The 72089-nt window shown below is 44.2% G+C and overlaps 1 protein-coding gene across 8 annotated transcripts; it reads left to right on the forward strand.

Moving 5' to 3' along the window:
• The first annotated feature begins 22090 nt into the window (after positions 1-22090).
• On the forward strand, positions 22091-38104 carry LOC120976000 (histone deacetylase 5-like). 8 transcript variants are annotated; one of them, XM_045235111.1, is made up of 13 exons: positions 22091-22252; positions 22352-22574; positions 22710-22838; positions 22919-23135; positions 23211-23284; positions 23407-23463; positions 23550-23618; positions 23705-23772; positions 23855-23935; positions 24238-24385; positions 24480-24671; positions 35423-35568; positions 35662-35767. In XM_045235111.1, exons 2-12 carry the CDS (start codon positions 22479-22481, stop codon positions 35528-35530), a joined length of 1239 nt encoding a protein of 412 aa, XP_045091046.1. In that variant the 5' UTR covers positions 22091-22252; positions 22352-22478; the 3' UTR covers positions 35531-35568; positions 35662-35767. The 8 variants fall into 8 exon arrangements, 7 of the variants coding, with proteins under 7 accessions (XP_045091046.1, XP_045091047.1, XP_045091048.1 ...); XM_045235112.1 differs by having other exon boundaries at positions 35426-35568; XM_045235113.1 differs by having other exon boundaries at positions 23708-23772.
• Positions 38105-72089: the final 33985 nt, after the last annotated feature.

Below are 72089 nucleotides of genomic sequence, written 5' to 3' on the forward strand. Positions count from 1 at the left end.
GTTGAGTCTTGTGAAATCAATGCTGCTTTGCTGAATCTTGTTATGAAAGATCAATTTTCTGGCCTTCCTAGTGAAGATGGCGCTACCCATCTAAACAACTTTGTTGATTTATGTCAGATGCAAAAGAAGAAAGATACGGATACTGATATTGTTAAATTGAAGTTATTTCCGTTTTCCCTTAGAGATCGTGCTAAAGTTTGGTTTTCGTCTTTGCCTAAGAATAGTATTGATTCATGGAATAAGTGCAAAGATGCTTTTATCTCTAAATATTTTCCTCCCGCTAAGATCATCTCTCTTAGGAACGATATTATGAATTTCAAACAACTTCATCATGAGCATGTTGCCCAATCTTGGGAAAGAATGAAATTAATGATTCGTAATTGCCCTACTCATGGTTTGAATTTATGGATGATCATACAAAATTTTTATGCTGGATTGAATTTTGCTTCTAGAAATCTTTTAGATTCGGCCGCAGGAGGCACGTTTATGGAAATCACCTTAGGAGAAGCAACTAAACTCCTTGATAACATTATGGCTAATTATTCTCAATGGCACACCGAAAGATCTACTAGTAAAAAGGTGCATGCTACAGAAGAAATTAATGTTTTGAGTGGAAAGATGGATGAACTTATGAAATTGTTTGCTACTAAGAATGCTCCTATTGATCCCAATGATATGTCATTGTCTACTTTGATTAAGAATAAAAATGAATCTATGGATGTGAATTTTGTTGGTAGGAATAATTTTGGTAACAATGCTTATAGAGGAAACTTTAATCCTAGACCGTTCCCTAGTAATTCCTCTAATAATTATGGAAATTCCTACAATAATTCTTATGGTAATTTTAACAAGATGCCCTTTGATTTTGAGAATAGTGTGAAAGAATTTATGATCTCTCAAAAGAATTTTAATGCCTTGCTTGAAGAAAAATTGCTTAAAGTTGACGATTTGGCTAGGAACGTAGATAGACTTTCGCTTGATGTTGATTCTTTGAAACTTATATCTACTCCTCCTAAGCATGATATCAATGAGTCTCTCAAAGCTATGAGAAGTTCCATTGATGAGTGCAAAGAAAGAACCGCTAGATTGCGTGCTAAGAAAGATTGCTTTGTAAAAGCGTGTTCTTCTAGTTCCCATGAAAATAATGATGAGGATCTAAAAGTTATTGATGTGTCCCCTATTAAATCTTTGTTTTGCAATATGAATCTTGATAATGATGGGACTGGAGATGAGTCAACTTTAGTTAAAAGGCATCCCAATGATTCGGAGTTTTTAGATCTTGATGCTAAATTTGGTAAAAGTGGGATTGGAGAGGTCAAGACATTAAATAGCATTGAACCCACTATCTTGGATCTCAAGGAATTTAATTATGATAATTGTTCTTTAGTAGATTGTATTTACTTGTTGCAATCCGTGTTGAATTCTCCTCATGCTTATAGTCAAAATAAAGCTTTCACCAAACATTTTGTTGATGCCTTGATGCAATCTTATGAAGAAAAACTTAATTTGGAAGTTTCTATACCTAGAAAACTTTACGATGAGTGGGAACCTACTATAAAGATTAAAATTAAAGATAATGAGTGCTATGCTTTGTGTGATTTGGGTGCTAGTGTTTCCACGATTCCGAAAACTTTATGTGATATTCTAGGTTTCCATGATCTTGATGATTGCTCTTTAAATTTGCACCTTGTGGATTCCACTATTAAAAAGCCTATGGGAAGAATCAATGATGTTCTTATTGTTGCAAATAGGAATTATGTGCCTGTAGATTTTATCGTTCTTGACATAGATTGCAATCTCTCTTGTCCTATTATTCTTGGTAGACCTTTCCTTAGAACGATTGGTGCAATTATTGATATGAAGGAAGGGAATATTAGATTCCAATTTCCATTAAGGAAAGGCATGGAACACTTTCCAAGAAAGAAAGTTAAATTACCTTATGAATCTTGTCATGCGAGCTACTTATGAATTGAGTGCCAAAGACGGCACCACTTAGATCTATCCTTGCTTTTATGCCTAGCTTGGGGCGTTAAACAATTGCGCTAGTTGGGAGGCAACCCAATTTTCTTTTTCTTTTTGCTTCTGTTTAGTAATAAATACTTCATCTACCTCCTGTTTAGATGTGTTTTTAGTTTTAATTAGTGTTTGTGCCAAGTTAAACCTATAGGATCTTCTTGGATGATAACTATTTGATCTTGCTGAAAATTCCAGAAACTTTCTGTTAACGAAAACAATTGTTTAAAATCACTAGAACATGATAAAATACTGATTCAAATTGCAGTAGATCAATAAAAAATTTATCTTGGTCGTCCTATTTTTTTAGAATTGTTTGAGTTCCATAAGTTTGCGTTAGTTACAGATTACTACAGACTGTTCTGTTTTTGACAGATTCTGTTTTTCGTGTGTTGTTTGCTTATTTTGATGAATCTATGGCTAGTAAAATAGTTTATAAACCATAGAGAAGTTGGAATACAGTAGGTTTAACACCAATATAAATAAAGAATGATTTCATTACAGTACCTTGAATTGGTGTTTTGTTTTCTTTCGCTAACTGAGCTTACGAGAATTTCTGTTGAGTTTTGTGTTGTGAAGTTTTCAAGTTTTGGGTAAAGATTTGATGGATTATGGAACAAGGAGTGGCAAGAGCCTAAGCTTGGGGATGCCCATGGCACCCCAAGATATTCAAGGATAACCAAAAGCCTAAGCTTGGGGATGCCCCGGAAGGCATCCCCTCTTTCGTCTTCGTCTATCGGTAACTTTACTTAGAGCTATATTTTTATTCACCACATGATATGTGTTTGCTTGGAGCGTCTTGTATGATATTAGTCTTTGATTTTTAGTTTACCACAATCATCCTTGCTGTACACACATTTTGGGAGAAACCCACATGATAGTAATTTATTAGAATACTCTATATGCTTCACTTATATCTTTTGAGCTAGATAGTTTTGCTCTAGTACTTCACTTATATCCTTCAGAGCACGGCGGTGGTTTAATTTTGTAGAAATTTTTAATCTCTCATGCTTAACTTATATTATTTTGAGAGTCTCTTAGAACAGCATGGTATTTGCTATGGTTATAAAATTGGTCCTAGAATGATGGGCATCCAAGTTGGGTATAATAAAAACTATCATAGGAAGTGAATTGGATGCTACGATCAATTTGATACTTGATAATTGTTTTGAGATATGGAGGTAGTAATATTAGAGTCATGCTAGTTGGGTGATTATGAATTTAAAGAATGCTTGTGTTGAAGTTGGCAAGTCCCGTAGCATGCACGTATGGTAAAAGTTGTGTAACAAATTTGAAACATGAGGTGTTCTTAGATTGTGCATCCTTATGAGTGGCGGTCGGGGACGAGCGATGGTCTTTTCCTACCAATCTATCCCGCTAGGAGCATGCGCGTAGTGCTTGGTTTTTGATGACTTGTAGATTTTTGCAATAAGTATATGAGTTCTTTTGACTAATGTTGAGTCCATGGATTATACACACTCTCACCCTTCCATCATTGCTAGCCTCTTCGGTACCGTGCATTGCCCTTTCTCACCTTGAGAGTTGGTGCAAACTTCGCCGGTGCATCCAAACCCCGTGATACGATACGCTCTATCACACATAAACCTCCTTATATCTTCCTCAAGAAAGCCACCATACCTACCTATTATGGCATTTCCATAGCCATTCCGCGATATATTGCCATGCAACTTTCCATCGTTCCGTTCATCATCATGACACGCATCATTATTGTCATATTGCCTTGCATGATCATGTAGTTGACATCGTATTTGTGGCAAAGCCACCATGCATAATTTTTTCATACATGTCACTCTTGATTCATTACCCATCCCGGTACACCGCCGGAGGCATTCATATAGAGTCATATCTTGTTCTAGTTTTGAGTTGTAATTCATGAATTGTAAATAAATAGAAGTGTGATGATCATCATTATTAGAGCATTGTCCCAAAAAAAGAGAAAGGCCAAAAAAAAGGAGAAGGCCCAAAAAAAAGGGAAAAAATAAAATAAAAATAAAAAGGGGGCAATGTTACTATCATTTTCCACACTTGTGCTTCAAAGTAGCACCATGTTCTTCATATAGAGAGTCTCATATGTTATCACTTTCATATACTAGTGGGAATTGTTCATTATAGAACTTGGCTTGTATATTCCTACGATGGGCTTCCTCAAAATGCCCTAGGTCTTCGTGAGCAAGCAAGTTGGATGCACACCCACTTAGTTTCTTTTGTTGAGCTTTCATACATTTATAGCTCTAGTGCATCCATTGCATGGCAATCCCTACTCCTCAAGTTGACATCAATTGATGGGCATCTCCATAGCCCGTTGATTATCCTCGTCAATGTGAGACTTTCTCCTTTTTTTGTCTTCTCCACACAAACCCCATCATCATATTCTATTCCACCCATAGTGCTATATCCATGGCTCACGCTCATGTATTGCGTGAAAGTTGAAAATTTTGAGATTATTTAACTACGAAACAATTGCTTGGCTTGTCATCGGGGGTGTGCAAGATGGGAGCATTTTTGTGTGACGAAATTGAAGCATGACCTAACTATATGATTTTGTAGGGATGAACTTTCTTTAGCCATGTTATTTTGAGAAGGCATGATTGCTTGATTAGTATGCTTGAAGTATTATTATTTCTTATGTCAATATGAACTTTTATTTTGAATCATTTGGATTTGAACATTCATGCCACAATAAAGAAAATTACATTGAGAATTATGCTAGGTAGCATTCCACATCAAAAATTCTGTTTTTATCATTTACCTACTCGAGGACGAGCAGGAATTAAGCTTGGGGATGCTTGATACGTCTCCAACGTATCTATAATTTTTTATTGTTCCATGCTATTATATAACCCGTTTTGGATGTTTATGGGCTTTACTTTACACTTTTATATCATTTTTGGGACTAACCTACTAACCGGAGGCCCAGTCCGAATTGCTGTTTTTTTTTGCCTATTTCAGTGTTTCGAAGAAAAGGAATATCAAACGGAGTCCAAATGGAATGAAACCTTTGGGAGCGATCTTTTTGGAACAAACGTGATCCAAAGGAGTTGGAGTGGAAGTCAAGAAACAAACGAGGCGGCCACGAGAGTGGAGGGCGCGCCCCCTATCTCGTGGGCCCCTCAAGCGTCCACCGACCTACTTCTTCCTCCTATATATACCCATGTACCCCGAAAATATCAGAAGCGGCCACGAAAAACTATTTCCACCGCCGTAACTTTCTGTATCCGTGAGATCCCATCTTGGAGCCTTCGCCGGCGCTCCGCCGGAGGGAGAATCGATCACGGAGGGCTTCTACATCAACACCATAGCCCTTCCGATGAGTTGTGAGTAGTTTACCACAGACCTTCGGGTCCATAGTTATTAGCTAGATGTCTTCTTCTCTCTCTTTGAATCTCAATACAAAGTTCTCCTCGATCTTCTTGGAGATCTATTCGATGTAACTCTTTTTGCAGTGTGTTTGTTGAGATCCGATGAATTGTGGGTTTATGATCAAGTTTATCTATGAGAAATATTTGAATCTCCTCTGAATTCTTTTATGTGTGATTAAGTTATCTTTGCAAGTCTCTTCGAATTATCAGTTTGGTTTGGCCTACTAGATTGATCTTTCTTGCAATGGGAGAAGTGCTTAGCTTTGGGTTCAATCTTGCGGTGTCCTTTCCCAGTGACAGCAGGGGCAGCAAGGCACGTATTGTATTGTTGCCATCGAGGATAAAAAGATGGGGTTTATATCATATTGCATGAGTTTATCCCCCTACATCATGTCATCTTTGTTAATGCGTTACTCTGTTCTTTATGAACTTAATAGTTTAGATGCATGCTGGATAGCGGTCGATGTGTGGAGTAATAGTAGTAGATGCAGGGAGGAGTCGGTCTACTTGTCACGGACGTGATGCCTATATACATGATCATGCCTAGATAATCTCATAATTATTCGCTTTTCTATCAATTGCTCGACAGTAATTTGTTCACCCACCATAATACTTATGCTATCTCGAGAGAAGCCACTAGTGAAATCTATGGCCCCCGGGTCTATCTTTTATCATATAAGCTTTCAATCTACTTTTATTTGCATCTTTTACTTTTCTAATCTATATCACAAAAATACCAAAAATATTATCTTATCTTATTATCTCTATCAGATCTCACTTTCGCAAGTGGTCGTGAAGGGATTGACAACCCCTTTATGGCGTTGGTTGCGAGTTCTTGTTTGTTTGTGTAGGTGCGTGGGACTTTTGTGGAGCCTCCTACTGTATTGATACCTTGGTTCTCAAAAACTAAGGGAAATACTTATGCTACTGTGCTGCATCACCCTTTCCTCTTCAAGGAAAACCAACGCAAGCTCAAGACGTAGCATGCACCGCGAGTCGGGACAGTAGGCCTCCGAAACCGCACCTTTTGAGTCATGTACGGGAGAAGGGTGATAAGGTTTTTGGGGAGCGCTTCGCGCGAGTACTGACTTCTTCGTCACGGACGCGCCAGACTCCGACGACTACTTCCCCGACGACGACTTCTTCCCCGACGTCCACGACCTCCTCGACGACATGGCTGGCGAGGACACCGACCCCAAGTCTAGCGCTTCTGCGGCTACTATCCCGTACGTGTTCGTCCCCTTTCTATTAGAGGTTTTGCTGCAGTTCCTTGTTCTAGTATTTTCCCTACATATGTTAGACTCTATTTCATATATGCAACTTGCTATACTGTCTGCTCTAGATATGTTTAGTTACGGTTCATATATGAAGATGATGTTTACCTTGTCTTTGTCAAATCGCATGGCTTATTTTATCACTGCTATACTAGCCATGCTTTATCTAGTATTTCTGTTAATAAAATCATTCGGTAAATTGCTCATTTTTCCAACAATCCAAAAACCTTATAATAGGCAATTTACCCCAAGTGGTTTTGCTGCTTCCATGAGACCTCCTATGCTTGAGGGTATCCACTATAAGAGGTGGCGCGTGAGAGCAGTCTTATGGCGCGTGAGAGAAGTCTTTGTTGTGAATGAAGCTGACAAATGTGTGTACTATCGCCATGGTGGGGGCGAGGGAGTTATGCTTTGTTTGTATGTTGATGACGTATTGATTTTCGGAACAAATCTGAATGTTATTAAGGAGGTCAAGGATTTCCAATCTCGCTGTTTTGAGATGAAGGATTTAGGAGTGGCTGATGTCATTCTGAACATCAAGTTGTTGAGAGACGATGATGGTGGGATTACATTGCTTCAATCTCACTATGTGGAAAAGATCTTGAGTCGCTTTGGCTACAGTGACTGCAAGCCCTCTCCAACACCATATGATGCTAGTGTGTTGCTTCGAAAGAATCGAAGAATTGCTAGAGACCAATTGAAATATTCTCAAATTATTGGCTCGCTTATGTACTTAGCCAGTGCTACAAGACCTGACATCTCTTTTGCTGTTAGCAAACTGAGCCGATTTGTCTCAAAACCAGGAGATGTGCATTGCAAAGCTCTAGAAAGAGTTTTGCGTTATTTGAAAGGCACTGCGAATTATGGAATTCACTACACTGGGCACCCAAAGGTGCTTGAAGGGTATAGTGACTCAAACTAGATCTCACATGCTGATGAGATAAAGGCCACGAGCGGATATGTATTCACTCATGGAGGTGGCGTTGTTTCTTGGAAGTCTTCCAAGCAGACCATCTAAACGAGGTCAACAGTGGAAGCAGAACTGACAGCACTAGATACAGCTACGGTCGAAGCAGATTGGCTTCGCCGGCTCTTGAATGACTTGCCGGTTGTTGAGAAACCTGTACCGGGTATCCTTATGAACTGCGACAATCAAACTGTGATCACGAAAGTGAACAGCTCAAAGGATAACATGAAGTCATCAAGACACGTTCAGAGAAGGTTAAAGTCTGTCAGAAAAATGAGAAACTCCGGAGTTATTGCATTGGATTATATCCAAACGTCTAAAAATCTGGTAGATCCTTTCACTAAGGGTCTATCATGTAATGTGATAGATAATGCATCGAGGGAGATGGGTATGAGACCCACAACATGAGTTGTTCACAGTGGTAACCTATTCTTTGTGATCGGAGATCCCGTGAATTAGATGTGGAAGACAAGTTGTTAGTCAACTGGGAGGAGAGTACCCTTACTGTTAAAAATACCACTCCATGAAGATGCAATACTCTCCTAATCTGCATGGTAGGTTGATGTATATCTTAATGTGTTCTAAGTGGCTCTTTGAAGAAGAGATGTTGTCCTGCAGAACATCTTTTGAAGAACGCACCTATATGAGTCTGATTGTTAAACGTCGCAATCTATGAGAGTAGGGTTCTCTCCAGTAAACTCATGAAAGGTCTTGGAGTATGACGCATAAGCTCCACCCGCGGGGAAGACCCACGGTAGCCACGTATCGGTCAAGGCTTTGTGTGAAGCTAGATTTGCAGAAAACTTGCAGTTCAAGGCCCAGTCCACTGTTCAAGTTGCTTACTAGTGTAGCATAGAGTTCTAGGTGGAAGTTCAACTTAACAGTCTCCACTGCAGTATCGGTATATAAAACAGTGTTTTGGAACCAAAGGTAAATTTTGTGTGCCTCTGGGATCTGGTGGGGGATTGCTGGAATTTTTGTCTATTTGGGCCTAGCCCAATACCAGTTTCAGAAATTCCTAATAAATCCTAGAGGCCCACGCAGCCCATTCGTGCAAGGCAAAAGGTGGAACTAAAGTTTAGTCCCACATTGCTAGTTTAGAGGGAGTTGGACCTCTTTATATGGGAGGTTCTTTCCCCACTTGTATGAGCATGAGAACAAGAGGGACATCCACGCGCGCTCCTCCTCCGCCGCCCGCCTCGCCTCGTCAAGACGCGCCGCGCCGCGCCGCGGGAATGAGCCGAGCCGATGTCTAAAATTTTGCCATGCACTACGGGTATACGAAAGATCAGACGGAAGCTGAAAAGATTTTTGCGATAGTGGAGTTTCAATGCGAACGGTACAGCCCTTCGGCTGCTGGCTGTTCGCTTCATCTCCGTCTCTTTGTTTCGCCTCCCGTCGCTGTCCTCTCGCCTCCTTCTCTTGCGCCTATAAAAGGGAGGTCACTCCTCTCAGAGAGATGCACCAGAACTTCTCCTTCCTGTCGCCACTGGTTCCAATCTCTGAGCTGCTGCTGTCTTCTTCATCCCGGCTTGCGGCTTGCACCGCGAGTCGGGACAGTAGGCCTCCGAAACCGCACCTTTTGAGTCCTGTACGGGAGAAGGGTGATAAGGTTTTTGGGGAGCGCTTCGCGCGACTACTGACTTCTTCGTCACGGACGCCCCGTACTCCGACGACTACTTCCCCGACGACGACTTCTTCCCCGACGTCCACGACCTCCTCGACGATATGGCTGGCGAGGACACCGACCCCAAGTCCAGCGCTTCTGCGGCTGCTATCCCGTACGTGTTCGTCCCCTTTCTATTAGAGGTTCTGCTGCAGTTCCTTGTTCTAGTATTTGCCCTACATATGTTAGACTCTATTTCATATATGCAACTTGCTATACTGTCTGCTCTAGATATGTTTAGTTACGGTTCATATATGAAGATGTTGTTTACCTTGTTTTTGTCACATCGCATGGCTTATTTTATCACTGCTATACTAGCCATGCTTTATCTAGTATTTCTGTTAATAAAATCATTCGGTAAATTGCTCATTTTTCCAACATATACTTAGGCATCGGGAAGACTAGAAAAGCCCGTGCGGCGGCACGCCGCGCTCGTCGATACGGACTACCTATATAGAGTGTGTTTAGTTTTGGCTGGCAAAGTTAAGTATGCCAAAAATGTTGCTATAGGAAGATAAGATAGAAAGAAGCAGAAATCAAAAGAAAGAGCTCACCTAGAGCTTGTGATCTTTAACATGGCCATAGTGATTGAAGGATTTGGTTGTTTAGACACCATGAAGGAGTTCCGTATATGGTGGCAAAACTGTTACGACCCACATCTACGCCTACAGGAAAACTTAGTGGTGCTACTGTCAAGAGAAATTCTTTAAGCTTCTAAACATTTTGCATGTCGCTGAGAAAACAACTAATCATATGCTAGGAGAACATTCTTAAATTCTAAAATGGTGCACCATAGAATCTCCTGATGATAAAACCTTCAACTCACTATCATTTAACTTTAGAGCAGGGAGGCACATTTTTCACTAAATGTACTACCTTCTCTATATCCCGGTAGGTTTCCTTTTTCTGTTTTTTTAGAAAATTTTAATGGCCTATTCAGCTAATTGTCCATTGCATGAAATTTGTGGCTACTATGATGTCATCTCATTTACATCTGCACTCTGCTTTTCACAATTTTTAACAGAAGCTCTTTTCCAGCTAGATGTTGAATGTGACCGAGGCGTAGGCTTACATTATTTCCTACATGCCATCGGAACTGCCAACGCCAACAGACCACCATACTATATGCTGATGTTGTACATAGCATCAAAAAAGCGACGGTCCTGTCTCTTCTCAATTTGCCAACTTAAAATGAAATAATGCAAGAACAGTCTATCTCATATGTTCTTATAACCTCAAAGAGATGGAAATACATGCTTATATGGTATATTTCTTTTGGAAATGTATTGACAATACGAAGTCGCCAGAGTCCAGTTCTTGCCCCTCAATGCCAAGTTAACAAAAAATTATGGTGTTGTTAATGATAACATAAACTACTGTAAATTGTTATTCAAATAAAGTATATGTAAATCTCGGTGTTATCTTCACCTGTGACTAACAATCAACTTTGAATGGAAACACAGAAATATCTGTATGTGGTATCATACATGCGGCGACAGGCCACACGGTTGAAGAAAGGATAATGCCTATTTTGTAAGCTAAATGTGGATCTAATGCTGGGACCTAATAACAAACAAACTATACTCAGTTGCATCATTTTAGGTACATTTAGTTGTGATAGTGAGTGCTAGTATAGGAAAGTAGAAACCATATATTCACCTTAATCCCAAAGAGACGTTTCAGTAAGTTTCCCATAACAAAAAAAGTAAGCATGTCTCTAGCTCCTTAACTACTGAACACCAAGAAATCAGAAGCAACAGCCTTCTTGCCATCGTTGATAGATATCTCACAAATACTGACCAAAAGAACGACACAATAAGTCATGATCAACAGCTATCAGAACTGCAGTTCCAAATATAGCTTCAAATAAATTTCAACATTTTGAGCAAGCACATGAAGAATTGTGATGGAAAATAGTCACAACTCCTGCACTCACATTCTGCTTCCAGTTATTGAACAAAGAAGCATGCATCATCAGTCTTCACCTTGTATTCCTGTAACGGAAACTGATACAGTAAGACCACAAGCATATCCAAATTACTGCAAAAGAAAAAATTGCTTGACTCTTATCTCATAGGGTTTACCAAAATATACCTACCAATAATTGCACGACAATCCATCACCAATTAGTGCTTGAAATGTAAAAACTTGGTTGCCTTCACAGTAGCAGGGCTAAAACTCTAAATGCTCGAAGTAGCAAATATGTGTCAGATTATAGTCACATACATGGTTAAGAAATAACCGAAAATGTGCAATCACTTGTACACTGAACAAACTACTCAGCAAATTCATGCATCTAAACTCGAGTTTTTCTGTGGCAGTACCCAGCATCCATGAGCTCAGAAGACCCTGCCGAACGATGGATATGAATGATGAAATCTGATTCTCTAACAGATGCCCTTCAATTACACTTTCAACTTGCAGCTCTATCTAGTTTTTCCTGTATGGATGAGTATTCCCTGTCGTTTTCTTCTTCATCAAATTCACCTGAAGAAGAAGAGTGCTTATTGTTATGCGAAAAAAAAGAAGAGTGCTTATTAGAGGAAGTATCACAAACAAATGATATTGTTTCAGTAACGTACTTGACACTTCGAGTGTTCCTACTTCACAACCTGAACCTAGATCGCCTATAAGCATGCCCTTATCTAGTGCAAGTTGATCATACAAACAATTCCTGCAGGCAGTGGAGAACTTCTGTCGTGTTAGTTAAGTTTCCAACTACTGAATCTTCGATATATATAACAGTTCAAGTCTGACAATGTGCACACAAAATTGTCTAGTAATTGCTGAGTTGTTAGGCGAACCTTGTACAGAGAGAACTCAATCTGCTGCTCAAGATTGCTCACATCTTGCTATCATTCTTCATCTTTGTCATTTCATTGATGATTTTCTTCATGGAAAAGGAAAGGAAGATTATTAGATAACACAAGTAAAAGCCAATGCTGTTATTTGGTTTACACTAAATTTGTGTACCTGCTGGACGTCCATCTCATCAAAGCAAGTGATGGGGGTTTTCAGGTATCTGTCAAAGATGTTTGCAATCCTGGTGAGGCAGATACAGAGTTTAAACAGGGGAGTATGAAAAGCACAAATATTTATTCTATTCTGATTCTCTCAACCCCGAATCATGAAATCAACCATCCGGCCCCAATGAACGAAATAATAAGCAATCAGTAGCAACGGCCGTCACCGCAGCGGCATTGACGCGGAGGCCGCAGCAGCCGAGGCAATAGGTAAGCACGAGGAGCGCGAGGGCAGCAAGTCGACCTTGCACACATTGCACCGGAAGCACGTAAGATCTGTTCGTTGCTCAGCGCCTGGCAGTCCGTGCCTGTCGTGTCCAGGCCGCTCGCGGGGCTCTAGTAAATGTTGCGGCCACCGCCCTACGCTCAGTACGTCGGTGGCTTGCAGCACAGCAGAGCTCGGGTGGCCTTGGCCGACACAAGGGTCCTCGAGCTTTGGAGGACGCGAGGTCGAGGAATGGATGCCGCTGGACAGCTCGAGGCGTCAACCACGACATAAGCCTGGCGCTCGGACGACCTGAACGGGCGCGAGCTCGAAGCGCCCCACCTTCCCATCCTCAAGAAGCAGCCCGACGGCGACGGCACGATGAACAGGAGATCGCAGGGAGCAGGCACGCGAAGAAGCCGAAGCACGCGCAGAACGACCAACCCGAGAAAACGGGCGAGGATGGAAAAACAGAGACCGATCCGGCGAAACAGCAGAAGCAGCACCACGACACGAGCCACCACGACGACCAACCGTAACCCCACGCGAGCCACGAGGCCGGCCGGGACGGCGCGGACCATTACGACTGGATGAAGAAGCAACCATCGAATACCAACACAGCAATGAAACCACAGGCAGTAGCACAAGAGGAGAAGCAGCCTATTTATAGCCCCGTAGCACGCAGGAGAACTCTAGGGCCCCGTAGCACGCAAGAAAACTCTAGAAAGAGTATTTGACAAAAAACTACCACGTTAGGGGTATCCGTCCCACAGAACTATCACTTTCAAAAAAGTGACTAATAACTACCGAAAATTTCAAATTTTGTGGCAAAAAACTACCAAGTCGTGTTGATCGTCCATTTAGCCGTTTTAACCGCTTAACTGACAGGAATGGCCCATATGGCAGGCCGACGGCGGCCCTAACAGCTAACGAACGCCCGCTCGCGGCCGTTAGTGGCCCGGCTCGGTCGGAACCAGCCAGGGGCTAGGTCAAAACGACCGACCGGCCGGCCGACCGACCGAACCACATCTCTCTCCCCGAGCTCTCTCCTCTGTATCCCTAGGCGGCGGTGGTAATGGCGACGGTGAATCCAAACCCCGACGACGATTTGTTCGGCGGCCAACCTCCTGACGTAGTTGGGGGCCGCGTCGACCTTTCGGAGGTCGATACGTGGCTAGGCAGCTCTAGCAGCTCTAGCTTTGCGGCGCAACAACTTGAATCTGGAGTTGGCGGCGGCGGCGGCTCGACCACCGACGAGCCATCCCAGGAGTTGGCGGCGGCTCCACCACCGACGACGACAAGAAGTGCACCTCGTGGCCGGCGCAAGCTTCCTCGTGCGGGAGGCGGCAGGTACAACATATCTTCTTCTTTTTCAGTTTTATTGACAGGATGTATTTTAGGTCAATTTCCCTTAATGTATGATAACAGAGTAATTGCAAATTGTTAGAAACTTTAGCCGTGTGCATTCTTTATAATAATTCATTTCATTTTTGTCCAGTATTGATGACCCAAAATGGGGAATTTGGTTCCATTTAGAAGGCAGAGATTCTGTTGTTAGAAACATGTACCAGTCAGACATATTATTTGGGACTCTGATATCTCTTATTAGGAGTGAGGGTTGCTGCTCTGATGATTATATGTACTATGTTAGTGATGCTCATAAAGGGATAGAAGGCTTAGAGAAAATATCTTCTGAAGATGATGTGCAGCAGATGTTGCTCCACTCTCTAAATGAAAAGAGTGTGAACATAAGAGTTGTGAGAGCAAATGAGTTGTGTAATGCAGATGAAAACAGAGATTATTATTTTGTTGATCATTGCATTAACACCCAACAAAGTTGCACTAAGTTGATGGATACAAGCATGGACAGAAAGGAAGAGCTTAAGAAAAGTATTCTTCAGAGAGAAGCTGACCTCAATCATTTTGAAGGTGACACTGATGTATCAGAATTTCTGTCTGATTCAGATGGCAACAGTGTAGAACTGCAAGCAGTTTCTTCATCTGATGATGAAGATAGACCAATGGCACAGAAACTAAAGCCAGTGAGAAATCCTGGTCCAACAATTAGATCACACAATGAGGCTGAGAAAATGGATTTTTATATCACTGCCTCTAAAATAGCTCATGAGAAAACTTTCTACATCAAGAAGTGTGATATTGTGCACACTTGTGGAGCATGTGCAGAGTCCACAAAGGTTACTACAAAGTGGTTGTCCAGATCAGTACAGGAAGCATTGAGAGAAGACATTAGATCTCCTGTGGATGCATTAATTAAAAAGACAAAGACCAAGTTTTCAGTGGATGTGTCAAGGAGTGTGGCATATAGGGCAAGGAGGAAGGCTGTTAATGTGGTGCAAGGTGATCACAAGCAGCAGTATTTGAGGTTAAGAGATTATCTTCAAGCTGTTCTTGATACAAACCCTGGGAGCAGGTGTATAGTGAAAACATTTGAAGATCCAGAAAACCCAGCACCTACTCCTAGATTCAAGTATCTTCTCTACTGTTTAGCAGCTTCAAAGGAAGGTTTCCTTAATGGTTGCAGACCATTTATAGGTAATTTTTGAAGATTTAACTGTTATTAATTAGTGGTTTTCTAGTAGTTCTATGTTGTAGCTAATTTGTCACTTAATCCAGGTCTTGATGGATGCTTCATCAAGTTAATCACTGGACAACAAATACTTGCAGCCACAGAAAGGGATGGCAACAACAACATCTACCCCATAGCTTTTGGTGTGGTTGACAAGGAAGATGGAGAGAGTTGGACTTGGTTTTTAACTCAGTTGACATGTTGCATTGGTAGTGGCAACAAGTTTGGAACATACACCATCATATCTGACAGGCAAAAGGTTAGTGTCTTATGCACAAATATGTTTGATCAATGTGGTTTTAGTACCTATTGGAATTATTTAAGTTTGATCATGTGCATTACTAATTGGTTAATGCACAGGGCTTGCTTAAGGCAATAAATGAGGTATTCCCTGATTCACCTCAAAGGTGCTGTCTTAGGCACATATATGCAAATTTCCAAGCAGCTGGATTTAGGGGGCAGGAACTAAAGAAATGTGTGGACCAGGCTAGCTACTCTTACACAAAACATGGTCATGAATTAGGGATGGCAGATTTGAAAGCACAGTGTGAGGATGCTTGGAAATGGCTAAAAAAGATTGATGCTTCTGCTTGGGCTAGGTTTGCTATGGATCATACATGCAAAACAGATCTAGTGGTGAACAACCTGAGTGAAGTGTTCAACAAGATGATACTGGATGTTAGGGCTAAGCCTATAAGGACAATGTTTGAAGGGATTAGGACCAAGCAGATGATCAAGAGGCAGCAGACCAGAGAGAAGTTACAGATTAGCAGGTGGACAATCACACCCAACTATGCAGAGATTTTAGAAGAGAACAAGAAATGTGCCAAGTATTGCCAGGCTGATAGAGCAGGTGAAACAATATGGCAAGTTACCAGCAAAGAAAAACAATATTGTGTTGACATGGAAAAATATACCTGTGATTGCAAAAGATGGAACATGTCAGGAGTACCTTGCAATCATGGCATATCTGCAATGACAAAGCAAAAACTGCATCCTGAGGACTATGTTAGTGAATTTTTCAAGAAGACATTATATTTTGAGACATACAAAGAAATTATATACCGTGTCCCTGGTCCAGATTGCTGGCCTCAATCAAACACACCAGACATTGAGCCTCCTGTTTTTAAAGAAAAAGCCAGGGAAAAAACAAACTGCAAGAAGGAAAGGGCAGTTTGAAGTTCCAGGTCCAAGAGATAGTAGTAGGATGGGGACTATAACATGTAGTAACTGTGTGCTAGAAGGACACAAGTGTACAAGTTGCCAGAAGGCTCTGAGGCCTAAGCTTCAGATGAGTAAAAACAAACATCAGGTAATTACATGACTTACAAGTTTCCTTTTTCCATGGTATTTACCTCACTAAATGTGTCCTGGTTCTTGAATGCAGGAAAACAGGGCAGTTTATGCAGATACACCAGCTGAACCAGCTCAAGGCCATGCTACAACTAGAAGAAGAGCCAATCCTACCATATCAGTCCCTGCTGCAACAGCAAATAGAGCATCACATTCTGCTCCAGGACCTTCTGCATCAGCACCAGCCCCTGTTGGTACATCCAGAAGGGGCAGGCCTGCAGGTAGAGGGAGAAATTTTGGTTTCAGCGCACCAAGATCTGCCACAACTTCTGCACAAGGTTTGGCAGGGACCAAAAGGAAGAGGTATCCAAGCTCCAAATTGAAGGGCTACTTCTATGCAAGTGGTAACTAATGGTAAGTCTGAACTTAGTTTCTGAACTTTTCTGAACTTAGTTTCTGCACTTAGTTTCTGCACTTGTCTGAACTTGTCTGAAACTGAACTTGTCTAAGATGGGCCTCCTGCCCTGTTATGCTGTATTATTTTGGGCTTGGTACTGGGCTCGGTTATTGGATCTCTCTGCCCCCCTCCCAAGCCTGCCATTCTGTCTACAAAAGACGCAGCGATCCTACAACCTCTTTCCCCTAACCCTAAACCTAGCCGCCGCGGAAGCACGCAGACCCTAGTTCAGCCAGAGATGGATCCAGCATTAGGAGAGCTAGTGGATGACCATGAGGAGGTTGATAGGGCTGCTGCGAGGGCCAATCGCAGAGCGCACGCGCTGGAGCGATGGCGGAGGCTGGCTGCCAGGATTATGGCAGAACGCAACGCCAACGATGTCAAGCAGTTCAATGAGGCGTTCCCAGAAGGAACGCACATCAAGGATGACCTTGTCATCTGGTGGGCAAGAGACAGGGCAAGCTTCCATCGATTACAAGTAACAAGGACTCGGTGGACTAGGATGTTGGCTGCGTTCGAAGGAAGAGAGGATTAGTTCTCTGCATGTTCTCTGCATGCTTTGTGTTTTCTGTTTATGTATGTCTCTGAACTTATTTCTCCTTTATACTGCATTTGCCTGCACTTATTGTTGTTACTTCTGAATGTTCAAAACGGCGTCATCTTCGTCGTCTGCAGAGTGAGAGAGCATGCAACAATGGAGATGCAGCAGCAAATTATCGTCATCTTCGTCGTCTGTATTAGTACTATGTTTGCTTAAATCAGCTCGAACTATCTATGTTTTATGCGTTTTAATGCGTGGTACTGAATGTTTCGTCTCTGTCTATGTCTGAATCTGGTTAAGGATCATGCTATCTAAGCACTGCTGAATGTTTCTAAATTTGGTTACATTCCAACCTAACTTTCACTTTCCCGATGAGAAATGGCAGCAAATTATCACAAGTTTCAACACACTGAAATTGTGAACATTAAATACAGCACATCTACCACCTGTAAAGACTAGTAAAATCTCCTCACTATTACTACTCCACTGCCACACAACACCTCCCCCCACTTAACTCCTCCACATAACTACTACTCCAACACCTATCCACCTCACTTCTGCCGCACCCACAACTACTCCTCCTCTCCCTAGCTCCAACCATGGCTGGTTCTTCCTCTTCCCCTTCCCCAGACCCATGGCTAAACCCATTCCCAACTGGCAAGGGATGGGTTGCCATGCTTCTTGGTTCAGCACGCGGCGACCAAGAACTCTTCCTCAACTACATGAAGGTCGCCATGAGGTACACCAGCGCTATTGGGCTGGTAGATGCAGCAGAGGAAGTGAGGAAGAAGGCGACTAGCAAGGAGAAGCAGCGCATGGAGCAGCGCTATGGAAACCCAGGTAAGGTGGTCATGCCCATCGACATTCTCCTATGGGCAATGAAGGAGGCCGACTCCGGCGATGCTGGGCAGAGGCAGCGGTGGGCAGACCACCGCTATGTCGCTCCAGCACAAGCTACATCAAATGCAAACGCAGCAGAGGTGCACGAAGACGACGACGACCTACAGATCGTTGCACAGCCAGCTGTGCAGGCTCGCCGCCGTCCTCCTCCCATCATCATCATCGATGAAGACGAAGAGGAAGAGGAGGTGGAGGTGCAGCCAAATCCCACCCAACTGAAGCAAGAGGTACGACGATCCGGACGCTTAGTAGGACAAACAACTAAGTGAATCTGAAACTATAAGTTTCAGATTCAGTTTTGTCAGTAGTTGAACTACCTATGTCAGTTTCGTCAATTGAACTACCTATGTCAGTTTCGTCAGTGTCAGTAATCTTCAGTTTTAGCAAGTATTGTGCTATCTATGTAATGCTACCTATGGTGCCTCCTATGTGAACTACCTACCTTTGTTCAGTGTTACCAAGTTTGTGCAATCTGTGAAATGTTACAACAAACTTCTCAGGACCATATTGCAGGTAGGATAAAAAAGACAGATAGAAACTGCAGCAGGCTTAGATAATAAGGTTCTTAACTTAGCATCAGGGCATTAAAGATAACATCATCTTAGAGCATTACAGATCAGGGCCATAACAGCACCCCACACCACAACCAAAATGATCTGAAACCATAGGCAGTTCTTAGGCTTAGGTAGTTCATTAGCTAATATTAGTACTGAGATGCATATTTGCATCAGATGAGATGCATATTTGCATCAGACTCCCTCTAAGAAATCACTCCTCCATGACAACTTGTTTGATCTTGTCCAGCTTTTCCTTGCACCCATGACCAACCTTCAGTAGCTCAGAAATTACATGCTCCAGCTTCTTCTTCTCTTCTTTAAGGAGGTCTCTCTCCACTTGTATCTCCTTCATGGCCTTCCTGGTGTTTTGAATGATATCAGCTTGACTCTGCAGGATGCACCTCTGTTCTTTCTTCAGCTTAAGCTTCTCCATTTGAACCTCAATCTTTGCCTGCTCCTCAAGCTGATGCTTCTTCTCCTTAAGTTCATGGCTTGTGTAATCCATGTCATGGGATTTCTGCCCATCCTGGTAATCAAACAGCTTGGATACATCATCCACAAGCTGTCTGTACTGATTGGCAAGAGAATCCAGCTCCTTCTTCAGTTTCTCAACCTCTATCTCATGAGCTTCTTTGTCTTGGACTCTACCAAGGTCCTCCTCATGATACATATCCCACAGCTTGGTTAAACACCTCTGCAGAATTACTGGCCAAGGGGCATCTACCCACTCCAGAACACCACAGTTCACACCATCCTGAAAATGCAGTGAAATATTAATGATAACTAAATCCAGTAAAATTCAGTTACAGAATTCATACATACATATCAATGTTTGTCTAAATGCAGTAACAAAGAAATTCAGTTAGACCAATTTTAGATGCTGCCTAGATTCAGTTCCTATCAGAGATTTAGCTAACACATGAACACCACACCAGCTTTGTACTTCAGTTTTCAGTAAATAGATACTGAAACAACAAGAATATCAACGTTGTTTGCACTATGTACCACCAAATTAATCTACACATGAAAACCACTAACAATAGTTGCTCTTACCGTAGTAGCACATCCAATGAATCTCCTTCCAGTGTCAGTCCCTTCAAATGCCACAAACCTGCCTGGTCTCTGTCTGTGCAGGATGCACTTACGGTCAGATTCAACCACAAGCCCACTGAAACTTGGATCTATCACCGTGTCAGGAGTTTGCTGCAGTACCAACCCCATATATATCAGCCACAACACCTCACACATAAGAACTACATGGAAGAGCAGAGTGAGCTCAAACCCTAACCCTAACCCTAGCATAGGAGAGAACAGAGTGAGCTCACTTACAAAATACTCCATTTGCATGCTGCTGTACTCATCCATGTACTCGTCATCATCGGCGTCGGATGTCTCGTTGCTGTTGGGCCAGGAAGGCATCCTCGCGCCGCCGCGTCGCAGTCGCCGGAGGAAACAGAGGAAGAAGAGAGCTCTGGTTCCGACCGAGCCGGGCCACTAACGGCCGCGAGCGGGCGTCCGTTAGCCGTTAGGGCCGCCGTCGGCCTGCCATGTGGGCCATCCCTGTCAGTTAAGCGGTTAAAACGGCTAAATGGACGATCAACACTTGGTAGTTTTTTGCCACAAAATTTGAAATTTTCGATAGTTATTAGTCAGTTTTTTGAAAGTGGTAGTTCTGTGGGACGGATACCCCTAATGTGGTAGTTTTTTGTCAAATACTCTAGAAAACACAAGAAAATCGGCACCGACGGAAAAAGATGAGCAGCCTCTGGAAACAGCGAACAAAGCGGCACCGAGAAGACCATGCAGATCGAGAAAACTGAAGAAAATGCATGCAAAGCGGCACCGATTAAAGGAAATAATACGGAGAACGACCACATCAGCCTGCCCCACATGCAATCAAAAAACGCTAAGCCAACCAAGGCGATCGCCACACCCGTTCAAAGAATTTGAATCAAATAACTGAATACACAAGGCGTTTGTACACCGCCGTGTACCAAAAAAAATAGCACGTGCCACATCCAAAATTCATCATGGTTCATTTTCATCCAAGTGTATTAATATTAGAGCGTAAACCTTGCCGGATATAGAGGCTTGGGTATTATTGGTGGGAAGCAACAATAGCAGGCAAGATTGTGCTCTTTTGTAACCTGAATGTTGACTATCTATATCCACCGAGTGATGTGCTTGAGGTAAGAATAGTGAGGTCATAGGCCATACGTCTGTAAGGGAAAGAACAACACCTCGTCATTACTGGTAGAGCTTGACATGGCTGGCTTGGGGGGCTAAAATATAATTATTAACTTTTTTGCGGGGCAACAAAACACATCATTTTTTCCTAATCTAATCTCTCTCAGAAAAAATCTTCATGGATGTGCCAAACCTAGGGGGCCTTGCCCACCAAGCACCCACCTATTCTGGAGCCGCCTGGGCACGGCCCACCTCCTCCGCTGCCGCCACGGCTGTGCCGGCCACCTCGCGGGTGCCTCGGCTTCTGCAACATTGCAGGACATGTGCGACCTACCGCGGAGCAATGCTAGACGTACAGGCGTTGTACGGAGGATTTACAGGCTCCTTGGCTGTGATTGGTTGGAATTTGATTAAGGGGGACGGCCCCACCCTGAAAATCAGGGGGGGGGGGGGGAGCAATTAGATTAGGCCACGTTGTCATCCTGTAAAACTTTGTATGAATATCTTGTACGTGTAGTATTATTGCCTACCGCGAAAGGGAATAGGACATGCACTCAAGGCCTGGATCCATCGCGAAAGGGGCTCTTACCCATCACTAGTGTTAAGCATCTACCTATAAGGTATTTTCTATCAGTGGATCGATCTGATCCAAAATCGAGCGTGCTTCCTTGGCGCTCCGTTAGCCACGCCCCTGTCATGCATGATTTATATATATGATGCCATTTTCCTTATTTGTTTACTAGCTGTTATACATGAAAATCTTTTTGAGATGTGGTAGTTTATATTAATTTTTCTGTCATTTTTTCATTTTCTATGTAGTGGGCTGCAAGGCCTGGTAAAGCTGGGCTGGGTCGTACTGGCGTCGCTCTGGCTTTCCTCCTGGCGAAACAATCGCTGGAGCTGCGCGAGCCCCCGTCCTAATCGCTATCTGCCACCGCCTCTCCGCCCCATGTGGTAATCGCGATCTGCCACCGCCTCCCCGCCCCCCGCCCGTGGTAATCGCGATCTGCCACCGCCTCCCCGCCCCCCGCCCGTGGTAATCGCGATCTGCCACCGCCTCCCCGCCCCCCGTGGTAATCGCGATCTGCCACCGCCTCCCCGCCCCCCGTGGTAATCGCGATCTGCCACCGCCTCCCGTCCTAATGGCTGGGGAGAAAGCTGGTACCGGCGCCTCCTCCGCCTCTCATCCTCGGAGGAGTTCGGTAAGCATCTCTCGTCGCTGATCTGCAGACCTTCGCGTCCTATCGTTTGTTGTATGCAGACGCAGAGGCGTGATCTCATCATTTGTGCACGTTTCATAGAAACGCCACCGACGGGAAGCAGATTGCTCCCCGAGTCGCCGCCGACGTGAAGAAGACTGCTCTCCGAGTCGCCGCCGACGGGAAGCAGAGTCCTCTCCGAGTCGCCGCCGCCTCCGACGGGAAGCAGATGGTTATGGGAGTCTCTGTCGACGCCGCTTCCACCACTTTGCACCCTATTGATCTACGATCCGACGTCGCCCCTGCTGAGGGGCGTACTGAAGTGGTACTCTCCCTTGAACGTCAAATACATTAGGGATTAGGGTTTAACGCCATGGTCACATGTTGGATTCGTTACAGTTTTCATTAGGGTTATGCAATTCGTGTCCTCTTTCCTGATACTTTTAAGTTTCTCTTTCAGGCCAAGTTTGTGCACAACTTCTACTGCGCCCTAAACTTTAATCTGTTAGGATTGTATCGTTTCTATGCCGATGATGCTGAGTTTGTCTGGAATTTCAATGGCCGTCGACTTAATCTGAAAACGGCAAAGGTTACTGCCTTAACAAAATGTAGTATAATATCCTGACTGGTAATTTTTTGTGTGGTAACATCGTTATTATTTTTGAACAGGAAATTAAGAGTTATCTGTATAGGGCATCAACCAAAATGAAATTCCATGCATCGCATTTTGATGTATTATCGGTTCCTGGGCAAAGTTCTGTAATGCTGACCGTTGATGGAACAATCAAATCGGCTGATAACAAGCCTAGGAGCTTTGTGGAAACTTTTGTGCTTGATATTCCTGGACGTCTTATATTGAGGGATTCCTTGGTTGTGCAAGAAAATGGTAACATTCTTTTTCTGTTTAATATAAAACCCCACTCCTTCTCATGGTTTGATCCGTGATGCTTTTGTTCAACAGCTCTAGAAGTACCAGAAGTGAGTAGTCCCAAGAAGCTCCAAGACCATACTGCAAGTATCATGTCTACTAATGATGTAAGTGGTTATGTAATTGCACGTTTATCTTAATAAATTGTTCTGTATGTTCTATTAAGTTGTTTGTTTCAATATAGTCCCTTACATTGGTAAATTGTATATTGTGTCTGCTGCTATTGCAGTCACAGAATCACTGTGGAATTTGCAATAAGAAATGGTATCCCCTAGAGAAAGACTGGGTAAGCCTAGAAGCTGCTATAGTGATGTTATAGATTTATTATGCTGTTGCTTATTGTTGGCATTGCCATAATGCTTTTCTTGTTAGGTCTGTTGTGACCGTTGTCAAATGTGGCTCCATGTTGAGTGTGACCCCAATTGCAGTCGTGACATGGAGGTTCTTTTGCTCTTCTTAATATCATAATATATATGTGTGCAGTGCTCCTAATTGGAAATGTTCGCTAACTGTAGATTGTTTTGTAGAAGGTAGAAAAGTCAGAGTATTTCTGCCCTGGCTGTACGTCTGAATGCAAAGATGTATTGACACTTAGGTGAGTTACTGATTTCTTCCCATCTGAATGTTCATTGTTTCTAAATGCCAGCTTCTAACATTCCTAATAATATATTTGCCAGCACTTTGAAGCAAAAATCATCTGAACCCATAATTGTGTCGTGTGCTGGAAAGGAAGGAGTCTATAAACCAGAAGAAAAAATGTAAGTATTTGGCTTATTGTGTACCGAATCTTCAGATTACATGTTTCTTTATATTTGCTCAATTATGAATACTCTATCTGAATTTAATAATTTTTATTTTGATTAACCAAAAAATTGTATGTGCAATTTGTTCTTTAATCTTCACTTGGTTCATAAGCAAGTTACTTTTAGGTCGGTTCTTAGTTGGTACTGTAGCAACCACCCATTAAGGATCAGTTACCTTTTGTGATCGGATATTCTTACGATGCTTACAAACCACACACCAGAAGCAATAAGGACCAATGCACCATTTTTGCTGGCAGGATCGAATGTCGATGCAAAATTTGCTTGAAAAATCTAACTCCAATCGTGATGTCTACGAATGTATGGGAGAAACATACTGGTTGCCGCCAAAAGAATTGGAAGAAGAGTATTAAGCTCAAGGGCACTGAGAAGCCTCTCTTTAAATTCGTAAGCCATCAGCATCTTTATCATCTTGGATGTTTGTGTGCACTAATGTGCAGACATGCAAAACTGACTACATCTTTTTTTGTCGTTTCTGTAGCTTGAAGAGATTCCTGAAGGAACTGGCATATCTTCTATTGCAAGTGAAATTCAGCAGGTTTCTTCTGTTGATACATCTGACCAGCCAGCTGCTGAAACATCCTACCAGCAAGCTGCTGAAACATCTGAGCTAGCTGCTGTTACATCTGATCAGCCGTCTGCAAGCCTCTCTTATGCGATGTCGGGAAACAAGGTATTATCAAGCATCATCGTTTACTGCATCACACCCCCTTACACACATATATCCAGAGCCATCCCTGTGTAAACAGGTTGTAAAGGACAAAACTAGTGAGACATTGATAGCAGGTGACACAGTCACTGTTTAGCTTTCACCATAACAATGAAGTTATCGAATAAAATGTTCTGTATGTCAAGTAGAAGGCAACAAATATCAGATGTTATTGTTAAGTATAAACAGGCATCATTCAGATTGTCTATAATAATTTCTTGGTCCGCAACCCAGAGCTTCCTCACTATATGGTATATGTAGATCTACCACTCATATTGCAAGTATCACTGGTAGAAAATGGGCCTTTAGTCCCGGTTTGCAAAGGCCTTTAGTCCCGGCTGTGCAACCGGGACTAAATATGCGCGACTAAAGACCCCCCCCTTTAGTCGCGCCTCTTACGAACCGCGACTAAAGGTCCGTCCACGTGGGCGCCAGGGGTCCATCGGGGCGGAGGACCTTTAGTCCCGGTTCTCGTGGCTAACCGGGACTAAAGGCCCGTCCACGGGGGCGCCAGGGGTCCGTCGGGGCAGAGGACCTTTAGTCCCGGTTCTCATGGCTAACCGGGACTAAAGGCCTCCTCCGCAGGTTTAGGGTTTTAGCCCCCCTAAACCTGGTTTCTTTTTAATTTGTAGTGTTTTATTTCTTTTATATTTTATTTTGTGTTTTATTTTAATTTTGATGAAGTTTCAGTACACATATTCTACGCTACTATATACATGCATATGAAATTTCAAACAAGAAGAATTCAAGAGGAATATATAATATATATTCAATCTCGGGTGACCATATACAACTTCGAACAAGTTTCCATACACAATTAGGATGGATGACCATATACAACTTCGAACAAGTTTCAATCTCGGGTATGCATATAAATTTCTTCGTCCTCGGTATAGTGTTCTCCTTTAGGATTGATGACTTCCCTCATGAAAAATCCTGCTAATTCATCTTGAATTGGTCGGAAGCGAGCTTCTGGACTAAGCCTCCTCCGCAAGTTATCCGTCGCCTTCCGCACGCTATCCGATGCCTTCCGCTCAGAGGTGTGTCTCCGGATGTTCTCACAAACATAGTATCCACATAGATTGGTCCCCGGTGGCTGCTTATCCACATTAACTAACCTTCTAAAATCTAGCTCATGTTTGAATTCACCGACAATTTCTTCTGAGAACCGTCTCCAAACCCTACAGGGCAAAGAAAATTAAATGAACAAGGGAGTTATTAGTTACTTGATATTAGGAAATGAACGAAAGAGACCGATCGATATAGAGCTCAAATGATTGAAAATAATTACTTTTGCAGCATTTTTCTCATGTCGGCCCAACGCTTTGGATCCGAATCCATAGAGTCCATGATTAGAACTCTGGAGGTGTGAAGTTTAATATTTAGCAGAATCCAGTGGAACCTGCGGACATGTTACATGCACAGTCATGCATAACTCATCGATTAGACATACCATGCATGGAGTAAACAAAAGAGAATGGGCACAAGAGAGAAACACTCACCCAAAATGGTAAGGAAATAGAATATGACTTTTGAGTTGATGCTTTCTAAGAAACTTGTACAAGTCTTTCTCCACGTCTTCGGGGTGATTTTGTAACACATGTCCATTAACGATATGTGGGTCAATGAACCCAACATCATGGATGTTTCTTATTTTGCATTCCCAAATCTTCAATCTGTATAATAGCGTACGCAACAATATAGTTAGGACAATATATATATATATATATATATATATATATATATATATATATATATATATATATATATATAGTGCAGGCAATGAAGAACGAGATGAGGTAGAAATAAATCACTTACAGAACGTAGCAACTCAGCATAGATTTGTCGAGGTCGCGCAGATTGAACAGCTGGAATAATTCACTCATATGAACTTGTACAGAGTACTGTTTGGTGTGATGCTCCTCTGTAACATCCGCATAAACATATTCTTTGTCGGCCCATGTTATGAATTGCTTGTACCAACGTAGCAGATTTCGCATTTGTGGTGGTAGACTCTTTTCCCGCGCAGACTCGACGAGAGGCCCATTCCGCACATATTGTAATGCTATCTCACATACTGGCGCATCCTCAAGGCCTAAGAAGGCACGAAGAGTCAAACCCATCTCGGACGCTTGTTTCATGGCACTCGCTACAGTCAATCCAAGTGCTGCCGCAACTGCTATGATCTCGGGGTCCTCTTCCGGACCGGCTTTCACTATGAGCGGGGGGATCGATTGTTTATTCTGCATCCCGAGCTGGTCAACTTGTTTCCCGCTTTTTTTACTTTTTTCTTTCTCCTCCTTCAATATTTTTGCTTGCCTATGAAGTTCATGTCCATAGTCGTCAGGCATATTCAGCTCGGCTTGAGATGGTGTCGTCAAAAAATCCTTAGCCCACTTCTTTTGCTTCTCAGTGAATACTTGCTTGGGCTCAGGCTCTTTTATCGCCTTCATATCCGCCTTCCATTTCTCATAATGAGCAGACGCGGCCAATTTGGTTTCAGCTTCACTAAGTTCCCAAGGCCTTGGGAGGAGAGGCTTCAGTGATGGCTCCGGTACCCTTGTGGTCTTAGGTAGATAAGGGTCCGGGTTAATAGTCCAGGAGCGGGTTTCCTTGCTGTCCGCCTGCTTCTGCTTCTTCGCCGGAGGTGGATTGGGGGGCGTCGTACCCGCCGGAGGAGGATTGGGGGGCGTCGTACCCGCCGGAGGTTGTGGATCGGGGGACGGCGTCGAATGGCGTGAAGGAGGTGTAGGTGAACCACCACGACCACCACCACCGCCACCACCACCACCACCACCACCATCGGAGGGGGGGTGGACTTGTTAGCCTTGGCGCCTCGCCTGGAAACACTATGTACTTCTTTTTCCATAGAATGATCTGGCGCTTGACATCTCCAAGTCTTCTCTCCCCTTCGGGTGTAGCTTTGTCAATCTCCAGGTCCTCAAACCCTTGGACTATGTCTTCCACCGTGACACGAGCATAGCCATATGCAATGGGGTTGTTGTGGTGGAGTGCTCCAGGTGCACAAGGTAAAGCACTGCCGCTAGCTATCTTCGTGGAAACGTTCCCCACGGGATAATGCAGATCACATTCTTTCATCTCCTTTACATCATCCACGGGGTAGTGAGGCTCCGGTGCACGAATCTCGATCATCGATGCACTAGCACCAGGCGGGGCATCCGTGGAAGCCACGCTACTTCTCCGCTGTTGGCTTCCGCGATCCGCTTCATGATCTTCATGCGGCCCTGCAGCCGATTTTTCTTTTACTAGTTCATGCACGGTCTGCTTCAACGCATGGAGTTTCGATGCAAACTTCGCCATAAGATCTGCATCCCGGTCCGTCTTTCTCTTACGGCTTCTGTAACAGTACGGGTCATTGTCCTGGGAAAACCCTACTTTCCACGGAACTTTGCCTTTGCCTCGTACACGTCCTCCGTGTTCATCATTCCCGAGGGCTGTTGTCAGTGCGTCTTTCTCTCTGTTGAACTTTATCAAGCCCTCTTGAGCTTGGGTCATTGCGTCAATAAGGGCTTGGGTGGGAGCAAACTTTTTCTTCCGGTGAACACACACCCCTGTCTCCGGGTCTAGCGATCCCCCATGCCCGTACCACCAGCTTTTGGCCCTTGGGTCCCATCCCTCTGTACCTAGAGGGATTCCTCGCACCCTCAGGTCCTCCTCCATCTTCTGCCACTTAGGCTCCGAAAGGCGGTATCCTCCTGGCCCCATAATATGGTGGAACTTTTTCTTACTCGCATTATCCTTATTTTTTTTCGATATTTCCTTGAAATGCTCCGATTGCTTTTGCCTCACAAATTCTGGCCAATCATCTTTCAGTTTCTCATGTTGTCCATTGAAATCCGGAGTCTTGCCCTTGTTGACATAGTCACGGGTTAAATTTTTCTTGAAGTTCCGGAATGCTTCGCCCATCTTCTGAAGAGCGAACTCTTTAACTAGCCTCCTCCTCTCACGTCCACCCGGAACCTCGTTACCGAATTCATCGACTTTGTTGTATTCCGGAGGTAGAATGAAATGTTCCATAAGCTTTCTCCAGCAATCCTTTTTCGTTCTCTTGTCGACAAAACTGAAACCGAGACGTGCCTTCTTTGGCTCCTTCCATTCCTGGACGGTGATCGGGACGTTGTCTCTAACAACGACTCCGCATTGGTTGGTAAACTTTGAGGTGTGCTGTAGGGGCTTGCCGGTTTCACTGACAAACTCAATGGCATATGTTTCTCCTGTTTTCATCGCCTTGGATTTGCCACGCTTTGTCGTACTCGATCCGGCCGAGGGCTAAAAAAAGAAAGAGAGTCGCGCGCGTTAATACATATGTATTCACATTTCAGTAAGTTTGTATCACGAGAGGCTCAATGTATATATATACCTCGCCGGAGGTGGTTGCTACTTGCAATTCGAGATCGTCGTTTGTTGACGGTTGACCTCCGTCGACAATGTCCGTTCCTTCACCTTCTTGATCATCGACAATGTCTGTTCCACCGTCAAGGTTCAGAAAAGAAGAGACTACATCCTCTTCTTGCTCATATTCCGAGCCCGGCACATAAGGAATCTCGTTGTTGATGATGCCCATTAAATAACGTTCAGCCTCCGGATCCCTAAGCGGCTCGGCTCTATCGTCCGCCATATGTCACTCCTGCATGTAGTAAAAATTCTTTAAGTATAAAGGAATTAAAAAATAAGATTAAGGGGACATAGAGGAGGAGGAATTAAAAAATAAGATTATTGAGCACTAATTTGCATAGAAGTTTTTGTTTAGCACTGCCAAGTATTTTGTTTTTCCTTTTCTTTTTTCTTTTCTTTTTCCTTTTCTTATTTTGTTTTTCCTTTTCTTCTTCCTTTTCTTTTTCCTTTTCTTCTTCCTTTTCTTCTTCCTTTTATTTTTCCTTTTCTTATTTTGTTTTTCTTGGTTTTCATTGCTTTTCTATGTTTCTTTCTCGATTTTCTTGATTTCATTCCTTTGCATTGGTTTCTTTTGTTTTGTTTTCTTTGTTTTTCTTTTTGGTTTTCATTTGGTTTCTTTGTTATTCCTTTTTTTGAAAAAACATTTAACATTTAACATTTTTATATATATACATTTAACATTTTTTAAACACATGATTAAGTTTTTTTGAAAACTTATTTTTTTGGATGTATGGGTTTTTTCATACACACTGTACGGCGGCGGGAGGCGGAGGACGGCAGGCGGAGGACGGCAGTCGGCGGCGGGAGGCGGAGGACGGCAGGCGGCGGCGGGCGGCGGGCAGGGCAGGGGCAGCGGGCGGCGGGCAGGGGCAGGGCTAGGGGCGGCGGGCAGGGGCAGGGCAGGGCGGGGGCGGCGGCGGCGCGCAGGGGCAGGGCAGGGGCGGCGGCGGAGCTCACTGGGGGCGGGGGCAGCGGCGCGCAGGGCAGGGGAAGTGGGGGGCGGCGGAGCTCACTGGGGCAGGGCGTCGGCGTCGATCGGCGTCGGGGCAGGGCTTCGGCGTCGAGATTAGAATGGGAGGTGGCGGAAAATGCTAAGTGCTGTATATATAGACAGAGCATTAGTCCCGGTTGGGGACGCCAACCGCGACTAAAGGTACCTTTAGTCCCGGTATGGGACACCAATCGCGACTAAAGGGTACCTTTAGTCGCGGTTGGTCTCCCCAACCGAGACTAAAGGTTCTTCCGCGCCACTTTCGTTCCCGCGCGGAAAGAGCCTTTAGTCGCGGTTCGTGTCACGAACCGCGACTAAAGGTCCTTTTTCATATACTTTTCATAAAATACAAATAATATATCAAAAAATCCAGAAAAATAAAACTAATTCATTTTAAAATCTTAAAAATAGAAATAATATATCAAAAAATCCAGAAAAATAAAACTAATTCATTTTAAAATCTTAAAAATAGAAATAATATATCAAAAAATCCAGAAAAATAAAAGTAATTCATTTTAAAATCTTAAAAATAGAAATAATATATCAAAAAATCCAGAAAAATAAAACTAATTCATTTTAAAATCTTAAAAATAGAAATAATATATCAAAAAATCCAGTAAAATAAAACTAATTCATTTTAAAATCTTAAAAATAGAAATAATATATCAAAAATCCAGAAAATAAAACTAATTCATTTTAAAATCTTAAAAATAGAAATAATATATCAAAAAATCCAGAAAAATAAAACTAATTCATTTTAAAATCTTAAAAATAGAAATAATATATCAAAAAATTCAATAAAATAAAACTAATTCATTTTAAAATCTTAAAAATAGAAATAATATATCAAAAAATTCAATAAAATAAAACTAATTCATTTTATAATCTTAAAAATACAAATAATATATCAAATACAAATCATCCGGATTCGCCATCGTACGTTTTAATTCACATGATCCATTCAACAAAGTTTGGTACAATAAATTATTACACATCAATTCTTCCCTTGTGTCCCTGCTTGCTTACGATTGTGCCGTATCCATGGAGCATCCTCATCATTTAACTTAATGCTTGGGTCAGTGTTCACTTTGAAGGGCGGAATTTCACCAAACATATTATAATCTTCTGACATGTCTGTCTTGTCCTCCACTCCCACGATGTTTCTTTTCCCTGAAAGAACAATGTGGCGCTTTGGATCATCGCATGATGTACTGATCGTTTTCTTATCTTTCCGTTTCCTCGGTTTGCTACTCATGTCCTTCAAATAAAAAACCTGAGCGACATCTTTGGCAAGGACGAATGGTTCGTCAAGGTAACCAAGATTGTTGAAATCCACCATTGTCATTCCGTATTGCTCGTCCACCTTTACCCCACCTCCTGTTAGCTTGAACCATTTGCACCGGAACAAAGGGACCTTAAAGGAGGGTCCATAGTCAAGTTCCCATATCTCCTCTATGTAACCATAATATGTGACCTTTCGCCCATTCTCGGTTGCTGCATCAAAGCGGACACCACTGTTTTGGTTGGTGCTCTTTTTATCTTGGGCGATGGTGTAAAATGTATTCCCATTTATCTCGTACCCTTGGAAAATCGTTATAGTCGAAGATGGTTTCTTGGCCAACATGTACAGCTGATCTCCAACATCATTGTCATTTATTAAATGTTTTCGCAACCAACTGCCGAAAGTCTCCATGTGGGCCTTTCTAATCCAGGATTCAGGCTTCCCCGGGTTGTCCGAGCGTAAAATATTCTTGTGTTGCTCGAAGTACGGAGCCACCAAGCTGGAATTTTGCAGAACTGTGTGGTGTGCTTCAGTCATAGAATGACCGTCCATACATATCGTGGATTTCCTTCCGATCTTGCCTTTTCCACTTAGTCTCCCCTCGTGCCGCGATTGAGGAATACCAATCGGCTTAAGGTCAGGAACATAGTCAATACAGAACTCAATTACCTCCTCATTTCCATAGCCCTTGACGATGCTTCCTTCTGGCCTAGCACGGTTACGAACATATTTCTTTAATACTCCCATGAACCTCTCAAAGGGGAACATATTGTGTAGAAATACAGGACCGAGAATGGAAATCTCTTCGACTAGGTGGAGCAGGAGGTGCGTCATAATATCGAAGAAGGATGGTGGGAACACCAACTCGAAACTGACAAGGCATTGGACCACATCGTTCTGTAACCGTGGTAGATCTTCTGGATTGATTACCTTCTGAGAGATTGCATTGAGGAATGCACATAGCTTCACAATGGCTACTCGAACATTTTCTGGTAGGAGCCCCCTCAAAGCAATCGGAAGCAATTGCGTCATAATCACGTGGCAGTCGTGAGACTTCAGGTTTTGGAACTTTTTCTCCGCCATGTTTATTATTCCCTTTATATTCGATGAGAAGCCAGACGGGACCTTCATACTGCTCAGGCATTCAAAAAAAAACGACCTTCTCTTCTTTGGTAAGAGCGTAGCTGGCACGACCTTGAAACCATTCCGGATGCCGGTCATCTGGGTCTTTCAAAAGTTGCTGGTCCTGCCGTGCTTCCTTTGTATCATTTGTCTTCCCATACACGCCCAAGAAGCTTAGCAGGTTCACGCAAATATTCTTCGTAACATGCATCACGTCGATTGCAGAGCGGACATCTAGGACTTTCCAATATTCTAGCTCCCAAAATATAGATTTCTTCTTCCACATGGGTGCGTGCCCGTCAACTCCCCGCGGAACTGATTGTCCGCCAGGACCCTTTCCAAAGATGACTTTCAAATCCTTGACGATATCAAATATCTCAGCACCAGTACGTTCCGCAGGCTTCGGCCGGTGATCTGCCTTGCCGTTGAAATGCTTGCCTTTCTTTCTTACGTTATGATTTCGGGGAAGAAATCGACGATGACCCAGGTACACGTTCTTCTTACAATTAACCAAACGTACACTTTCAGTCTCATGTAAGCAGTGCGTGCATGCATTGTATCCCTTATTTGTCTGTCCCAAAAGGTTACTGAGAGCAGGCCAATCGTTGATGGTTACAAAAAGCAACGCTCGTAGGTCAAATTCCTCTCCTTTGTGCTCATCCCAGACACGTACACCAGGTCTGGCCCACAACTGTAAAAGTTCATCAACTAATGGCCTTAGGTACACATCGATGTCGTTCCCGGGTTGCTTTGGACCTTGGATGAGCACTGGCATCATAATGAACTTCCGCTTCATGCACAACCAAGGAGGAAGGTTGTAGATGCATAGAGTCACGGGCCAGGTGCTATGGTTGGAGCTCTGCTCGCCAAAAGGATTCATGCCATCAGTACTTAGACCAAATCTTATGTTCCTTGCGTCAGCTGCAAAATCTTTGAACACTCTGTCGATCTTTCTCCATTGCGTTCCATCAGCGGTGTGTCTCAACTCCCCGTCGGACTTACGGTCCTCTTTGTGCCATCGCAACGACTTGGCATGCTTTTTGTTCCTGAACAGACGTTTCAACCATGGTATTATAGGAGCATACCACATCACCTTGGCGGGAACCCTCTTCCTGGGTTTCTCGCCCTCAACATCGTCACCAGGGTCATCGCCTCTGATCTTATAACGCAATGCAGTGCATACAGGGCATTCATTCAAATTCTCGTATTCACCACGGTAGAGGATGCAGTCGTTAATGCATGCATGTATCTTCAGAACCTCTAAACCTAGAGGGCAGACAACCTTCTTTGCTTCGTACGTACTGGCGGGCAACTCGTTATTCTTCGGAAACATATTCTTCAACATTTTCAGCAAATTTTCAAATGATGAGTCACCTACACCTTCCTGTGCCTTCCATTTTAGCAAATCCAGTGTGCAGCCCAGCTTTTTCAGACTATTATCGCATCCTGGATACAACGAATTTTTGTGATCCTCTAACATGCGATCCAAATTCTCCCTATCCTTGTCAGTTTCGCAGCGTCTCCGTGCATCAGCAATGGTCCGACCAAGATCATCAGCGGGCTCATCATGTGCCTCTTCTTCACCTTCACCTAACCCTTCCCCACCTTCAGCATCATCCTCCATGAAAGTATCACCGAAATGATCATGATAGTTGTCATCGATATCATCCCCTTCTTCATCTTCTTCCATTCTAACCCCTCTTTCTCCATGCTTGGTCCAACAATTATAGCTTCGCATGAAACCGTGCCGAAGCAGGTGCATGTGAACGTCTCTTGAGGAGGAGTAACCCTTCTGATTCTTACAGACAGCACATGGACAGATAATAAAACCTTGCTGCTTGTTCGCATTTGCCACTACGAGGAAATCTTTCAAACCCGTAGTGAACTCGCCGGAGAGTCGGGGACCGTACATCCATTGCCGATTCATCTGCATTATTATTATATAAAGTATATAATTAACCATCATGCATTTGTTAAACTAACTAGCTAGAAATAATACAAATTAAACAATGAACTACACACATGCATATTTTATCAATGACACATGAAAGGTTCAAGTTGCTAACCGCGATCGCGGAGGAAAAATAAATGAGAAAGCTCAAGTGTGGCTCGGACACTTCATATCATGTTTGTTTCAGGCTCTCGGGCATTTCATCGAACACCTTGTGTGCATAGGAGGAACCAAAAGCAAACCCACCACCCCCTTCTGAATATTGTGAAGTGAGCTGAGTGAAGTGAAGTGAGCTGAGTCCTATATATAGGGATGGGCCTTTAGTCCCGGTTGGCCAGGCCAACCGGGACTAAAGCCCCTCCCGTCCGCCAGCTAGATGGGCCTTTAGTCCCGGTTGGCCTTGCCAACCGCGACTAAAGGCCTTCGGGGACCTTTAGTCCCGGTTGGCCAGGCCAACCGGGACTAAAGCCCCTCCCGTCCGCCAGCTGTCGACCGAGCGCGCTGGGCCCAGATAGTTGGTCGCGGGTCTCCTCCCGAACCGCGACTAAAGACCTCTTTTGTCGCGGTTCGATTATTTTGGGGACTAATGGGGGCGTATGGAAGCCTCTTTTTCTACTAGTGTATGGAAGTCCTTGTAGTTGTGGATCAGCAAATCCGGACAATTTAGGTTTGTGTATATTCACATGATTTTGATAAAATGTACTGCTGACCTTATGAAATATTGGAAAACAAGTTTTTTTTTCAAGAATCATTGTTTCTTACCACACCCCCCTACACACATGTCGTATAGTCACTTGATTTGAGAAAATATAGTGCTGATTGTGTACATTCATGTCGTATAGTTACTTGATTTGAGAAAATATAGTGCTGATTGTGCCCATTCACAAATCTCTTAGCAATTATACACCATCCTCCTCTTTGTGAACTTTGACACATTTTTCCTTTTTTCACAGCAGTCGCAAAAATCAAAAGTCTGCATCTTACATGATTATGATAGGATGAAGTCCCATCAGGATAAGGACACTGATCATAAATATGAAAAGGCATCTAGGATTTCTTAAATAATGAATACATTGAATCAAGATGGTGTTCTTGACAGGTGAGTTGTGCCTAGTAAGGAATATGTCTAATGCTAGTACAATTGTTCAAGTACTAATAACAATTACTGTAACCATAATCTGACTTTTTGCAGAACTGAGAGGGAACCGTTTGATAGTGCTGATCGTGAGATAATTTTGGCTGTCAATGATCCCGAGCAGTTGGATTATGTTGATGCTCTGCCAATGACAGATGAGGAGCAGGACGCAAAATTTTCTCAAGTTGCCGGAGTTAGTGTATTCTCTTCTGAAGGAACTACCGAAGCTATTTACAGTGCAGCTGGGGCCGTGATAAGGGTAATGATAAAACTACACCTTCATCAATCTTGTCAAATTTACTTGTCAACTTACATTGATTTTATTGTTTAGGGTTCCGACCTTGTGGTTGAAGAGTATTATGAGACTGCTTTTGCAATAATCAGACCTCCAGGGCATCATGCTCATAAGATTTCTGAAGGTTTCTGCTTTTTGAACAATGTTGCTATAGCTACTCAACATGTTGTTGACCACCATGTGAGATATTACATTGTGCTCTTTATTTTTCAGAATTATTATTGCATTTTCATATCACTGCCTTTTTTTTAAACGTAAGCTCAAGATACATGCTACTATTTTTTATCTGTACCTACCTCTACTGCATCTACAATGGCACATACCCTGGAATCCGGCAAGTAAACTACAAAAATCACCATCAGTTTATATAGAAATGTCCTGTTCTAGTTCAGGAACAGTACTCAACAAGTTATCTACTAAGCTTAACATATCTTATGTAGATTTCTATAGTTTCTCTAATTTATCACCGCACATTATTTGCAGCACATCGAAAGAGCTTTGGTGGTTGATTTCGACGTGCATCATGGCAATGGCACGCAGGAACTCTTTTATGGAAGCAAACAAGTTCTTTTCTTTTCCACACATAGGTATGCTATTAGTGTTTTCTAGTGTTATTCTTCTGTTTTGCATATTGTAGCTGTTTGTGTTGTTTTACAGAGGGAGTAACCGTTAATTATTGTGTGCAGGAGAGATCTCTCCTATCCTGCATCAAAAAGTAGCGTAAACGATATTGGTGACGGGGTGGGCTTGGGTTATAATATAAATGTTCCTCTCAAGAAAGGTTTTAATGATGTCGACATGCTTTACGTATGCGATCAACTTCTCGGCCCTGTGGCCACTGCGTTTAAGCCAGAAGTAGTGTTCGTTTCTGCTGGTTATGATGCTGGTAAGAAATCTAATTCTAGTTCGTGGTTTTGTGTTTGCTATCTACATGTTTATTCGGTAAGGTATTACTTTTTGTAGGGGAAGGTGAAACAATAGGAGGTTGCAACGTTTCTGCAAAGGGTTTTGGCACGATTGTCCGTAAGGTGCTAATAGGTTTAATCCTCTATTGTAAATGCTGCTCTGGAGTTTTAGATCTTCCTTTATAATTTTCTGTAACTAATTTTGTTTTTGTCCAGTTATTGCCTCTCTCAGGAGGAAAAATGGTATTAGCTCTTGAAGGAGGGTGTAATCTAGTTCATCTTCCTATATGTGTTTCGCACACGATTCGAGCAATTTTGGGAGATGAAGATGCGTTCCTTCAGGATTCTGATTACAGAGATAAACTTCCATTCAAAAGCACCATCCGCACAGTCAATACCATCAAGCATAACTTGAGATTATGTTGGGATGTTTTTAAGGAAAAACCTTCGGTTATTCTCAATAATTCTGCTGTACCAATTTTTGTTAATGTATTCTTTTTGGTAAATTTATACCTTCACTATTTCTGTAGTTTTATGCAGTGAAGAGAGGTCAAACTATTCATCTTAGTGGTGTTCCTAACAGGGGTTCACAGGGTTTAGTTATTGCGGTGCTAAGCATAGGTTACAACAAAAACACACCATCGTTGTGAGATACTAGTATATTCCTAGTCTTTAAAGTTTAGTTTATCAGTGCTGTATTTGAGGGCTGCGGTACAGATTGTTTTCTGCCAAAGCTAGGACTGTTAACTATTCCTTGTATTCGATGACCCGTTAGATATTATACTACGAGTACATGCAATCTTTATCACCCTATTAATGCCACACACTAGCTTTTTGCTTGACATCTTATTTGTATGATTTCTACCATCTGCCGTAATGCTGTTGTGCCATGTGGCTTATACTCTAGTTTCATTTTGCATGGCCAAGCTTTTTGCTTGACATCTTATTTGTGTGATTTCTACCATCTGATGTAATGCTGTTGTGCCATGTGGCTTATACTCTAGTTTCATTTTGCAGGGCCAAGTCCTGAGGCCCAAGCTCCTCTTCCTCCTGGTGGTTTAGGTGGTGGTCCTGGTGGTGCTGGCAGTGGTGCTCCAGCTACGTCATGAGCAATTGAGAGTGAACTTCCATGACTGTGGTTTTGGTACTCATGTGTTTCTGTTTGTTGTTTTCTGGTAAACTCTTGTGAGAGCATTTCTGGACGAGTTCTCTTATTTTGCTCACTCCACTACATAAAGATTTCTGTCAAGTGAATATATGTCGCACAACATTTTAGTTCTTTTGTCAATTTTCTGGTAAACTGGACATGCGTTATGGTGCCCAAATTTGAAGTGGCAATGGCAACTCCAGCCATGCACAGTGGTTATAGCAATTTCATTGCTTGATCATGCCGACTCTGTATTCTTGTAGTGGTGGTGTTTGGGGTCGATCTTGATCAGCTTGTGGTTTCAGTTGTATCTTACGCAGGGGTGTATCTCCGACGATGGGTGCTCATGGCACACATTAAGAAGCTGTATGTTTGTTGTCAGATAAGTTAAGAAGGGGAAATATCCAGTGCTACGGTCCATGTGATGATACCATGCTCCAAGACCATGTGGTGCGTCAGATCTGCATGGAATGGACAGGATCATTTCACTAGTCTATTTACATATGCCCCCTTATAACGTTTGTGTTTTGCCCCCTGAAAGTGGCGTGTCTTTGCAAAATCACAACAGGTCTCCACATCTCTCCTCCAGACCCGTAGTAGTTCTCCGTTTCTCACACGACAAATACTTCAAAAATAAACTGGGAAGACATGCCACATTTCATTAATTCATACCAACAAAATTCACAGGAATAAAACCACTTCAAAACATTTATGTGAAGCTGTATCAAGCTATGAGTAATTTCTTTAACTAGTATACACCACTTTGCAAAATTAATTAGTATAAAGAAGTACATTTTGAAATATGTTGTTTCCACTCAGCTTGTGACTACTTATCGTCCTTGCTGATCCATATATAAATTTTGATACTGAAACCAGCTCGGTTTACAGTAAGTGCTTTGGCATCAGTATCACGAGTTTCTATGAACAGTGTGAAACAATTTAGAATTCTAAAAATAGAAGTACATGAAACTCGAGGATGTTATGTGCATACTGGATACACAGTTAATCTGTTTACACGAGAAGTTTGCAATCTGCCGTCATACTCCACAATAGTTACCTATTATAGGCAGATTGTATTCTGCCAAGAATTCAGACTTGAAAACAGAGATGTTAATAATTAGAGTGGTATCACAAAAACGTATAAATTGGAAATCATCGAGCATGAGGATGGATGTGTAGCTTAGAGCACATTTCAATGGCAAGTTGGATGAACTCAAAGATCGTTGTGATAGCACGTACGGAGCAATATCCAACCAGGCACGCATTAGCTGTTGCAAACATTGACTGAACTTCGTGTTGGTGCAAACCATTGATCCAAGAAATCTTGAGAAGTAGAGCGCTGTGAACTAACTAACAGTCTTAGCAGTAACCTGACATCAAAATTACAAGTTTTGTGGTTTTTTCAAAGTTCTACGGTATTTCATTTATATTAATAAAAAAAATATTTACATACAAGTACAGAAAGTAGACTTAACCAATTCCCGCTCTAGGAAACATGAAAACTATTTATAAGTTCAGTTCTATCCAACTATCAATCTGTGTTGCTTTGTGATTCTTTGCTCTGAGTCTGACTGTCTGTAATCCTTCTTTGAGATAGTATTTTCAAGAGATAACATGTGGTGGAGCAGATCTGATAATTTTATCATTTCTTACTATCCAAGTACTCCGGCATCCCATAATTATGATCTCCATTGCAATGTCTTTGGGTAACTTGATCGTGGTCAGAACTATTTCATCAAATGCAGAAATCCCTCTTTGCTTGGTGGGTATCAGACTTGTCCAGCAGCTAAGTGAGAAAGGGCAATTCCAAAAAAGGTGAATGAGAGTTTCATCTGTTGCATCCGCGCACAGAGCACAATTATAATTAGGCAGAAACATATTTCTGCGTTGTAGTAGGTTCCTTGTGCTAACTATATCATGCAGTAATAACCAGAAGATCTTGTGTCTGAGTCTGCAGGAAGTTTTCCATAGCTGCTTAAAAATGGTGTGTGCTTCAGCCTGTCCACATATGTTCTTGTACATTTTCATGGATGAGTATTGGGGGCTAGTCCATGTGTAGCTCCATTTATCCTTCTCATCAGATTGCGGGATGTTATGTATGCGAGTATGGAGAGAATTGAACTGGTTGAAGGCTTGTAGAGAAAGGGGTCTATGGAAAAGCTGATTGAATTCCTGTTGCTCTTGGGCTTGTTTCAGTGTGATCTGTTTGTTGATGACAAAAGAGAACAGTTCAGGCAGTTTAAACTATAGTGGTTCACCCATCCACTTGTCATACCAAAAAAGAGCAGTATCCCCCTTGCCTGGTTTGCATATGGCATGTTGCTTGAATGTGGGCAGAGTTTTCATGATACCTTTCCACCAAAAGGAGCCTACCAGCCTGTCCCCAGGTAGGCAGTCTTGGTAATATGCTTCCCAAATGTTTTTTTACCCATGGAATGTTCTCTTTGTTGAAGAACTTGTGGAGGAATTTCATGAGTAGGGCTTGATTGTGCAAATGAACATCTAAGACCCCCAGACCACCTTGTGCTTTAGGTTTACACACTCTGTCCCATGAAATCAAAACTGATCCTCTCTCTTGTGTGCCAAACTTTCGCCAGAAACAATTGATGAGATAAGTGTTAATTTGCTTGACTACTATCATGGGAATCCACATAGTGCACATGAAGAAAATAGGCATACTTGAGAAAACTGACTTGATGAGGGTGAGCTTGTCTCCTGTGGATAAGAGGGTGGAGCATCCAAGTAGCCTATTTTCAATTCTCTTCAGCATTGGCATATAATCTTCAACTCTTGGTTTGGTGTGGCAGAGTGGTAGACCCAAATATTTGTGAGGAATTGTGCCTATTTTGCAGCCCAAAAGTTGAGACGGATCAGTCATCTTATCCATAGGAGTGTTGATGGCAATGAGGGTTGATTTGGAGTAGTTGGCTTTAAGCCCTGTGTAGGCAGCATAGTGAAGCAACAGGTTCTTGATATGCTCAAGTTGTCTTCTATCAGCCTTAGCTATCAAGATGGTGTCATCAGCATACTGAATGATAGGGTAATCAGTACATGATTGATGTATCAGTGGTGTTTGGATCATGTTGTTATGCAAAGCCTCATTCATCATTGTTTGTAATACATCTGCAACAATCACAAATATAAGTGGTGAAAGTGGATCACCTTGTCTGACACCCTTCTTGCACAAAAATTGTTTTCCTGGTACACCATTCAGCAGAACAGAGGAAAACCCAGTCCCATATATCATTTTAATCCACTGAATCCATCTAGATCCAAATCCTTTGGCCTGCATAATTTGGATGATGGTCTCATGATTCAACATGTCAAAAGCTTTTTCAAAGTCCAGTTTCGGTAAGACCAATTCAATTTTGCTTTGGAAGCATTGATGGGTGTACTCATATGACCATGCAAGACAGTCTTGGATGCATCTATTGTTCAGAAACCCATATTGATTCGTGTGGACCATCCTAAGGATAACTTGTTGAAGTCTATTTGCCAGGAGCTTGGTGATAATTTTAAGAGTGCAATTAAGGAGTGAAATAGGTCTGAAATCAGCAGGGCAAGAGGCAACATCAACTTTGGGGATCAAGGTTATGAACGAGTAGTTAATGCTTTGGATATTAACATTGCCAGAGTGGAAATCATGAATGAGCTGGTAGAAATCAGGAGCAATGATACCCCAGGAATGCTGCATTAAAACCATCTGGCCTTGGAGATTTATCATATGGAATTTGCATAACCACCTTGTCAATTTCTTCCTTACTAAAAGGGGCTTCCAGATCAGATAGATCTCCTATAGAGCTAAGAAGATTATCCAGTTGAAGTGGGTTTTCTGTGGGTGAGCTGGTGCCCAATCTCTCTTTGAATGCTCCATATAAGACTGCAACTTTAGCTTGGTGATCAAAGTGTTCATGTCCTGATTCATCTTTGAGCATAACAATACAATTATTCTTGTACTTTATTGTTGCTTTGGCTTGGAAGTATCTGGTGTTAGCTTCCCCCATCTACACCATTCTGATTGTTGCTCTTTGTTTCCAGTAGATCCTTTGGTGTTCCAAAAGCATTGCTATATGGTTCTTGAGTACATCCCTTCCATTTGATTCCTCAATGGACAAAGATCTGAAGTCCTCAAAATAATCATAATAGAGAATCATGAAGTTGGTATCTGCAATGATTTTCTTTAGATCAGATAACTGTCTGGACCAAATTTTTAGTCCTTTCCTTAGCCTTTTGAATTTGGCAGCTATGATTTTAGCACTGTCTCTTTCATCTACTGGTTGTGACCAGATGGATTTGACCACATCCTTGAATTGGGAGTGTTGCAGCAAGAAATTCTCAAACCTGAAGATCTTAGATCTTAGAATAGAGGAGCCAATTTTGATGTTGATGGGACCATGATCAGATGTAGTTTTAGCCAATGGGTGGGAGAAAGTAGCTGGGTATTTGAGGGCCCAAGCATCAGATGTGAAACACCAATCTAATTTCTCAAGCAGAGGTGCTTCTTGCATATTACTCCAGGTGTACTTCCTGCCTTTCAGTGGGATTTCAACCAGTGCTTGCTGATTAATTGCTTCATTAAAACTGAGCATATCATCTAGGTTTCCTCTTGCTATGCTCCTGTTGTGTGGGTATCTGATATAGTTGAAGCCTCCCAGTAGAATCCAATTAACATCATCATCAATATGAAATTTTTTAGCCAGTTAATAAAGAGGTGTCTTTCTTGCTGCTCACAGGGTCCATATATATTAGTGAGTACCCATTGATCTCCATTATGCTTGGAAGTGAATTGCATAGTGATGGCATAATTGTTTCTATGAAATACCTGACCCCCCAAAACTTGATCATTCCAGGCCACTAAGATTCGTCCTGATGCTCCTATAGAGGGGAGATATCCAAACTTGTTTATTCTTCTTGGACAATTTTTTTAAGTATAAGCTGTCAAAAGTCTCCCTTTTAATCTCTTGTATACAGATAACTGAGCATTGAGATTCTTCAATTTTATTAGCTATGGCAGTCCACTTTTTTGGGTCATTAATACCCTTGATATTCCAGTTAAGGATATTCCATTCTCTATTCATGAGATAACATGAGAGCTGGACATAAAGAGTGTCAAATCATATTGCCTAGAGTATGAAATCTTGGACAGGATACTGTGATTGGGAGAGACAGAGATTAAATTACTGCTATCCTCATAGGTTACATCCCAGGATAAAAGACTAGCAGTACCATAGTTCTTACAATACTCCAAAATAGAAACAACATGTCCATAATGAAAGAAATATGCCCTAGAGGCAATAATAAAGTTATTATTTTATTTCCTTATATCATGATAAATGTTTATTATTCATGCTAGAATTGTATTAACCAGAAACTTAGTACATGTGTGAATACATAGACAAACAGAGTGTCCCTAGTGTTCCTCTACTTGACTAGCTCGTTAATCAAAGATGGTTAAGTTTCCTAGCCATGGACATGTGTTGTCATTTGATGAACGGGATCACATCATTAGAGAATGATGTGATGGACAAGACCCATCCGTTAGCTTAGCACTATGATTGTTTTGTTTATTGCTATTGCTTTCTTCATGACTTGTACATGTTCCTATTACTATGAGATTATGCAACTCCCGAATACCGGAGGAACACTTAGTGTGCTATCAAACGTCACAATGTAACTGGGTGATTATAAAGATGCTCTACAGGTGTCTCCAATGGTATTTGTTGAGTTGGCATAGATCGAGATTAGGATTTGTCACCCAGTGTATCGGAGAGGTATCTTTGGGCCCTCTCGGTAATGATCATAAATATAAAGCCTTGCAAGCAATGTGACTAATGAGTTAGTTGCAGGATGATGCATTACGGAACGAGAAAAGAGACTTACCGGTAACGAGATTGAACTAGGTATGAGGATACCTACGATCGAATCTCGGGCAAGTAACATACCGATGACAAAGGGAACAACATATGTTGTTATGCAGCTCGACCGATAAAGATCTTCGTAGAATTATGTAGGAGCCAATATGGGCATCCAGGTTCCGCTATTGGTTATTGACCAGAGAGGTGTCTCGGTCATGTCTACATAGTTCTCGAACCCATAGGGTCCGCACGCTTAAACGTTCATTGACGATATAGTATTATATGAGTTATGTATGTTGGTGACCCAATGTTGTTCGGAGTCCCGGATGAGATCACGGACATGACGAGGAACTCCGGAATGGTTTGGAGATAAAGATTGATATATGGGATAATAGTGTTTGGTCTCCGGAAGGGTTCCAGAATTCACCGGAAGGGGTTCCGGATGTTTCCCGAAATGTTTGGGTACGAGAACACTTTATTTGGGTCAAAGGGGAAACACCACAAGGTTTTTGGAAAGCGCAAAAGGAAGTTTTGCGGAGTCCAGGGGCCAGACGCCAAGGTCCCTGGCGTCTGGGTCCAGACGCCGGGAACCCTGGTGTCTGGTCCCGGAGTCCGAGAAGGACTCTTGCCTTTCGGGTGAAACCGACTTTGTTGAGGCTTTTACTCCAAGTTTCGACCCCAAGGCTCAACATATAAATAGAGGGGCAGGGCTAGCACCAAAGAGACATCAAGAATCACCAAGCCGTGTGCCGACAACCCGTCGCCTCTAGTTTATCCTCCATCATAGTTTCCGCAGTGTTTGGCGAAGCCCTGTGGAGATTGTTCTTCACGAACACCGTCACCACGCCGTCGTGCTGCCGGAACTCATCTAGTACTTCGCCCGTCTTGCTGGATCAAGAAGGTGAGGACATCATTGAGCTAAACGTGTGCTGAACGCGGAGGTGCCATACGTTCGGTACTTGATCGGGACGGATCGTGAGGGTGTACGACTACATCAACCGCGTTGATAAACGCTTGCGCTTTGCGATCTTCAAGGGTATGAAGATGCTCTCCCCTTCTCGTTGCTATGCATCTCCTAGATAGATCTTGCGTGAGCATAGGGAATTTTTTGAAATTGCATGCTACGTTCCCCAACAGTGGCATTCGAGCTAGGTCTATGCATAGATGTTATATGCACGAGTAGAACACAAAGAGTTGTGGGCGATAATAGTCATACTGCTTACCAGCAACGTCTTACTTTGATTCAGCTGTATTGTTGGATGAAGCGGCCCGGACCGACATTACATGACCGTGTTCATGAGACTGGTTCTACCGACGTCCTTCGCACACATGTGGCTAGTGGGTGACTGTTTCTCCAACTTTAGTTGAATCGAGTTTGACTACGCCTGGTCCTTGTTGAAGGTTAAAACAACACACTTGACAAAAAATCGTTGTGGTTTTGATGTGTAGGTAAGAACGGTTCTTGCTAGAAGCCCGTAGCAGCCACGTAAAACTTGCAACAACAAAGTAGAGGGCGTCTAACTTGTTTTTGCAGGGCATGTTGTGATGTGATATGGTCAAGACGTGATGAGATATAAATTGTTGTATGAGATGATCATGTTTTGTAAAAGTTATCGGCAACTGGCAGGAGCCTTATGGTCGTCGCTTTATTGTATGAAATGCAATTGCCATGTAATTGCTTTACTTTATCACTAAGCGGTAGCGATAGTCGTAGAAGCAATAGTTGGCGAGACGACAACGACGCTACGATGGAGATCAAGGTGTCAAGCCGGTGACGATGGAGATCATGACGGTGCTTTGGAGATGGAGATCAAAGGCACAAGATGATGATGGCCATATCATGTCACATATTTTGATTGCATGTGATGTTTATCCTTTATGCATCTTATTTTGCTTAGTACGGCGGTAGCATTATACGACGATCTCTCACTAAATTTCAAGGTACAAGTGTTCTTCCTGAGTATGCACCATTGCTACAGTTTGTCGTGCCGAGACACCACGTGATGATCGGGTGTGATAAGCTCTACGTTCACATACAACAGGTGCAAGCCAGTTTTGCACACGCAAAATACTCGGGCTAAACTTGACGAGCCTAGCATATGCAGATATGGCCTCGGAACACTGAGACTGAAATGTCGAGCGTGAATCATATAGTAGATATGTAAGTGCATCTAGTGCCCCGTAGTGATTTTGGTGTATTGAAGACTTATAGGTTAAGGGACTAATGCGTTTGTAAGTGTACACAAGTCTGTAAGTCTATGAGGAGTTTGATATTTACAGAGAAAGTCGACCCCTAAAAATGAATGTCTTCAACTGAAGACTTTGGCTTTCTGAAGACTTTGAAAGTGAAGAAATTAGTGTGACCTTGAAGACTGGATATTCATGCGAGGAATATGAAGCGTGAAGACTTTTGTTTTTGTAGTATAATTTTCTCTTTCTTGAGTCATAGGAAACACAGTACTGTTAAAGGGGGTCAAGGTAAAACTAAGGAAAAGTTTCCAAGTGATGCTCATCTCAAATCCTACACCTACCAATCCTTTCGAGTGAAGCCATTGGAAATCTCATACAGTTCAGTCAAGTTCTACAGTGACAGAGACGGCGATCTTCTGGTCTCTGAGGAATTTGTTCTGACTGAGGAGTTAGGAATTCGCCAGTGCGAATTGTCTACAAGTGAGGAACATGATAGCCCTGAGGAATTTGGTACTCAAATTTCCGACCGTTGCTGTGCTAAGCGCCAGCCGTCCCAAAATATCTACCCACCTAACGGTCATATCATTGAAGGGCATTTTTGTCTTATCATGTCGGGCTGCTCCCTAGGCTATAAATAGCCGCCCCCTACAACCACTAGCTAGTTGGCTGCTCCGAGAGAAACTGACACTTGTCATTTAGAGCATCCCATCCTTCGAGAACTTTGAGCGAAAATCATCAATTGAGGAAAACCAAAACCCAAACCCAAACACCTACAAACCCAAAGTGATTGAGCATCACTGAAGAGATTGTTCCTGTGTGGAACCGACGCTTATTACCTTTGAGGACTGTGCATCCTCCAGATGGTTAGGCGTCATGGTCTATAGCATCCAAGAGGAAATTGTGGATCGCTGAGTGACCAAGTTTGTGAAGGTTTGGAAGTCACCTGAAGACTTACCACGAGTGATTGGGCGAGGTCTGTGTGACCTTAGCTCAAGGAGAATACGGTGAGGACTGTGTGTCCTCAGGTTTAAATACCTAGCCGCTCCAACCAGACGTACAACTGCCATAGCAGTTGGAACTGGTCTACCAAATCGCTGTCTTCACCGAGCTAACTGGTTCTATTTCCTCAACCCTTTCATTTCCTCATTACTGTGTTGTGTACTTGATCGCTACTGTTTGAAGACATTGACTGAAGACTTTCTGAATTTCCTCACTTCAATTTCTTCAGCCAGTTTGTCTTCAGCCTGCTTATCGTGTGATTACGCTTTCTGTACTCCGTGCTTGTTTTCATTTCATCACGATGACCGTGCTTCTGTTCTGTTATGTTTGCATCTGAGTACTTATTCCGCTGCTAGGAATTTCCTCACCTAAAATTCCTTAGTGATGAATTTGTAAAAATTGCCTATTCACCCCCCTCTAGCCGACTTAATGCACTTTCAGTTGGTATCAGAGCGAGGTACTCCCTTATTCTGTGTGATTTTGGTTTAACCACCTGTAGTTTTAGTTATGTCGACTGCAGGCATGATCAAGATCTCTGCTGGGTGTCCTACCTTCGATGGGACGGACTACCCATACTGGAAGAATAAGATGCGCATGCATCTTGAGGCAATTGATAACGATCTCTGGCACATTTTGGAAAATGGCGTTCCCTCAATCACCCCTTCCTTGAATGTTGCTGATGTGAAGAGATTCAAGAAAATCGACTCGCAAGCGAAGAACATCATATGTGGCCATCTGAGCAAAGGGCAGTATGGTAGAGTGAGTGCTTTGGAGACTGCAAAGCTTATCTGGAACATACTGTCCAAGGTTAATGAAGGAGTCTCAACACAACGTGACTCTCGAGTTGACGTTCTTTGCAATATTTTCAACCGCTTCAAAAGACTCGACAATGAAAGTGTTCAGCAAACCTTCGATCGCCTCACTGCCATCTCAAATGAGCTTCAAGCATTTGGTGCCGATGACATCACCGACCATGAGGTGGTGAAGAAATTGCTGAGATCACTTGATTCCTCATTTGACACTCTTGCACTGATGATACAAGAACGTGGAGATTACAAGTCACTTGATCCCGTTGACATCCTTGAGAGGCTAAATACTCATGAGTTCCAGCCTGCTGAGAAGAGAGATCTTTATGGATCGAGCTATGGTAGATCATGAGCTCTGAAGGCCAAGGAAGTATTTGAATCTAAAGGTGAGGATTCCGGTAGCAGCCTTGGTGATCCTGAAGAACTGAGCCAGGAGCTAGCAATGCTCGTGAGGAAATTCCAGAAGTTCTCAAGACGTGGTCGCTTCGGAAAATCCTCAAGAAGTGATGACATAAAATCTGATTCCTCATCCCGTGACTACAAGAAGAGACTGTGTCACAAATGCAAGAAACCTGGTCACTACATTCAATATTGTCCTCAATGGGAAAAGGAATCAAAGAAGAAGAAGTACAAGGATTACAGTTCTGATGACTCAAAGAATAAGAAGAAACCTTCAAAGTCCTCATCAACGAAATCCTCGAAGTCTTCATCTCACAAGAAGAGCAGCTCCAAGAAGGCTCAGGCTTTCATCGGCAAGGAAATGGACTCTGAGGCTGAATCTGAGGAAAATGAGGAAGAGGAGGCATCTGAGGAGTCAGAATCTGGTGTGGCGAGCCTAGCCCTTGCTACTGTGTTCGTCAGCAAGTCCATCTTCAACTCTGAGGAAAATGACTTCCCCAACACTGTTGACGACGGCAATGATGACTATGCTCCCACCTATTGCTTCATGGCAAAAGGTGCCAAGGTACTCCAATATCCCTCCTCTGAATCAAGTGAGGATGAATCTGATGAAAACCTCAAGCCTAGCTATTCTAAACTTGCTAAGATTGCTGTGAAACAACAAAAGGCTTTTGGAAAAGTTCAAAATATGCTAGATAAAAGTGATGATATGTTGGGTGAAGAAATGGATCGCACTCAAACCTTGACTGATAATCTTCAGAGACTTCAGTCTAAGTTTGATAACCTTCAGAGTAGTCATAACACTCTCTTATCTGATCATGAGAAGCTTTCTTATGAATTTCTTCAAAGAAAGCAGGATCTTGAGAAGCTAAGGGAGAGTTATGATGATCTTCAGAAGGAGCGTGATTCATTGCTTGCTCAAAAAATCAGTGCCGCTCAGGTTGAATTCATTCCACCATGTTTGAAGTGCATTGAACGTGAATCTTCTAATTCTTCACCTGAATGTTCAAATGCTTCTATTGCTGCAACTTCTTCACCTGTCTTTGCTATCACAAATTCCTCATCTGAGAACATCTCTAGTATCACTGACGATGCAGGGCTGAAGGAATTGTATGTGGCAGGCATGTACAAAAGCCTCAAAGGGCATCAGGTTCTTTGTGATGTGCTTAAAAAGCAGATCCTCAACAGGAACCCTAGGAAAGAGGGTATTGCCTTTGAGAGGAAACTCAATGCTGATGGGACCTACTGGAAACCTGAGCAGTATCCAAAAACCTCATGGGTTGCTGCGAAAGGACCTCCCGTAGATCCATCTACTTTATCTGGCTTTACATGTGAATCTTCATATTCTTCTGATGAGTCTTTTGACTCCAACTATAAACTGTTCAAAAATCAGAATGGTGAAGTATTTGCTAGATATGTTGGCACTAACTGCAGGAACGGTCCCCCTATGAAGAAAATCTGGGTTCCCAAAAGGTGCCTTGAAAGTCTTCAGGTGAATGTCCTCATGACACCACTTGTGAAGAATAGGAACCCCAGATCAAATTCTTCATATGGACCAAATTCCTCATATGGATCCAGATCCTCATATGAACATCATCATGCTAACACTTCTGTTTCGCAGGGAAAGACTAAGGGCTACGAATATGTGCATTATTCTTCAAATCATTATGTTCATAAGTTCTCAAAGAATTTCTCTACTTATTCATATGCTTAACCTAACCCCTCTTATGTGAAACGAAATGGATTGGCATCTATGCCACCTTTCTCTTTGCCACCCCTTCAGATGTGGGTGGTGAAGAAAATAACTAATCTTGTATGCAGGGTCAGGTCTCCAGATGAACGAATTCGTTTGAAGAATTTGCTGGAGACCTGAATATGCTTGAAAGGACTCAAGCTAATAATGAAGAAATGAATTTTCATTTCTCACGTCCTCCTACTGCTTTACTTGTTCTCTTGCTTGATGAAATTGATCTGATGAATTTGATGTCATATTCTTCAGTGATGAAGTATATGAGTCTGTAAGCTGCACTAATTCATCTGCAGGATTTTAACCCAAAGCTACAGAGTGGGTCCTCGATAGTGGATGTACAAATCACATGACTGGTGACAGGAACTTATTGATGAACACTCCCCTATCACCGTCGCATCTGAAGCATATCACCTACGCTGACAAAGGCAAAAGCAAGGTATTGGGTCTAGGTAGAGCTGCGATCTCAAAGGATCGACACATGGACAAAGTCATGCTTGTCGAGTCCTTAGGATTCAACCTCATGTCTGTCTCAATGCTTTGTGATCTTGATATGGTTGTTATCTTCGGCAAGTATCGGTGTGTTGTGATCATGGAAGCTGACCATTCCAAAGTCTTCGAAGGCTTTAGGAGAGGAGATTTGTATATTGTTGATTTCTCCTCAGGACCACAACCTGCTATATGTCTACTTGCAAAAGCTTCAGAAGGCTGGCTATGGCATCGAAGACTTGGTCATGCTGGCATGAGGAATTTGCACACGCTCGCGAAGAAGCATGTCATTGGCATTGAGAATGTCAAATTCCTCAAGGATCACTGAGGGAGTCCTGGATTAAGGGGTCCTCGGACAGCCGGACTATATGTATATGCCGGACTGTTGGACTATGAAGATACAAGATATAAGACTTTGTCCCGTGTCCGGATGGGACTCTCCTTTGCGTGGAAGGCAAGCTTGGCGATTCGGATATGAAGATTCCTTTCTCTGTAACCGACTCTGTGTAACCCTTGCCCCCTCCGGTGTCTATATAAACCGGAGGGTTTAGTCCGTAGGACGACAACAATCATAATAATAGGCTAGCTTCTAGGGTTTAGCCTCTACGATCTCGTGGTAGATCAACTCTTGTAATACTCATATCATCAAGATCAATCAAGCAGGAAGTATGGTATTAACTCCATCGAGAGGGCCCGAACCTGGGTAAACATTGTGTCCCCTGCCTCCTGTTACCATTAGCCTTAGATGCACAGTTCGGGACCCCCTACCCGAGATCCGCCGGTTTTGACACCGACATTGGTGCTTTCATTGAGAGTTCCACTGTGAAGTCGAAGGTAGGGTTGATGGCTCGCCTTGTTATCAAGGACAACATCACCTCCGAGGGAGCTCTGGCCTCAGGCCAAACCCTCCGGCTGGGCAGCTTCGTCTTGATCGCCCGTTCGGCCGTCAGGCCGACAATGACTTCTCGGGTCATCGAAAATCGTCTCCACGTAAGCTCGGAATACGCCGAGCAGATGGATCCAATGGAGTTATCGTCTCTAAACAGGCTCCTGGATCGCATCGCCGCTTTGGAAGTCGCTTCGGACTAGGATCAGATTGGGCTTAAACCCGATCAGAGAGAGATTGAATCTCCGCCGATCACCCATCAGATAGCGGTGGTGGAGGAGCAATGCAACAACTCTTCCCCTATATTGAGGACGAAATATGTCCGGATTTCCAAGCTCACCGAGCTGGATACCTGCCCGCGGGAAGACGTGCCCCGAACTCCGAGCTTATTATCGGACTGTGGGCCAGAAAAATTGGTTGACATCCTGGAACCCGAACTATTAAGCTCGGAAACTCTTCAAGCTCTGGGTCACAGATCGGGTCAGGGTTCGGACATAATTCCACCCACCCACCCAGACTCAAGCGATCTTTCCCGCATCAGACAATAGTCCCAAGAGACGGTACATCACTTTTGGGCCAGATTCCTCCTTGTCAAGGACAAGGTCAAAGACTGTTGCGATGAAGACGCAATCTCATTATTCTGCAAAAATTGCACGGACAAGGGACTCCTTAACGCCATAAATCGCCGTCACGTATCACGCTTCAATGAATTGGCGATCATACTACAGAAGTACTGCATGATGGAAAGCGCCTGGAAAACTCAAGCAGCCTTTTGGGATCCACCGGCTCTCGCTAAACCCCTCGTCCGAACAAAAAGGGTGTACCCTCGTAGGTCGCCCGATCCAATCACGAAGAAATCGAAGCCCACTACAGGGCGCGCAACCGTTTTGGAGGGGTGGCTCGATAGGCCATGCAAAATACACACCACACCGGATATTGTACCAACACACAGCCTTAGAGCATGTTGGATACTTCGGCAGGTGGCCAAGAGCGGCGAGGATCTCCTCATAAAAAACACCGCAGAGCAACATCCCTCAGAACACAACACTACAGTATTGACAGTCTTTGAGACTTTCGCCTCAGGTAACAGGCGCAAGAGAGCACTTCGCAGCCTTGCCGAAGTCTGCCAAGTTGCAGCAATAAACCCCTGGAACGACACGGCCATAACTTTCAGTGCCAGTGACGAACCGCAATTCAGAACAGTCCGGGCACCGGCGCTTTGGTCCTTAGTCCAACCATGGACGGCTTCCGGCTTACCAAACTGCTCATGGACGGCGGTAGCGGACTAAACCTCATCTACGAGGAAACTCTCAACAAAATGGAAATAGACAGGAGCCGCATTGAGCAAAGCAGCACAACCCTCCGAGGAATTATTCCTAGCCGGGAGGCACGATATGCGGGAAAAATCACACTTGATGTGGTATACCGGTCCGAAGAGATAACTTTTCAGGTGGCCCCTTTCACTAGTGGATATCACGCCTTGTTAGGGCGGGATGCATTTGCGAGCTTTCAAGCTATACCCCATTACGGGTACATGAAGCTCAAGATGCCCGGGCCCAATGGAATTATCACTCTTGCGAGTGATCCGGATATAGCACTCCGCGCCGAAAATAAAACGGCCGCCTTGGCCCTCGAAGCATTGTCCGAAGCCCTCGCGGTCGAAGAATTAATGACATTATGCTCCACGGAGGATAAGGACGACGTGATACTCGATAAGCGATCCAAGTCCACCTCCTTTAAACCAGCGGACGAAATAGTCAAATTCCAAGTCCACCCAATGGACCCCACAAAGACAGCATCCGTCGGGGCACAACTGGACCCCACAATCGACGCTGCAATGCAGGCGTTCCTACGCGAGAACTGGGATATCTTCGCCTGGCACCCTTCCAATATGCCGGGGATCCCACGCAGGTTGGCCGAACACAGTCTCAACATACTGAAGGGATATAAACCGATCAAGCAAACACTACGGCGCTTTTCAGAACCCAAACGTCAAGCTACGGGAGAGGAACTAGCCAAATTACTTGAAGTCGAATTCATCAGAGAAATAAAACACCCGGATTGGCTAGCAAACCTCGTGATGGTACCAAACAAGGATAAATCCTGGTGCCTATGTGTCGATTTCAAAGACCTCAACAAGGCTTGCCCTAAGGATCCCTTCCCTCTCCCGCGCATCGATCAGATTACCGATGCTACCCTGGGACACATCAAATCAAGATGATGGAGTCCGATCAAGCCGAAACGGCATTTAGCACCCCATACGGGCCTTTCTGCTTCAACACTATGCCTTTCGGGCTCAAAACCGCTGGTGCCACCTACCAACACATGATTCAAACATGCCTAGAGAAACAAATCGGCAAAACAGTTGAAGCATATGTCGACGACGTAGTCATCAAGACCAGACATGCCAAATCTTTAATAGACGATCTAAGGCTCACGTTCGATAACCTCCGAACATATGACATTAAGCTCCATCCGGAAAAATGTGTTTTCGGCGTTCCTGCCGGAAAGCTGCTGGGCTTCATCGTTTCCAATAGAGGAATTGAAGCAAACCCAGCTAAAATCCGAGCTTTGTCACAATTGGCTACCCCAACAGATCTCAAACAAATCCAGAAACTAACTGGATGCATGGCAGCTTTAAGCTGCTTTATCTCCAGATTGGGAGAAAAGGCATTGCCACTTTATCGCCTTCTTCGACGAACCGAACACTTCGAGTGGATGGACGCGGTGACGGCCGGACTGGAGGAAATAAAGGCTCTCTTAGCAAGCAACCCAATCTTGGCCGCGCTGAACATTGGCGAACCCATGTTGTTATACATAGCTGCAACACACCAAGTTGTGAGTGCGGTGCTCGTCGTCGAATGAGAGGAGGATGGACACAAATTTCTGGTTCAGAAGCCGGTATACTACGTATCTACTGTCCTCACACCATGCAAATCCCGGTACCCATATTATCAAAAAATAGCATACGCGGTCTTCACGGCATCCCGGAAACTACGACACTGCATTCAAGAGTGTTCAATCACGGTGGCCTCTGAAGTACCACTCAATGACATAATAAACAACCGCGATGCCACGGGCCGGATTGCCAAGTGGGCCATCGAGCTCCTCCCATTCGACATCACATATAAACCACGGCTAGCCATTAAATCCCAAGTACGGGCGGACTTCGTCGCCGAATGGACAGAGGCCGAACTCCCTAAAGAGTACGGCACATACTCCAACTAGATCATGCACTTAGACGGTTCTAAAATACTGGCAGATCTGGGAGCAGGTGTTGTCCTCACATCCCCCACTGGAGATACAGTCCAATACGTACTCCAAATATTATACACAAACTCCAACAATGCAGCCGAATATGAGGCTCTGTTGCATGGTCTTCGGATGGCCGTCTCCATGGGCATTCAGCGCATAGAAGAGCGTGGGGATTCAAACCTCACAATATCTCAAATAAATGGAGACTTCGATGCCAAAGATCCGAAAATGGTGGCCTATCGTAATGCCGTCCTTAAGATGTCAGCTCAGTTCGAGGGGCTCGAATTTCATCATGTGGCTCAAGAAAAGAATCAAGCGGCGGATGTCCTTGCCCGCATCGGCGCTAAGCGCGACCCTGTCCCACCTAACATCTTTCTAGAAAGGCTTTTCAAGCCATCCGTGGTGTGGCAAGGGGAGACCAGCAACATCAGTCTGGATCCGACCACAACCTCAGATTCCGAAAACACTGACATAATCGGGGCCTCTGGCACCGAAATAACACCTTTGGCCCATCTCATCATGGCTGTTATCGCCCCATGGACCGAACCCTTCTTGTCCTACCTTAACTGACACGAACTCCCCGAGGATCAAAATGAGGCACGCTGCATTGTGCGGCACTCCAAAGCCTACCAAGTCCATGAGGGAGAGCTTTATAAGAAAAGCGCTACCGGGGTACTTCAAAGATGTATTTCCGAGGAGGAAGGGCGGCAGCTCTTGGCTGAAATTCATGCCGGCCTCGGCGGTCACCACGCCGCAGCTCGGGCACTTGTAAGCAAGGCCTTCCGTACAGGTTTCTACTGGCCGACGGCCCAAGGAGACGCATAAGACCTTGTCCAACATTGCGTCGGATGCCAGCTTTTTGCCAGCCAAAGCCATATGCCACCCACCGCCCTACAAACAATCCCCATAACTTGGCCTTTCGCGGTCTGGGGGCTTGATATGGTTGGACCCCTTAAAGGATAAATACTTGTTGGTCATGGTGGATAAATTCACCAAATGGATAGAAGCCAAACCAGTTAAAACGACTGAATTCGGACCCGTGATAGACTTCATATCGGGTGTTGTGCACCGTTATGGTGTCCCCCACAGCATCATCACCGACAACGACTCCAATTTCACAGCCGATGAGGTGAAAACTTGGCGCGGCAACATGGTTAACAAGACCACTAGTTTTAAGAAAAAGGGCAAGGGAAAGAAAGGGAACTTCAAGAAGAACAGCAAGCAAGTTGCCACTCCCATGAAGAAGCCCAAAGCTAGACCCAAGCCTGAAACTGAGTGCTTCTACTGCAAAGGAAATGGTCACTAGAAGCGGAACTGCACCAAATATTTGGCGGATAAGAAGGATGGCAAAGTGAACAAAGGTATATTTGATATACATATTATTGATGTGTACTTTACTAGGTTTCATAGCAACCCCTGGTATTTGATACTGGTTCACTTGCTAAATTTAGTAACTCGAAACAGGAGTTGCAGAATGAACAGAGACTAGTTAAGGATGAGGTGACGATGTGTGTCGGAGCTAATTCCAAGGTTAATACGATCACCATCACACACTCCCTCTACCTTCGGGATTAGTGTTGACCCTTAAATAACTATTATTTGGTGTATGTGTTGAGCATGAATATGATTTGATCATGTTTATTGCAATACGGTTATTCATTTAAGTTAGAGAATAATTGTTGTTCTGTTTACATGAATAAAACATTATATGGTCATACACCCAATGTGAATGGTTTATTGAATCTTGATCGCAATGATACAGATAAAATTGATGCCAAAAGATGCAAAGTTGATAATGATAGTGCAAAAGTTGATAATCATAGTGCAACATACTCGTGGCACTGCCGTTTAGGTCATATTGGTGTAAAGCGCATGAAGAAACTACATGCAGATGGGCTTTTGGAATCACTTGATTATGAATCATTTGATACTTGCGAACCATGCCTCATGGGCAAGATGACTAAAACTCCGTTCTCCGGAAATATGGAGCGAGCTAATGACTTATTGGAAATAATACATACCGATGTATGCGGTCCGATGAGTGTTGAGGCTCGCGGCAGGTATCGTTATTTTCTGACCTTCACAGATGATTTGAGCAGATATGGGTATATCTTCTTAATGAAAGACAAGTGTGAAACATTTGAAAAGTTCAAAGAACTTCAGAGTGAAGTGGAAAATCATCGTAACAAGAAAATAAAGTTTCTACGATCTGATCGCAGAGGCGAATATTTGAGTTACGAGTTTGGTCTTCATTTAAAACAATGTGGAATAGTTTCGCAACTCATGCCACCTGGAACACCACAACGTAATGTTGTGTCCGAATGTTGTGACCGTACTTTATTAGATATGGTGCGATCTATGATGTCTCTTACTGATTTACCAATATCGTTTGGGGGTTGTGCATTAGAGACATCTGCATTCACGTTAAATAGAGCACCGTCTAAATCCGTTGAGACGACACCGTATGTACTATGGTTTGATAAGAAACCAAAGTTGTCGTTTCTTAAAGTTTGGGGTTGTGATGCTTATGTGAAAAAGTTTCAAACTGATAAGCTCGAACCCAAATCGGAGAAGTGCGTCTGCGTAGGATACCCAAAGGAAACTGTTGGGTACACCTTCTATCACTGATCTGAAGGCAAGATATTTGCTAAAAATGGATCCTTTCAAGAGGAGTTTCTCTCGAAAGAAGTGAGTGGGAGGAAAGTAGAACTTGATGAGGTAATTGTACCTTCTCTTGAATTGGAAAGTAGCTCATCACAGAAATCAGTTCCAGTGATGCCAACACCAATTAGTGAGGAAGCTAATGATGATGATCATGAAACTTCAGATCAAGTTACTACCGAACCTCGTAGGTCAACCAGAGTACATTTCGCACCAGAGTGGTACGGTAATCCTGTTCTGGAAGTCATGTTACTAGACCATGACAAACCTACGAACTATGAGGAAGCGATGATGAGCCCAGATTCTGTGAAATGGCTTGAGGCCATGAAATCTGAGATAGGATCCATATATAAGAACAAAGTGTGGACTTTGGTGGACTTGCCCGATGATCGGCAAGCCATTGAGAATAAATGGATCTTCAAGAGGAAGACGGACGCTGATAGTAGTGTTACTATCTAAAAAGCTTGACTTGTCGAAAAAGGTTTTTGACAAGTTCAAGGTGTTGACTACGATGAGATTTTCTCACCCGTAGCAACGCTCAAGTCTGTCGAAATCATGTTAGCAATTACCGCATTTTATGAAATATGGCAAATTGATGTCAAAGCTGCATTCCTTAATGGATTTCTTAAAGAAGAGTTGTATATGATGCAACCAGAAGGTTTTGTCGATCGTAAAGGTGCTAACAAAGTATGCAAGCTCCAACGATCCATCTATGGACTGGTGCAAGCATCTCGGAGTTGGAATATACGCTTTTATGAGTTGATAAACGTATATAGTTTTATACAGACTTGTGGTGAAGCCTGTATTTATAGGAAAGTGAGTGGGAGCACTACAACCTTTCTGATAAGTATATGTGAATGACATATTGTTGATCGGAAATGATGTAGAATTTTTTGGAAAGCATAAAGGAGTGTTTGAAAGGAGTTTTTCAAAGAAAGACCTCGATGAAGCTGCTTACATATTGAGCATCAAGATCCATAGAGATAGATCAAGACGCTTGATATGATTTTTCAATGAGTACATACCTTGACAAGATTTTGAAGTAGTTCAAAATGGAACAGTCAAAGAAGGAGTTCTTGCCTGTGTTCCAAGGTGTGAAGTTGAGTAAGACTCAAAACCCGACGATGGCAGAAAATAGAAAGAGAATGAAATTCATTCCCTATGCCTCAGTCATAGGTTCTATAAAGTATGCTATGCTCTGTACCAGACCTATTGTGTACCTCACCATGAGTCTGGCAAGAGGGTACAATAGTGATCCAGGAGTGGATCATCGGACAACGGTCAAAATTATCCTTAGTATAATAAGGAAATATTTCTTGGTTATGGAGGTGATAAAGAGTTCATAGTAAAGAGTTACGTCGATGCAAGCTTTAACACTGATCTGGATGACTCTGAGTCTCAATCTAGATACATATTGAAAGTGGGAGAAATTAGCTAGAGTAGCTCCTTGCAGACATTGTAAACATAGAAATTTGCAAAATACATATGGATCTGAATGTGGCAGACCCGTTGACTAAACTTCTCTCACAAGAAAAACATGATCACACCTTAGTACTGTTGGTTGTTAATCACATAGCGACGTGAACTAGATTATTGACTCTAGTAAACTCTTTGAGTGTTGGTCACATGTCTATGTGAACTAGGGGTGTTAATCACATGGTGATGTGAACTATTGGCGTTAAATCACATGGCGTTGTGAACTAGGTTATTGACTCTAGTGCAAGTGGGAGACTGAAGGAAATATGCCCTAGAGGCAATAATAAAGTTATTCTTTTATTTCCTTATATCATGATAAATGTTTATTATTCATGCTAGAATTGTATTAACCAGAAACTTAGTACATGTGTGAATACATAGACAAACAGAGTGTCCCTAGTGTGCCTCTACTTGACTAGCTCGCTAATCAAAGATGGTTAAGTTTCCTAGCCATAGACATGTGTTGTCATTTGATGAACGGGATCATATCATTAGAGAATGATGTGATGGACAAGACCCATCCGTTAGCTTAGCACTATGACCGTCTAGTTTATTGCTATTGCGTTATTCATGACTTGTACATGTTCCTATGACTATGAGATTATGCAACTCCTGAATACTGGACGAACACTTAGTGTGCTATCAAACATCACAATGTAACTGGGTGATTATAAAGATGCTCTACAGGTGTCTCCAATGGTATTTGTTGAGTTGGCATAGATCGAGATTAGGATTTGTCACTCCGTGTATCGTAGAGGTATCTCTGGGCCCTCTCGGTAATGATCATCAATATAAAGCCTTGCAAGCAATGTGAATAATGAGTTAGTTGCGGGATGATGCATTACGGAACGAGTAAAGAGACTTACCGGTAACGAGATTGAACTAGGTATGAGGATACCGACAATCGAATCTCGAGCAAGTAATACCGATGACAAAGGGAACAACGTATGTTGTTATGCGGTTCGACCGTAGAATATGTAGGAGCCAATATGGGCATCCAGGTTCCGCTATTGGTTACTTACCAAAGAGGTGTCTCGGTCATGTCTACATAGTTCTCAAACCCGTAGGGTCCGCACGCTTAAACGTTCATTGACGATATCGTATTATATGAGTTATGTATGTTGGTGACCCAATGTTGTTCGGAGTCCCGGATGAGATCACGGACATGACGAGGAACTCCGGAATGGTTTGGAGATAAAGATTGATATATGGGATAATAGTGTTTGGTCTCCGGAAGGGTTCCGGAATTCACCGGAAGTGGTTTCAGATGTTTCCTGAAATGTTTGGGTACGAGAACACTTTATTTGGGCCAAAGGGGAAAGCCCACAAGGTTTTTGGAAAGCACAAAAGGAAGTTTTGCGGAGTCCAGGGGCCAGACGCCAAGGTCCCTGGCATCTGGGTCCAGATGCCGAGAACCCTGGCGTCTGGCCCTAGAGTCCGAGAAGGACTCTTGCCTTTCGGGTGAAACCGACTTTGTTGAGGTTTTTACTCCAAGTTTCGACCCCAAGGCTCAACATATCAATAGAGGGGCAGGGCTAGCACCAAAGAGACATCAAGAATCACCAAGCCGTGTGCTGGCAACCCCGTCCCCTCTAGTTTATCCCCTGTCATAGTTTCCGTAGTACTTGGCGAAGCCCTGTGGAGATTCTTCTTCACCAACACCGTCACCACGTCGTCGTGCTGCCGGAACTCATCTACTACTTCGCCCGTCTTGTTCGGTACTTGATCGGGACGGATCGTGAAGGTGTACGACTACATCAACCGTGTTGATAAACGCTTCCGCTTTGAGATCTTCAAGGGTATGAAGATGCTCTCCCCTTCTCGTTGCTATGCATCTCCTAGATAGATCTTGCGTGAGCATAGGAATTATTTTGAAATTGCATGCTACATTCCCCAACACATAACTCATACGGTCTACCATTGCAGATTCATTACAACCCCTTATCAACACAGAATTCAACATGAGGTAGAGGAAAGTAGCATTGTGAGCTAGATCCATTTCTTGGTATGCTCCTTTGTGGCCTTTTTCCCTCGATTGTGGAGCTGGCACCTTTGCTCTTCTTAGTCCTCTTTGACAGAATATCTTCTGTGGTGTCCTTCTCAGTCACCTTGCAAAATGAAGTGTTTAAACTTTTAACCACTTTGGCAGTGATAATAGGGGGTGTAATGTTACAAGCCAGGCAGTCTTTGTCCATACAAACTGATTGCTTATAACCCTTAGATAACTTTTGAAGTCTGTAGCTTCTTCTTACCTTTGTCTCCACCAGTGGAATTTTGCCCTTCCTCTTTTTGTGGTTGTGGGGTGCAAAGGTGTATGAGGCAGAGGTTTCTTCATTATCTGTGGCTACAGAAGGAGATCCAAGGGAATTGTCCTTTGAGCCCTGCTAAGATGAGGGAGCAGAGCAGATAAGTAAATCATGAGCTGGACATTTCTCAGGAATTGAAAAGGGCAGAGTATTGATGCATGTTGAGCTCTGACTGATAATTTCCCAAACATTAGAGTTAACAAATCTTTTGGCCCATGCAAATTTGTCTGGTGACAAAAAATTAACTACTAGAAAGTTGACCCAGTCTGTTGGTACCTGGATAATCTCTTTGCTATTCATTGTAGGGGCAAAATGTGTTTTCCAGATCTTTGCACGCTCTTTGCCAATAAGATCAACCTCTGTCTATTGTTTTGATGAAACATCTGCACTTAAAGTTTGGTTAGGAGCCTTGAGAATTTCCTGTATCATGCTAGGGTATACAGTGTGAGCATGATTAAGGAAGGCAGGGATAGGGAAACCTGGTGGAGCAGATAGGTCTGAAGCCTCTCCTTCAATCCCTTGAGTGATATTATTCCCCTCTTTGACCAAGTTCTGCATTTGATTATAAATAGGATCTGCTTCTACTGCATTACCAGCTTCAGTTTGAGCATTGTTGTCAGTGATATCCATAGCATGGGAAGATGCGTGAAAGTTATGATCTTGTTTATATGTTCCAAGGGCAGATGACTGAAATTCCAGTTGCATGGGGTATAGTACTCTGTCTTCATAGACTGCATTTTCCTTTTGCATTATGATCTCAATGCTTAGGTCAACTATAGGTAATTTCTGAAAGACTAGGAAGTGTAATTCCATAGCTGGAACTGGTGGAGGGATGTTGCCTGTCTCAATAATTGGCTGCTAGGCCTTAGCTGGTGGGATAAGTGGGCCTGGCCCAATAGGCTCAACTGCCAAATTTAAATCTGGCAGGCCTGGTTGCATTGGCGCCAAAGGGCCATTGTCAGAAGCATCTGTGCTAGCAGAGTTATCAGATGGACCACCATAAATAGTAATGCTACTGTTTGCATTACCTCCATCAACAATTTCTTCTGCATTTAGTGGTTCTATTATATCATTGAGTGCCAAAAATTCTCCCTGGTGGAGTTCCTGATCAATAAGATCCTATGGCATAGCCCAATGCCCCCATCTTGGGAGGTTGACTTCATCTTCTTCCTCTGCAGGTTGTTGTTCCATCATATCAGGATAATTCGCCCCATTGTTTAGTGCCAATTGAAGGTTAACATGATTGACTTCAGGTTGGTGAATATCATCATGTTCATGTTGCTGCAGAGGACCCAGGAAGTGATTGTGCTGATTTGGGTGTAAGACATCTTGTGGTGGAATTGGGCGAGGGTTGCCATGGGGTGGAATAGGGTCTTCATCAGGTGGCACTGCCCCTAGAATCTGCTTTTGTAGAATAACAACAGGCACAGTGAGTGAACCAGACTAAAATCTGTCTCCTTCACCAAACACAATACTGTTGGGTATGTCAGAGAGTTCCTCCACTCTCACATGTACCATAAGATTGGCTCTAGTGCTTCTAACATTGTCCCACATAAGGAACTTGCCAAATTTGTTCACATCATTACTAACTTCCTGAATATTCCTTCTGTCAAATGGTTACCCACAAAGCAGGATCCACCCATCTCTGTTCAAAACTAAATTTCTCCGGTTCAAACCCTAGTTGTGCTTTTGGAAAATGACATGTACGTCTGTGAACTGAGGAGGATTGTTGGAAACTAGATCATCTCTATCAAAGATGCTGTTCATCTTGATGTATGCTTGGCCAAAGGGGCATGGTTCAATCTTAGAAAAACACAATTTCCTATCTACAGAAGTACCTCTCTGATGGTGTTGAAAGCAACTGGCAGATTTGGCATCGGCACTATCGTCGCAATCGCCTAGTCCTCGTGAGTGGGTTGAGCCGCGCCGGTGAGGACTCGAATCCTAGTAGGTCTTCCCTCCACCTGAATACTCTGATGATTTGATGGGAGGAAAGGGGTGGGATCAAAGGGGAATGTGGCCATGGTCGCAGTAGCTTGGGTGGAGGGGGAGGTGGTGTTGCGATGAAGAGTGGTTGGATGAACTACATCCGCTTGGAGTTTCTAGGCGATGGAGATTTGGGAGGTCTGGCGATGGTGGCTGCCATCTGGAGGTGACTGAGTGATAGCATTAATTGGGGGATTCCGGTTAGTCGGCTAATGGAAAGCCTGAGTCGTCTCAATCGCAGGAACTGTAGCGTTCTGTCTTGGAAACTGAATTGTCAAACAATCCGTTGGGCTGACTGGAGCTGGTGGGTTGTGCTGGGGCGAGGAGAAGCAATCCCTTTGGATATGGCCCCAGCGCTTGCATGGCCGGCACTTAACGCGGTTGTTGTAGCTGGGCCGGGAGTGGCCCGAGAGCAGACAACGGACACAGAAAGCATTTTGCTCCTACATTTGAATATGCGAGGATCCCGCCCTCCATGCAGTAACTGCAACATTAATGTTATGCAAACCGGATGATCAAAAATGCTCCGGAGATGAAGCCGAATTAGAATTGTGTGGAGGAGACGATCTGTTGGCCTCATGATCCTAATCTATGAAAATCGCAAGAGATCTAAGAGCTTGGAGATTTGACTTTCTGGGATGTTTACGGAAGATATGAGTCCATTCATCCTCCTTTTCTTGAAGATACTAATCTAATTCCCAGCAAGAATTTGGCCATCCATTACCCCAAAGAAGCAAATTGATATTGAGCAAATGAGTGGAGATGTTACCTCCCTTGAGAATCGAGAAACCAACTTCCTTGGATGAGACAAAGATTTTGAAGGACCAGTTTTGCAAGCGTTGCACTTTGAAGAGTGAGGCTCGGTCACCAAAGAAACCGAGGAGAATGGTGCTTACATATTATTCCGTTAGTATGATTTGCGACCTTTTGAATTCTGCAACCAAAAGGAATTCCTCTAGATCTTTGTCTGCTTCAAAGTTGATCGGGACCCCCCATTTCCTCCAAACCCCAGCCGCGAAATCTCGACCGACGTCGAAGTTGAGGTCAGCCAACGCCACGGCGACATGAAGCAATGGGGCGACCGGAGTGAGAGAACAGAGTGTAGGTGGTGCATGGACGCCGGGGCCGGAGTGGCCACCAGCGGGCTAGGAGCGGGCGCTAGGCTACAGAAGAAAACCTTCCACAAAAAGAAGTGAGAGAAGAAAACCATAGTAGAAAAAGGGAGAAACCTGGTAAGCTGATTGTGGATGACACTTCCGCAGACCAGAGTTTGGGCACCTGAATCAAATTCTTACATCCGGTTCTGTCCATTCGTTTTCCTTATTGATTGCAAGAAGTGTGTCATTTATAACGATCACAAGCAAGAATGTGCCATATGGATCATTGGATGAAGGTTTTAAAGGCCGCAGTCCTTTCCTGCCATGGAGTTGTACTATTAAAGCTCGCTTACACATCCCCACAAAAAGAACTCGCTTACACATGTAGATACTATTTCAATCTTGAACAATGTAACCTAGTGTTTAAAAGGAGAGAACGGACCAGCATGAACTTCTAGCTCAATTACAGAAGGATACAGGGTGTAATTCACATCTTTAGCAATATAAAGTGAGCCTTCTCAATCGTGTCCCTGCAATCCAGATCCAATGGACTACATGATCCTGTAGCAGGGGATCATATATTGGTCGGTATCACCAGATATGCACTCATGTTAAGAAGCATGAGTATGCATCTTTGACAAGCTTGAAGGGAGGTCGAGCGTATGTGTCGAGGCTCTGGGACTAGGGGTACCCAGGCCCATCCGCTTGTGGCCCATCGCGTGGCATCGTCAAAGGGTCCGGCATGGCCCATCGTCAAGACTTCACAAGCAAAGCCCTCATGAGGCCCCCGTCCTGTGGGCGAGCATCAGCAAGCATCGTCAGGTGCCCCGAGGGCTTCATGAGGGGCGGTCTCCCGAGGCTGCCTCCCGAGGCCCCTCACGGGGTGGACATCCCTAGGCTCGCCACCCCGCCTCGCGACGCACGTGGGTGATGCAAGCTATGACGAGCGTTGCCAGGACCGGTGCCAGCGGGCATGGATGGTGAGGCTTTCCTCTTTGGTGCTAAAGGGATAATGCCAGCGTGCGGGTTCCCAAGGCTGCCCCAAAGGTTGTCTCTTCGGTGCAACAAGACCAAGACGGCGGGCTCGCCAGGACGAAGGTCATCGCCGAGCCCACCTATGCGTTAGACCAGGAGCTTTGTAGGCGAAGACCACCTTTAGTCAAGATAAGATGTACTACTACCCCCTTCAAAATTGGCCATTCTGGACTCCCTTCCCGCCTAGAGCTTTGGGGGAAGAGGACCGGGCCAATATAAGTATAGCCTGGCCACCACCTTAGAAAGGGGTCGGACTAGGATCGAGTCCTGGCATCCCTAGAGGTCGAACCCTGAGCTTCAGGAGGCAGTTCATCCTTGCACTAGTTCATACTCATCCTCTTCGCAAGGCAATCCACTACCAAGCAGGAGTAGGATATTACACTGCAAGGTGACCTGAACCTGGGTAAATCATCATGTTACTCCTTTCTTCCCTCTCGCTCGAGCACGCCGGAGCAAGGCCATGAGGTGGTGAGCAGCAAGCCGTAGCCAGTAGAGTTCTTCGCGCACAACCCAGAGTTCGAACCTTTCTTTGGGTCCGTGGAGCCCCAATTCCGACATTTGGCACGCCAGGTAGGGGTGTGCCGGAGTTTCCTCGCTTCACCCTACTTCTGTCCCACCGTCCCCATGGCTGACGCTCGTCATGCTCGTGCCGCATCACCGAGCTCGTCAACGCCGCGGGTGAGGCCCTGGCGCCCTCCCACTCGCTTTGTCCTCCGCCACGCACGTACGGGCGACGTGGCGCACAGCGCGCCTCCGCCTCATCCCCTGCGCAGCGACAACACCGAGCCCTGGCACGACGCGCGGTCGCGCCCTGTTGGGGATATAGCTTCGAGGTATGGCCCGCCTAGGAGGGGCCGGGTAATACCATTGGCGGCTTAACATGAAGGAGGCCCAAGAAGAAATACGAAGACGGCGGCTCATAGGAGGCGGGCCTGGTAAAGGCCTAAGACCTGGGCTTATGAAATGACATATGAAGACTTGCTCTGTAAGTCAAGATTAGTCAGAAACCGAGCCGGTCACGTTGTGTGAGCCGGCCGGGACTTTGTAAGCCTCCGGGTCTCTACCTGTGTATATAAGGGTGAGACCCGGCGGCGGGTTAACTCAAGAGACAAGCAATCAAGAACTAGATCAAGCGTATTCGCTCCCTTGTAATCAAAACTCAAGCAATACAACCAGAAGCAGGATGTAGGCTTTTACCTCGTTGAGAGGGGTTGAACCTGGGTAAACTCCTTGTGTCCTTTGTCCCGTTCAACCCCTTCAAGCTAACCTAGTTGCGATGGCTCCACACCTAAGTCCTTTCACTAGGGCATCTGTCCGTGTTAAAACCATGACAGTTGGCGCCCACTATGGGGCTAGAGCATGATGGTTTCGAGTTCTTGAAGGGCAGCTTCTCAGGGCTCAAGGGATACGCCATGGCCCGGATGACCAAGAGTCGCCACGGCAAGCTCTACATCGACGATGCTGGCTGGGGTCCCGAGGCCGCCTTAGTTGAGTACGGGTACCGGGTCCCCTTCGGCGGAATTCACGTCTTCATGGGCAAGATTGGAAAGTCGGAGCCTAAGCCGGACATCTACACCGACACGATCGAGACGAAACAACACGCACGACCCACCAAGATCCAACCCGCCAAGAAGCATGTTTTCGTTGGTTTTGTTCATGGAGTGGATCTCAAAGAAGGTTCTATGTCAGATGGAGAGACAACCATCTATTTAGGTGATGAGTCCTCAACCGGCGAAACCGAATCAATCTATAAATTGCAAGATGGCGGGCGTGGGGGCTATTCCGATGGCGACAGTATTCCGGACCCCTATGAGCCACCCAGCAGGGCTGCTATTTTCATGGCTGGTACGCAACAGATGTTGAATTCATCGATGACTGTGACTATGACCTCCGGTTCAACAGCAGCTGCAATGGCTGGGGCGAGCGCCTCTGTACGTCTGCCGGCTCAGGTCTTATCAGAACTCCTGGATGCCTTGGCAGCTCTCCTAGAAGCAGAGGTGACTTCGGTGACTCAAGCGCAACAGAATACTGATGTGGCGAAGCTACGAGACGACATAACAGAAGCTCGAGAAGGGCTTAATGTTGAGAATGCCAGGATGGCGACGAAGCGAGCCGCATTAGAAGTTGAGTCACAACAGATTCAAGCAGAAGCTTTCCGGTTAAGTCTTGACCAGAACACCTCAAACACTATCATGCGAGAAGGCACCAGACCTGTCTACTGCTAGAGCTAGAGGCAAGGAATCTTTTCAATACACCCGGAGCAGGGCCAAGTAACCAGCACGGTGTGAACAGGACTGCTGAGGCACCCATGACTGGGGTGGCGACTCAACCTCGAGTGCCGAACATGCCTCATGTGGCTTTGACTCCGCCTCAACGAGTGCTGATGCCCCCGGGTCATTTTTCCAACCCGCTAGATAACATGATTTCCGCTGCTTCATGACTGGCGGCTCTTCTAGTGGAGGGTGAGTCTCCTGCAGCGGTTGAAGCCCGGAAGGCTGTGGAGCTTCTTCAAATGGCGGTGGCTCAACAGGCGGCTTACTCATATAGCCGCGAGCGGATTCATTCAACTCCTCGCCCAGCCGAAGTTACAGCCGCCATATTGAATCGCCGGCGGTTTCCAACAGCGAGCGACACCGTAACCCGCCCCATGGGCATAACCCTCCACGTGATAATAACAATGTTCAGATGGATCAGGCCAGGGCATGTCAAGAAGTGGAACTAGTGGCCCAGTTGGTGGCTCACCAATAGCTTTAGCGTAAACCTTCGACATTTGTAGAAGCCAGGATGACTTCTAGGACGGTGGGTGTGCCGTGCTTAGCGCCAGCTCTTCGCAATGAGCGGTTGCCTAAGGACTTCAAGGGCCCTCGAAAGGTGCCCAATTACACAGCTGATCAACCTCCTGAGGCTTGGATTGAGAGCTATGAGCTGGCCATGGAGATGTTAGATGTTAACGATGTTGTGTGCGCCAAGTACTTCACCATGATGTTGGATGGGCCGGCTCGAACTTGGTTGAAAGGATTACCCCCAATTCCGTCAACTCATGGGCGGAGTTGAAAGCGCGTTTTATTCAGAATTTCAAAGACACGTGCAAACAACCTTTGTCAATCATCGATTTAGACGCTTGTGTACAGCGCGAGGATGAATCGGCCCACCATTGGGTCCGTCGGGTTTCCACTATTATCCACTCATCGAATAACATCAATGCCGGCTCAACTATTCTGATCCTGGAGAAAAATTGCCGTTTCATCCCTCTTAAGAAATAATTAGGGTGGTTTAAACGTCACTGCAATAACATGGGCTAGCTCATGGCGGCTCTCATCAAGTACGCCGACTCTGACAATACTAAGGACCCTGGGTCTGATGAGGAGAAATCTAACAAGGGGAAGAAGAACGGCAATGGAAAAGGACATCAGTGAAACATGACAGGTTATAACTAGGGTAGTAACGGTAAGCGTAAGCAGCCTGACGGCGGGTCAGATTTTGTTGCTAACACTAATGCACAGAATAATGATCGACATCGGAAGGGTAAGCCGTTCCATCGGGCAGGAGGAGCAAAGTTCAACCTTGAGGCAATGTTAAACCAGCCCTGCCTAAAGCACAACTATAACGATAGACTGTCAACTCACTTGTGGAAGGATTGTTTTATCATGAAAGAGTATAATAATTCTGGCTCTCACCAGGACCACAATAATAATAATGGCCCTCACGGAGGGTCAGGATCCGGCTCACACGGGCCCGACTTTGGAGGTGGCGGATCAAATTCTTGGTTTCAAGGTCATGGCAACCCAGGCAATTATAACTAGCAACCCAATCAAGGGAATCAGCAACAATAGTTAGGGTATCAAAGTAAGTGAAAGCAGCTGAACAGTGGCTAACATCATGTTTTCACCACAAGCCTGTGCAAGCGAGATCAGAAGGTTTATAAACGAGCAGTGAGCGCGGTTGAGCCGGCGGTCCCTCTATATTTACGATGGTCAGAACAGCCAATTGTATGGATCCGTGAGGATCACCCGCCCCGGATTGACAATCCGGGTCAGCTGGCTTTGGTGGTGGCTCCTCAGGTTGGAGGTTAGAAGTTCACTAAGGTGCTTATGGACGGAGGCAGCAGTATCAATATCCTTTATTATGATACTTTTCGCAGGATGAATCTGAGTGACAAAGATCTTAAGTCGTCCTCTACAGTTTTTCATGGGGTGGTGCCCGGTAAGTCGGCTTATCCAGTGGGTAAGATAGCCTTGGAAGTGGCTTTTGGCAATGAACATGATTACCAGGTTGAGACATTGAACTTTGAAGTGGTTAAAATCAAGAGCCCCCATCACGCTCTATTTGGACGGCCGGCTTACGCCAAGTTTATGGCGCGGACTTTTTATGTGTATTTGCAGCTTAAGATGCTGGGTCGCAAGGGTACCATCACGGTACATGGTGACACGAAGGTAGCCTTGGAATGTGAGAAAGGTGATGCTGCTTATGCTGAGTCTGCTTGTGCTATGGAAGAGCTTAAGTTTTATAAAGACAACGTTGATCCGGCTCATATGACTCCATTGAAGAAGCCAGCCACAAAGCATGACCCTTTGTGGAAGTTAAAATCAGCGGATGATACCAAGCAAGTTGACTTTGTCCCCGGCGACACATCTCAGCAGTTCACCATCAGTGCCAATATGGATCCAAAATAGGAAAGCGTGCTCATCGAGTTCATCCGTGAGAACCGAGACATCTTTGCATGGAAGCCTTCAGACATGCCAGGTATACCGAGAGAACTCGCTGAGCACACTCTCAATATTGATCCTAAGTTTAAGCCGGTGAAGAAATTCCTTCGCCGTTTTAATGAGGAAATGCACAAGGCCATCAGAGAGCAGGTGACCCGGCTCTTGGTAGCCGGGTTCATTGTTAAAGTTTTTCATCCTGAGTGGTTGGCTAATCCGGTGCCAGTAATTAAGACAAATGTCACTTGGGGTATGTGTGTGGACTTGATAACACACAAGTATAGGGGATCACAACAGTTTTCGAGGGTGCGTAGAGTATTCAACCCAAATTTATAGATTCGACACAAGGGGGGCCAAAGAATATTTGCAAGTATTAGCGACTGAGCTGTCAATTCAACCACACCTGGAGATTAATTATCTGCAGCAAAGTGATCAGTAGCAAAGTAGTATGATAGTTTTGATAATAGTAGCAGCAGCAATAGTGACGGTAACAGTGATATCAGTAGTTTTGAAGCAAGTGCAGCAGTAACGATAGCAGTAGTAACTTAGCAAGAGCAATATAAGAGAAATCCGTAGGCATTGGCTCGGTAATTTGTTGGATGATATTCATCATGTGACAGTTAGAACCTAGGGTGACACGTCACTAGCTCCAGTTCATAAATATAATGTAGGCATGTATTCCGTAAATAGTCATACATGCTTATGGAAAGAACTTGCATGACATATTTTGTCCTACCCTCCCGTGGCAGTGGCGTTTGTCGGATTGTGGGTTCCGGCAAACCTTGAGGTTCGAACTCTGGGGTGCGCACGAAGAACTCTCTCCCCTAGGCTCGCTCGCTCGCTAATCTTACGGCCTAGCTCGTCGGACTCAAAGAACAAGAGACACGAGGGTTATGCTGGTTCGGGCCACCGTTGTGGTGTAATACCCTACTCCAGTGTGGTGTGGTGGATTGCCTTGGAGGCTAAGGATGAACAATATAGTGGACGAACAACCTCAGAAGGTGAGGTGTTCCTGGGCTCGATGAGCCGGTGTGTGTGAGGATGATCTGAATGATCCGCCCCTTGCTACGGTGGTGGCTAGGTCCTATTTATAGCGGCCCTGGTCCTCTCACTACTGGAATCAGCTAATTTGCCATCTGCCAGCTCTTTGCCGTCTGCTAGCAGACGGCAAAGAATCTTTGCCGTCCGCTGGCAGACGGCAAAGAGAGAGGTGGCCCCCACCCCCCGCCCGTTTGGAAAAAACTTAACGCCCCACCTCTTTGCCGTCTGCCAGCAGACGGCAAAGAGGCAAAAGGGCAGACGGCAAAGAGTGGCGGACGGCAAAGAGGAGACTACCTAACGGCCCGTACCTCCCCGCCCGTTACTCTCTGTTCTCTACCTCTCTCTCCTCGCCGACGCGCCCCACCCCACCACCGCCGCCGCCGCCGCCCGCCGCCGCCCCTACCACTCGCCGCCGCCCGGTCGCCCCACCACCCCGCCGCCCCACCGGCCCCCCGCCCCGTCGCCACTGCCGCCCGGCGCCGTCGCCCCACCACCCGTCGTCCCCGCCGCCCCGGCCCCCCGCGCCCCACCGCCCCGCCCCCCCGCGCCCCACCGCCCCGTCGCCCCCCGCCCCGGCCCCCCGCCGCCCCGGCCCCCCCGCGCCCCACCGCCCCGGGCCCGGCGCCGCCGCCCCAGGCCGCCCCGCACCCTTCCTCCACCGGCCACCTCCTCCACTGCCCCGCCCCCCTCCTCCACCGGCCACCTCCTCCACCGGCCCTGCCCCAGGTGAGCTCTACCTCCTCTTTTTTTCCTTTTTTCTATTTTTTTAGTTTTAGGTTTATGTTTAGTTTAGTTTTAGTTTAGTTTTAGGTTTAGATTTAGTTTTTTCCTTTTTTTTTCTGTTTTATTAGTTTTAGGTTTATGTTTAGTTTAGATTTAGTTTTAGTTTTAGTTTTAGATTTAGGTTTAGTTTTAGGTTTAGTTTTAGGTTTAGTTTAGTTTGAGGACAGAAGAAGAAGAAGAGAAAAAGAGGAGAGGAGGAGAAGAAGAAGAGGAAAAAGGAAAGGAAGAAGAAGAAGAGGAGGAGGAGAAGAAAAAAGAAGAAGAGGAAGAAGAAGAAGAAAAAAGAGGAGAGGAGGAGAAGAAGAAGAGGAAAAAGGAAAGGAGGAAGAAGAAGAAGAAGAAGAAGAAGGAGAAGAAGAAGAAGGAAAAAAAGGAAGAAAAGGAAGAAAAGGAAGAAGAGGAAGAAGAAGAAAAGGAAAAAAGA

Source organism: Aegilops tauschii, chromosome 3 (genome assembly GCF_002575655.3).
Source record: "Aegilops tauschii subsp. strangulata cultivar AL8/78 chromosome 3, Aet v6.0, whole genome shotgun sequence".
Classification (NCBI taxonomy): domain Eukaryota; kingdom Viridiplantae; phylum Streptophyta; class Magnoliopsida; order Poales; family Poaceae; genus Aegilops; species Aegilops tauschii.

What these genes read in the sequence shown, in the direction of transcription:
- LOC120976000 (XM_045235111.1), top strand. Translation starts at nt 22,479, where the DNA reads ATGGTTATGGGAGTCTCTGTCGACGCCGCTTCCACCACTTTGCACCCT. An exon ending in GTATCATGTCTACTAATGAT is followed by an intron (nt 23,285 to 23,406) that starts GTAAGTGGTTAT and finishes CTGCTATTGCAG; the next exon opens with TCACAGAATCACTGTGGAAT. An exon ending in ATGCGATGTCGGGAAACAAG is followed by an intron (nt 24,672 to 35,422) that starts GTATTATCAAGC and finishes CTTTTTTCACAG; the next exon opens with CAGTCGCAAAAATCAAAAGT.